This window comes from Taudactylus pleione, unplaced genomic scaffold (genome assembly GCF_031769625.1).
Source record: "Taudactylus pleione unplaced genomic scaffold, aTauple2 ptg000548l, whole genome shotgun sequence".
In the NCBI taxonomy this organism is placed as follows: domain Eukaryota; kingdom Metazoa; phylum Chordata; class Amphibia; order Anura; family Myobatrachidae; genus Taudactylus; species Taudactylus pleione.
This window is the reverse complement of record NW_028284950.1, coordinates 1,648,653-1,720,741: the sequence shown is the minus strand read 5'-3', so window position 1 is coordinate 1,720,741 and position 72,089 is coordinate 1,648,653. Positions and strand designations below refer to the sequence as shown.

At 44.4% G+C, this 72,089-nt stretch overlaps 1 protein-coding gene across 3 annotated transcripts; it reads right to left on the bottom strand.

The window, feature by feature from the left end:
• Positions 1 to 20,217: 20,217 nt before the first annotated feature.
• LOC148500708 (uncharacterized) lies at positions 20,218 to 65,472 on the bottom strand. Of its 3 annotated transcripts, none has more exons than XM_088451453.1 (7): positions 65,368 to 65,472; positions 52,723 to 52,948; positions 51,733 to 51,792; positions 51,509 to 51,646; positions 32,974 to 33,120; positions 21,627 to 21,687; positions 20,218 to 20,839 (listed from the first exon to the last, which is right to left on the bottom strand). In XM_088451453.1, exons 2-7 carry the CDS (start codon positions 52,885 to 52,887, stop codon positions 20,739 to 20,741), a joined length of 672 nt encoding a protein of 223 aa, XP_088307579.1. In that variant the 5' UTR covers positions 52,888 to 52,948; positions 65,368 to 65,472; the 3' UTR covers positions 20,218 to 20,738. The 3 variants fall into 3 exon arrangements, with proteins under 3 accessions (XP_088307579.1, XP_088307578.1, XP_088307580.1); XM_088451452.1 differs by lacking the exon at positions 65,368 to 65,472 and adding an exon at positions 65,280 to 65,362; XM_088451454.1 differs by lacking the exon at positions 65,368 to 65,472 and adding an exon at positions 65,137 to 65,157.
• Between the last annotated feature and the right edge of the window lie 6,617 nt (positions 65,473 to 72,089).

Genomic DNA, 72,089 nt, shown 5'->3' with positions numbered 1-72,089 from the left:
ACACCAGAAGGGTTGGGCAATATAAAAGGAAGAGGAAGTGGGAGAAAGCTACAGATATCCCGCAAGACCTAGTGGTTAACCTTTCAAGTTACACATTATCAAGCACAGAACTAGCAGTACTTAATAGAGGATTGTCCTTCGTGCCAACGGTGAAAATAGATCCCTTACAATGGCAAATCGAACAATTTGCCTTAAACAGACAGCTGAAATTGAAAGAGTATTTTTCTAAACCCCATGACCAAAGTCATAGCGATGTTGTACAGTTACCAGCTAAACTGCAAAAGCTACAGCCTAGATCAACATTTGAGCCACTATCGTCAAATGCGTCAATTAAGACATTTATGAGACTGCTGCAAATGGAAGTGGAAACCACTGTAGCTGCGTTGCCCCCTACACGCTTTAATTTATCTAAAATTGAACAGCAAGCACTGATGAATCTAGCTAAAAACAATCAGCTGGTATTCCGCCCTGCTGATAAGGGTGGTGCGCTGGTCATCCAGGATCTCTGTAAATATAAACAACAGGTGAACCAACATCTGCTTGATGTAAGGACATATGAATTGTTATCTACTGATCCAACGAGATTGGTACGGAATAAATTGATCGGGATATTGGACACTGCAGTACAGCGAGGAAGCTTACCTAAATGCATCCGTGATGCCCTAATTCCCGCACATCCTGTGGTACCACTGCTGTATTGTACGCCGAAGATTCATAAGAGTCTGGTGGATCCACCAGGGCGTCCCATAATTACTGCTAGGGGATCTCTATTACAGCCGACAGCCATATACCTTGACTCATTGATGCAACCCTGTATACGGAGCCACCCACATTACCTTTTGGATACGTCAACCTTGCTTAGGAAATTGGTGGAACTCCCCACATATAATGAAGAAATTTGGCTGTGTAGCCTGGACGTGGGGAGCTTATATACGATTATCCCTCATGGGGAAGGTCTTGCAGCCAGTAGACAGTATCTGACTAATCATCCATTGTATCAAGGACCACATATCGATGTTGTTATTGAATTGTTGAACTTGATTTTGACTCATAACTTCTTCCTCTATGACAATAAGTATTATTTACAACAAGTTGGATGCGCGATGGGGTCCAGTGTGGCCCCATCGTATGCGAATTTGTACATGTTTGTAGTAGAGGAGGAAGTGTTTTTCAAACAGAATATTGCTAATAGGATTGCGTTTTACGTACGCTATATTGACGATTTGCTGTTGTTTTGGTTGGGACCCAAACAAGACCTGATTGACCATGTTGAGTCACATAACATCAGTGATAGCCCAGTGAAATTTACGTACAATATTAGTAATGAATGTCAATTTTTTGGATGTAAATATTTCGATTAAGCAGGGCAAAATCATAACCCAACTGTATCAAAAGGCTACTTACAAAAACAATTTACTTAGGTTTGATAGCTGTCATCCCAGGCCGCTAGTGAAGGGGCTACCCTACTCCCAATTGATGAGGATTAGACGTATTACATCTGACCCACAATTGGTTGAAATGGGGATGGATGATATGATACGTAAATTTATCGCTAGGGGCTATGACCCTATAGAGTTGGAAACAACCAAGCAGAGGGTGCTTAATCTTGATAGAAATGCAATTTTGGCACAAGGTCAGCGCACTAATAAATCTGAATGTGTACCATGGGTTAACCAATATAATTGCAATAGTCATTATGTTAACAAAACATCTAAAAAGCTATGGCATATTATACAAAGTGACCATGATTTGAAACTTAATGACACGCGCATTATGTCATGTTATAGACGTGGACGTAGTCTCAAAGATATTCTCGTTAAAGCAGATATATCGAGCCCTGTTCCCATGGCAGATAATAGGTCTGACGGTAAACTAGGATGCTTTAGATGTACGTGCACTACTTGCAGATACATGATCCCTGGAGACAGTTTTTACCATCCTCACTCGGGCTTTAGATATACCATTAGGCATAAACTGACATGCAATTCACAATATGTAATCTATCAAATTTTATGCCCGTGTGGCCTTTCATATATTGGTAAGACCGAGCGGACATTCAAGGAACGCATGGCTGCGCATAGAAGTGCCATTAGAACGGCAATCAATGGAGGTAGAAGTGATCAGCCTGTTGCAAGGCATTTTGCCAGTGCTAGACATGCTTTGTCCGTGCTTAAGTATCGCATGATTGATCACGTTCCCCCCCTATCAAGGGGTGGTAATAGAAGTAGATTGTTAATGCAGCGTGAGACTAGGTGGATATACCGTCTGGGTACTATGGCACCCAGAGGGCTCAATGAGCAACTGGGCTTAAGTTCATTCCTGTAGAATTGATTGAATAGGTATTTGTGAGTGGGCTAGATTTACATCATAGGTCTCTATATCTATTGATATAGCCAGCGTCTTTGGGCACGATATGTGCTGTCATAGATGTGAGTAGGCAAAATATATGTAGCGCTTCTACACTGCATTGGGTGCTAATTCACTTAATGTTGTTAACATCATTGCAAAATGTATGGTGCAGCGTTGTTTGTTTGTTGTATGTTTAGTCTGTGTATTTTGTTATTGTGTTACTATGGTTATGGGAATGTGTCACTCATGGAGCGACGTGATGACGTCATTAGGGAGCTGCTGGAGTTTGGGCGTGTGGTCGCGCCTCAGCAAGCATGCTGATTATCACTGGGTGATTATGCTTATGTATATAAGGTATGCTTTTTACACTGAATTTGTTCTGACGAAAATGCTGATGCATTGAAACGTTAACCGTTTTCTACAAGCCGTATCCTGTGTGTTTATTGCGTGGAGTGCCACACTTTGCAGAGTCCTATATATATATATATATATTTCTGTATGTATGTATGTATAGATATATATATATATATTTCTGTATGTATGTATAGATATATATATATATATTTCTGTATGTATGTATAGATATATATATTTCTGTATGTATGTATAGATATATATATATATATATATATTTCTGTATGTATGTATGTATAGATACATACAGAAATATATATATATATATTTCTGTATGTATGTATGTATAGATATATATATATATATATATATATATATTTCTGTATGTATGTATAGATATATATATATATTTCTCTATGTATAGATATATAGATATAGATATATACACACACACAGAGATATATATATATATATATATATAATTTCTCTGTGTGTGTGTATATATATATATATATATATATCTCTATCTCTGTGTGTGTGTATATATATATATATTTTATTTTCTCTGTGTATATATGTATATATATATATTTTATTTTCTCTGTGTGTGTAGATATATATATATATATATATATATATATATTACACAGAAAAATATATATATATATATATATATATATATATATATATACACACACAGAGAAATATATATATATTTCTGTGTGTATATATATATTTCTCTATGTATGTATGTATAGATATAAATATATAGATAGATATATACACACACACAGAGATAGATATATATATATATATATATATTTATACACATACACACACACACAGAGATAGATAGATATATAATTTCTGTGTGTGTGTGTATATGTATGTATATATATATATATATATATATATATATATATATATATATACACACACACACACACACACAGAAAAAAAAAAAAATATATATATATATATATATTTCTCTGTGTGTGTGTATATATATATATATATATATATATATATACATACATACACACACACACACACATATATATACACACACACAGATTATCTCTTTCTATACATACATAGAGAATATATATAATATTTTAAAATTAACATATACGGATAGATAGAACGAGATGGATAGACTTTTTATAATTTACTATTTAACTAATGGAATATCTTAACATTATAAAAATAAAAAGTGTTGTGTTTTAATTAAGTTAACATGTCTTTAAAGGGCGTTTTGTATACGGGTGAAGGCCACCAAGATTTGCTGCACAGCTGTGCCAATGAGCGCAAGCTCCCACCGAAGCAAATTCCGCAATGGCTCCTCTTTGACTAACGAATACTATCATAACAGTTTAAAACATCACCCACCCACCATAGCCATGAATATTTTTTGTGTATCCCTTCGCCGGCTAATAGTGCACAGTGTATGCACAATAGTGGTACAGACATGTGTACCTTCATCAACTGGTTTATCTCCTGGGCCCAGCACTTCCTGTGAGTCAATTTGCAGTCATGGATTATGAGGTCAGTGTACATGACTGCATGAATGACACGATTTTCTGGACGAATTTGGATTAGGACTTGCATCAGAAAATGAAGATTTGGACACACTTGCAGATGTGGGTGAGGAAAGTGTGCTTGTGCCGCCACCAGATGTTCCTCCTCCACCTCCTACAAACACATCACCTCCAAATGTGGCTGGCCCATCAGATGGCAAGATACAATGTCAAGATATTCCTTGTGGGGTGATGGATACACTCATCCAGGAGGCACTAGCCAGATTCTCTTTTGGACATAACATTCCAGTACAACATCATAAAGGAATCTGGATGAAAATTTCCAAGATCAATCAATCAGAAGCACTCCACTAAATGTTGATACTTATTTTGTGAGAAAAAAGTAAGTATGATATATATTTGATAAACAAAGGAAAAAGGTCTAGAAAATGTTTGTTTTTCAGGATTCCCAAACAAAAGCAAAGTCTATTTCGCAGTCCCAATGTTGAAAGCCCAATGGTCAATATATATTTTGTGTCATAGAAAGAGGTTTTTGAAAAAAATGAATTGATGCTAAATTTTTTATTAGGTGAGGTGACCTTTGCAGCCAACTGAAGACAAAGCTAAATTTATGGATCAAAACCTTAATGGGCCAGGGGGTCCCCTCCCTGACAGCTTGGCTTTGACCCAACAGCAGCCATTGAGGCAGTCCAGGCCAGAATGGTGGAGCAAACCTCCTTTCTAAAAAGGTCCATAAGCCAAGATGTCAGGGAGATGAAACAACAACTCACTGACCCAAGAGAAGGTGAGGTGGACCAGTGCCCTGCTGTGGCTGGACAGAGTTCCCAGCAGGGTCCACAATGGTCCACCCGGATCCGTAAATTGAGCTTTCCGGAGTCTGCTGCAAAGAAAAAGAAAAGACTGATGATCTTGGATTATTTCCACCCAGAACTTTCTGGATGTATATGTCCAAAAATTTAATCTGGTTAGCGCCCCTGGAAACCACACAAGGAATAATTTGACATTGTATCTTGCCATCATATGTGCCAGACATATTTGGAGGTGAATTTTTCTTTGTAGGAGGGACATTTGGTGCTGGCACAAAAGGCAAAACCCACATTTGTAAGTGTGTACCCATTCCAAATTCATCCAGACAATCGTGTATTTATTTAAAAAAAATAATAATATTTGTAGTTTTTAAAAATTACTTTTCAATAATGATACAAAAGAAAAAAATTGTTGCCAAAAATATTTGGGATTATAAAGTAAAAATGAAAATTTACAAAGTCAGTCATTTGTCTTTTAAAATGCTTTTTTCTACAGATAAAAAAACAAAAAAACAAAACTAGGAGCTACTATGGAACTACAAATCCTGCCCTGGCCTGGCACAGTATTGCTATCAAGGTATGTATTTACTCTGGATTGGCATGCTGGGATGTGCATTTCCACACCAGCTTGAAGGAGTTTAAAAAAAAAAATAAAAAAAAAATACCCTATTATACTTTAAAATACTCAAAGAAAAATATCTTCATGCTTTTGATTATTTAAAAAAAATATAGGGGCAATTGTTAGGGATGTAAAAGGTTTTTGAGATTGACATCTGTAAAGAATGATGATAATAATAAAAAATAATGCTAATTAACGCAACTACTTTGCAGTTCTACAATGCAATGAGTAGCACCTGCTACTCTATTTGACTGCAAACATCGGCAGCGTAAAGAACCATCGCCTGCTCACGCAGTGCTTGTGGTAGACCCTGGGCTCCCGCAAGCATTGAGAGTACTTCCATTTAAATAGATGTGAACTGACGTGTACAATGACGTGGCCTTTTAATTATGGACGCCCCTAAAACTCAGTTTTGACGGAGACATGCTTGCGTTCGCTTCACCACTCCCCCGTTCATAAGCACCTTCCCTTGTTACCACCCACAAACGGCACGGTCACTCAAAGTAGTGCTCTGTCTCTGCTATGAGCACACGATTCCCCATCGCAATGATTGACTCACGCATGCGCACTTGGCAACAATCGCCCGGCAGCATGCAATCACGCCTTAGCAAGCGCCTCTAAATGAGGTCCTTGGTCAGAAAGGTGCCAATCCTTCCCGATAGTCAGAGAAAGCCTTCTTGAAAAAAAACCCCCAAAACACCAGAAGTTAATTTCAGCTCCTGTTCTTCGTCAACCTGATGTCACACAGCCATTCGTCTTGATAGTAGATGCTTCTTCCATAGGAGTCAAGCTGCACTCTCTCAACACGCTCCTGATGGTGTTCTCCACCTCTGTGGATTTTCCTCAGGAAAATTAATTTTGGCTGAGTGCAACTACCCTATTGGGGATCAAGAACTTCTCGCTATGAAGTTAGCCTTGTACAAGTGGCACTCTTTTTTGGAAGGAGCGGAGCATCCCATTTCCATTCTCATAGACAACAAAAACCTCTTATACCTTAAGACAGTAGACTTTTCATCCAGGGGTACAGAATCGAAAGGCTGATGCCCTCTCTCGCTCCATGGAGCAAGAATATAAGACTACATCCGATGAGAAGCATCTCATCATTGACCAGGTGTTCTCCCTGCAGTCTGAGTAGAATCCTCACCATCTGTTGTATAATGCGGGTTTGACAAGAGTTTTCCCAATAAACTGCTACATTGGGCTCATGCTTCGCAGGTCATGCAGGCATACAAAAGACTATAGGAGTTAATTTCCAGGTCTTACTGGTAGCCCTCTCTCAGAAGACACATCTAAGACTTCATTGTTTCTTGTAACAAGTGCACCCAGCATAAAGTGCTTTGACAGTCTCCAGCTGGGCAGTTACTAACTCTTTCTGTTGCACATCAATTGTGGACACATCTGTCAATGAACTTCATTACAGATCTCCCGGTTTCAAACAAAATTCAACACCATCTAGGTGGTAGTTGACCATTTCACCTAGATGGCTCACTTCATACCCCTCACCGGTCTTCCGTCAGCTCCCAAGTTGGCTCAATTATTCATTCAAGAAATCTTCAGACTCCAAAGAAAGGAAATCATCTCTAACCGTGGAGTGTAGTTTGTTGCCAAGTTTTGGTGTTCCTTGTATTCTTCACTTCAAGTCAAGCACAATTTCTCCACTGCCAGTTTACAGAAAAAGAGTCAACCAAGATCTGGAAGCATTTCTTTGTTTCTTTGTATCCTCCTCTCAGGACAACTGGGCTGAACTGCTTCCTTGGGTGGAATTTTGTCACAACAATCAGTACCATTCTTCATCTGGTTCCATGCTCTTTTATATCACTTATGGCCTTCACCCTCAAGTTCCTGAGTTTCAGCCATTTCCTGTCTCACAGGTTCCAGCTGCTGATCGCACCTTGCATCACTTTTCCAAGATTTGGAAAGAGATCCGCTCCTCCCTGGTGAAAGCTTCTGAGCGGTACAAGAAGCTTGCCGACAGGAAGAGGAGAGCAGTTCCTAGTCTCAAGCAAGGAAAATTAGTTTGGTCCTCTACACAAAATATGCGGTTAAGAGTTCCATCCATGAAATTTGCACCCCGCTACATTGGGCCATTCGCCATTGAGCGTACGTATGATTAACCCAGTTTCTTTCAAACTTAAGCTACCTCCCTTCCTGAGGATACCAAATTCCTTCCTTTATTGAAACCACTCATACTCAACTGGTTTCATTCAGAACTTCCAAATTCCAGACTCATTGTGGAGTCTAATATGAAGTGGCAAAGATTGTGGACTCTAGAATCAATCATGGACATCTCCAATACTGGATTGACTGGAAGGGCTACGGTCCAGAAGAACAATCCTGGACATTTGCCTCTGATGTCCATGCTCCTCAGTTGATCGGAGTGTTCCTTGCCAAGTTTCCACATTAGCCTAAGAGGTGTCCTGGAGCCACCCATGAAGGAAAAAAAAAAAAACACTTTACCTTGGTGTTTGTCCAGGGTGGTGCTGAGGTCCAATCAAGTTCTTTAATTCATCAACATCAGTCCCAATCCAATGCGGTCCACCTCTTCAGTATTATATATCCAGTTCCCATTCCAACCTGCTGTTCTATAAAGACATCTATTTTACTGTCCTCACCTTCGGGCCCATCATCCTCTACAGTTCATATAACTCCTTACATCATACATGAGGAGTTCCTGGCTCACGCCTCCCAAGTCTCCTCTTCAGCCTTCCACGCCTGTTCCGACCATCTCCTAACCTCAGACATGACACAAGTAAGAGGTCACTGGGTCTCGATAAATAGTTGCCAGATATTCAGATTTGTCCGATGTCACTTAGTCTTACATACGGCATAGACCTAAGGTGCCTGAGGTCTGGTTGATACATCTGGATGCTTCCCCGATCACCAGATACCAATTTAGTTCAGTTTCAAAGGACTGTATTCTGGCTCTCAGTCTTATCCGTCTGAATTTGGTACACAATAGTTTTACATCTGTGTGGAGTGTTTGTCCATTTCTGAGATTTGTGCACCTGGCAGATGGAAATTTAATGTGTACAGACTGTAGATTAGATTTCATTAGTGAAATTGTATCCTAAGTTGAGGGCTAGCTACTTGTCACCTTTGGTGGGGGTCTAGTCTGCTGGCTTACATTACCTTTCGACCGCATGCCTTGCTGGCAGGTTCTTTGTGCTTTGCTTCAGGTCAAGTAATGGCACCTCCCCTCCCTTCTCTTTATTCTTTAGTTCACTTTGTTTTATTGTGGGCTGTGTGTTCATAATGGCACAATAAAAAAAAAGGACCAAAGAAAACCTAAAAAGGTCTCCAAAGTGCTCACACATGTAGTGGCAATGACCAATATATGGCTATAGATTGTCAAAGGAGCCTAAAACAGGTAAAAAAATATCAAGAGCAGAAGACAAAATGCATCTACATTGATGAATTGTTGTGTCTAGTTGAGCTATCAGCACACCTTAAGTACTACATATCACATTTAGCACTCATTCCAGATCTGGTAGTTTCATTTGAAGATCCAGATATAATAAGAAGCACAGGAACTTATCTGCATATCAAACGATGATATAACATTACCACAGCTCCTCTCCTATGATACCACTTTAAATATTAGTAATTGTTACTTATCTACATTTGTTATGAGAATATTACAACTATGCAATGATCCAATATTATCACTGGGTTTTCTACTCCAAGAAAACCAAATCAAATCTTTCCATCAAGACTTTTTATGTAACCTTATGAAGTGTTTGGATGGGCAGAATTTAACATTTTCCCATCAAGACAGACAAGGATAGGGGTATTGTGTGGCATATTAGGAAAAAAAGCGTCTACAAAAGGCTTCACATCTTCTGCACCAACCATATTTTGTCAGACGTTGGCATCTGGATAAGAGCATGGCAGGAAAAACAAGGCCCTTAAGGGTTTAAAAGATCACATAGCGCAATTACTAAATACAGACAATACTGAATCTTGAGACAAGGCATAACCATATAAGCAAGTACTGGAGTGAAACCTTTGTATTTTTATTACATCAAAGTAGACTTCATTACAAACAGGATATTATGACAACAAATAAATTATAAAGGATGAGATTGCTCAGAAAGAAGTGCATGTTGATGCCTTTATCCTAGCAATGTTTTTCATGCAGAGCTTCTATTTTTATGAATTTAATTGTGCATACTGTGGGCTTGGAAAATTCAAAACTTAAAGATCAGTTTTCCACTCTTAAAAAAAAAAAAAAAAAATCTGTTAACGACTCAATGTTTCCAGAACAATAAATCAGATTAAGTGTTCTGGTCCTTTTCCAGTCCAAGGATTGGATAAAAGAGGAGGGGTGGTTGGATATGTCCACAAACATCTACTCAAGCGTTCATGAACCACATTCTGAGGCAGTAAGACCACTGCCAGAACTCTCTCTATGCTCCTGCCTAAGTACAGGAAAATTTATTATAGCTGTGCAATTGTCAATTGAGAATGCAGATAACACATTCATTTTCAAGAACCTAATAAAAAAATAAAAAAAAAAGAATCTGGTAGAAAAAGACCAAGACTAGGTGATATGGATTACAACTGCACATCAACACCAGACTCCATTATTTGCTCCTTATTAAAAAAAACTTATTTTTCTTCTTGAAAAATCTGAAGTGAGCCCACAAAGACAAATTAATAATACTGCTACAAGTTTTAGACATGGATGCAGAATACAGAAATGCATCCCCTGAATATTTCACACCAAACCCACAAGATGCATAAAAAAAAATGAAGCAAATCACACAGTTCCTTGGAATATTTACAGAGTAGCGTGTAAAAGAGAGCTGCTGAGTGACATTGAGAAGAATATTCTGAAGACTTTAGAACCACGTAAATCGGCTAAGTTATCGAAGATGCCATATTTAGTTTAATATGCCAGAAGTATGAATAACAAATACTCGCGTGTCCAATTTACATATATCTGAGTGTTGTAAGAGGACGCTCAGATCTTTTTTACAGCTACCTAGAGCAAAACAGTACACCAATCTGTGACTTTCTCCTACTTCCTTTCAGCAGATTACTTTGGACCTGGCCTGCATTGGTGTCTTGGTATAATTTTTAAACCAGGGAAGTCATCCTACGAGATTAAATTAGAATGTCACAAAAAAACAAACACACACACACACAGTCAGGAAACACAGGGAGATAATTTTATCTATTGCAGCAGCCTGTTATAGCTGGCACCTTATAATAAAGACGACTGAGAATTCAGCAAAATAATGCATATGACTGTGGGATATATACAGTGCTAAACACTTATTATATTATTGCCGGAGTTGAATACCAAGAGATAAATAAAAGTGATTGTGGTAAAAGGTAATTGGAGAGTAATAAACAGTGCAACTGTAAAAACTGAAAGGCATGCAGGGGTACATACAGTGACATGCACAGTGATCTGATAAAAAATTAACATGAAACTCAAGGTTGATTAAAAACCATTGGTCAATTTTTTCACAAATTGTTAACAAGGATAGCAGTCAATGGTCCACATGCCAAGAATCCACATACCCCAGGCAACTACTCCCCAGGCAACTGCATGATTCTCTGCTGCCAATGCAGAATTTGGTACCATGCTGCCTGATTTTCTATAAAAAAAAAAAATTATCTAAGAGAATTCAAGATACCTGGACTGTCAGGAATCGGGGCACATGCCCAGTATAACTTTAGTCCTTCACAGGTGGACAGCCTAACCACTGTGGAGGTCGAGCAGCTCTGCTCTGCAGGCTTTGTTGAAGGAGCGAATATAATGTCACTAAGGGGCAGATGTGTTAAACTGACAACCACTTTCCAGAGCTTATCACTTTCCAATTTATCAATCAGTGTCACGAACGGTGTCTGTGAGTTACATGTCTCAGGTAATGAGTGGGATTCAACAGAAACTGGCATGACTGGAACAACAGATGACAGATAGCTCTATTGCAAGATTTATGCAGCAGCGAGAACTAGGGGTGAGCGGGTTCGGATTTCTGAAATCCGAACCCCCCCGAGCCCCCCCGATCCGAGTCAGGCTCGACTTTTCCCGCCTGACTCGGATCTGACATCGAGGCAAAACGTCATCATCCCGCCTTCCGAGTCTCGCGGGTTTTGGATCCTATATAAGGTACCCGCGTCGGCGCCATTTTCTCACTCGGCTGTGGACAGTGAAGAGGGAGGGTGGGAGTTAGTGCTGTGTAGTGTAGTGTAGTGTAGTGCTGCTGTTGTCCACTACTTCAAAGTCCATAGGGGCTGGCTGTGTTGTGCTGTGCTGCTGTTGTTAATAGGGGCTGTGTCCACTACTTCAAAGTCCATAGGGGCTGGCTGGACTGTGTTGTGCAGTCAGTTCCAAAGTCCTGTGCAGTGTCCCAGTCCTAAAGGGGTGCTGTAGTGTTGTCCAGGGGGTGCTCTGTCCATCAGGGGTGCTCCCCCCAAGTGCTAAAAAAATAATATATTTTCTGTGTTTGTGAATTGTGTGCGCAGTAGCCGCACGTGCATCAACAAAGTAGTGCCAAGCGTGCGCCTGTGTCATAAGTAAAGGGCCGGCTGGCTTGACCGTTAAGGGTGCTGTAACTCCCGAAAGTACACTCCAGTCCAAACCAAAAAAAAAATTATTTTCTGTGTTTGTGAATTGTGTGCGCAGTAGCCGCACGTGCATCAACAAAGTAGTGCCAAGCGTGCGCCTGTGTCATAAGTAAAGGGCCGGCTGGCTTGACCGTTAAGGGTGCTGTAACCCCCGAAAGTACACTCCAGTCCAAACCAAAAAAAAAATTATTTTCTGTGTTTGTGAATTGTGTGCGCAGTAGCCGCACGTGCATCAACAAAGTAGTGCCAAGCGTGCGCCTGTGTCATAAGTAAAGGGCCGGCTGGCTTGACCGTTAAGGGTGCTGTAACCCCCGAAAGTACACTCCAGTCCAAACCTAAAAAAAAATTATTTTCTGTGTTTGTGAATTGTGTGCGCAGTAGCCGCACGTGCATCAACAAAGTAGTGCCAAGCGTGCGCCTGTGTCATAAGTAAAGGGCCGGCTGCTTGACCGTTAAAGGGTGCTGTAACCCCCGAAAGTACACTCCAGTCCAAACCAAAAAAAAATTATTTTCTGTGTTTGTGAATTGTGTGCGCAGTAGCCGCACGTGCATCAACAAAGTAGTGCCAAGCGTGCGCCTGTGTCATAAGTAAAGGGCCGGCTGGCTTGACCGTTAAAGGGTGCTGTAACCCCCAAAGTACACTCCAGTCCAAACCAAAAAAAAATTATTTTCTGTGTTTGTGAATTGTGTGCGCAGTAGCCGCACGTGCATCAACAAAGTAGTGCCAAGAGTGCGCCTGTGTCATAAGTAAAGGGCCGGCTGGCTTGACCGTTAAAGGGTGCTGTAACCCACAAAGTACACTCCAGTCCGAACCAAAAAAAAATTTATTTTCTGTGTTTAGCCGCACGTATATATCAAATCGATATAACATAAATGGAGGACCAAACTTTCTCCGATAAAAATAAAATAGAGAAAGATCAAGAACCACTTCCTCCTAGTGCTGAAGCTGCTGCCACTAGTCATGACATAGACGATAACATGCCATCAACGTCGTCTGCCAAGGCCGATGCCCAATGTCATAGTAGAGGGCACATACAATCCCAAATGGCAAAGTTCAGGAAAATGACCTTGAAAAAGACATTTAAATCAGCTGAAGAGAAACGTAAACTTGCCAATATGCCATTTACGACACGGAGTGGCAAGGAACGGCTAAGGTCGATCCCTAGTATGTTCATGACTAGTGGTTCAGCTTCACATGACGATGGAAGCACTCCTCCCACTAAAAAAATCAAAAGAGTTAAGCTGGCAAAAGCACAGCGAAGAACTGTGCTTTCTAAGAAGATATCACAAATCCCCAAAGAGAGTCCAAGTGTGGTGGTGGTTGCGATGCCTGACCTTCCCAGCACTGGACGGGAAGAGGTGGCTCTTTCCACCATTTGCACGCCCCCTGCAAGTGCTGAAAGGAGCACCCACAGTCCACTTGCTGATATGCAAATTGAAGATGTCACTGTTGAAGTACAACAGGATGAGGATACTGGTGTAGCTGGCGCTGAGGAGGAAGTTGGCGAGGAGGATTCTGATGGTGATGTGGTTTGTTTAAATCAGGCTCCGGGGGAGACAGTTGTTGTCCGTGGGATGAAAAAGCCCATCACGGTCATGCCTGGGCAGAAGACCAAACATTCCACCTCTTTGGTCTGGCAATATTTCTATCCAAATCCGGACAACAACTGTCTTGCCATATGTACCATATGTAAAGGTGAAATAAGTAGGGGTAGGGACGTCAACCACCTAGGAACATCCTCCCTTATACGGCACCTGCAGCGCGTTCATAAAAAGTTACTGTCAAGTTCAGAAACTTTGGCTCAGACCGTAAGCAGTCCAGGGACACCTAAATCCCGTTGTCCTGTTGTATCCAAGCGCCTGCAAACCACACCGTCAACTCCCTCCTCGTCAATTTCCTCCTTAGTCAGGATCGGAAGTAGTCCTGCAGGCCATATCACTGGCATGACTGACTCTCCTATCCGGGATTCCTCCGGAGGATCCTGCATTGCTACGCCTACTGCTGCCGCTGCTGCTGTTGCGAGTCGTTCATCATCCCAGAGAGGAAGTAGGAACACCACTACTTTTACTAAACAATTGACCCTCCAACAGTCCTTAGCGAGGAGGATGAAGTACGACAGCAGTCATCCTGAAGCAAAACGTATAACTGAGGCCTTGACTGCTATGTTGGTGTTAGACGTGCGTCCGGTATCCGCCATTAGTGCAGTGGGATTTAGACAATTGATGGAGGTAGTGTGTCCCCGGTTCCAAATCCCGTCTAGATTCCACTTCACTAGGCAGGCGATACCGAGACTGTACAGAAACGTCAGAAAAAGTGTCCTCAGTGTCCTGAAAAATGCCGTTGTACACAATGTCCACTTAACCACGGACATGTGGACAAGTGGAACAGGGCAGACTAAGGACTATATGACTGTGACAGCCCACTGGGTAGATGTATCACCTTACGCAGCAACAGCAGCAGCGTCACCAGTAGCAGCATCTCAGAAACGCCAGCTCGTTACAAGGCAGGCTACGCTGTGTATCACCGGTTTCAGTAAGAGGCACACCGCCGACAACCTCTTAGAGAAACTGAGGGAAATCATCGCCCAGTGGCTTACCCCACTTAGACTCTCCTGGGGATTTGTGATATCTGACAACGCCACCAATATTGTGCGGGCATTACATCTGGGCAAATTCCAGCACGTCCCATGTTTTGCTCACACAATAAACTTGGTGGTGCAGAATTTTCTGAAAAGCGACAGGGGCGTGCAGGAGACGCTTTGGGTGGCCCGAAAAATTTCTGGCCACTTTCGCCATTCAGCGACTGCGTGCCGAAGACTGGAGCGCCAGCAAACACTCTTGAACCTGCCCCGCCATCACCTGAAGCAAGAGGTTGTGACGCGGTGGAACTCAACCCTCTATATGCTTCAGAGGATGGAGGAGCAGCAAAAGGCCATACAAGCCTATACATCCACCTATGACATAGGCAAAGGAGGGGGTATGCACCTGACTCAAGCGCAGTGGAGAATGATTTCCGTGTTGTGCAAGGTTCTTCAGCCCTTCGAACTTGCCACACGTGAAGTCAGTTCAGACACTGCCAGCTTGAGTCAGGTCATTCCCCTCATCAGGCTTTTGCAGAAGCAGCTGGAGAAAGTGAAGGAGGAGCTAAGACGGAGCGATTCCGCTCGGCATGTGGGACTTGTGGATGAAGCCCTTCATTCGCTTTGCCAGGATTCCAGGGTGGTCAATCTGTTGAAATCAGACCACTACATTTTGGCCACCGTGCTCGATCCTAGGTTTAAAGCCTATGTGGTGTCTCTCTTTCCGGCCGACACAAGCCTGCAGAGGTGCAAAGACCTGCTGGTGAACACACTGTCAGCTGAAGCGGAACGTGACACGTCAACGGCTCCTTCTTCATTTTCTCCCGCAACTGGGGCTGCCAGGAAAAAACTTAGGTATCCTAAGCAACCCGCTGGCGGTGATGCAGGGCAGGCAGGACCAAGTTTGGACATCTGGTCCGGACTGAAGGACCTGGCAACAATTTCTGACATGTCTACTGTCACTGCATATGATACTGTCACCATTGACAGAATGGTGGAGGATTACATCGGTGACAGCATCCAAGTAGGCATGTCAGACAGTCCATACCTGTACTGGCAGGAAAAAGAGGCAATTTGGAGGCCCCTGTACAAACTGGCTCTATTTTACCTGAGTTGCCCCCCCTCCAGTGTGTACTCCGAAAGAGTGTTTAGTGCAGCCGGGAACCTTGTCAGCGAAAGGCGTAGGAGGTTGCTTCCACAGAATGTGGAGAAGATGATGTTCATCAAAATGAATTATCAGCTCTTCCAGGGAGACCAGCCTCCAGAAGGTACAGAGGGACCTGTGGTGGTGGATTCAAGTGGGGACGAGTTAATACTTTGTGAGGATGAGGATGTACACACTGAAGAGGGTGAGGAATCGGTGGATGAGGAGGATGAGGATGACATCTTGCCTCCGTAGAGCCAGTTTGTGCAGGGACACATTAATTGCCAGCTTGTTTTGTGGGGGCCCAAACGAACCAATCATTTCAGCCACAGTTGTGTGGCAGACCCTGGCGCTGAAATGATTGATTTGTTAAAGTGTGCATGTCCTGTTTATACAACATAAGGGTGGGTGGGAGGGCCCAAGGACAATTCCATCTTGCACCTCTTTTTTTCTTTGCATTATGTACAGTTTGGGGCCTAGTTTTTCTAACTGCCATCCTGCCTGCCACTGCAGTGTCACTCCTAGATGGGTCACGTGTTTGTGCCGCCCACTCGTGTCGCTTAGCATAGTCATCCAGCTACCTCGGTGCAACCTTTTGGACATAAAAACACTATTGTGAGGTGTGAGGTGTTCAGAATAGACTGGAAATTAGTGGAAATTAAGGTTATTGAGGTTAATAATAGCATAGGAGCAGAAAAACCTACAAATTCTGTGATTTTAGCTGTTTTTATGCTTTTTTTCAAAAAAATACAGATCCAAAACACAAAACCCAGAACCCAAAACACGGAAGGGTGGTTTTGGCAAAACCAATCCAGATCCAAAACACGAAGAAAGATCCAGATCCAAAACCAAAACACAAAACACGAAAAGTGGCCGGTGCACACCCCTAGCGAGAACTGCCTTTGATGATGAATGAGAGGAACCGGACTGGGACCGGCAGGAAGACTTGTTGAGTTGAACTGGTGAACTTGGAACTTGACTCTGGACTGGAATAACGTGACACTGGCTGAAGGGAAATCGGGTAATGCTGAGAAGAGGGCTAAACAGGGTAATCTGGAAATGTAGGGACAAAGGCTCGAACTCAGGTGCAGGCTGGATAGAGTAATTGGGAATAACAGGTTCAGGAAGGAATGGGTAGGTTTGGGATTTTAGGTTCAGGGAGAGAGTGGGTAGGTAGAAGGAGCAGGAGTAGATCCACAGCAGGAAGCACAATGCAGGGTAACACGATGCAGGTTTGCAGGGTGCCAGGGACCAACCAGGAGTAGTGCTAGCAGCAGAGCACAGGACTAAGGTCAGAAGCACAGGAACTCACTTATAGCTGAAGCTGAAAACACAGGAGTTGCACTGGCCTGGGAACTAGCAGGATACTGGATTGTCAGGTATAGCTGTAGCAGGTTTTCTGGATGCACCAGGGGTTGCTGTCAGCAGGAGCCAGGGATACACTTATCCACAGCAGCAGCACGAACCATACACCATGGGAAGTAACGAGATGTTCAGGCCTAGAATGCTATCAGGGAGGATATATATATACCCTGGGCCTGGCTGCAATTGGTGGATATGGACAGGTGGTCTGGCATTCTGAGTGGTGAAAGGCACAACATGCAGAGGGAGTATTCATCTCTGCAGCACTGAGTCAGTACTACACCTGTGATTCCAATCAGGGCTAGCAGTGTTCATAGAAAGGAAAGGACCCAGGTGAAATAATCACTGTCAAAGGAATGCATAGAGAAGTGCTGCAGCAGCATGATCAGAACAGGTCCTCCAGGCAAATTACACATACAGATCCATGGAGACAGCTGGCAGTGGTAAGTCAACAGGCAAAAGGTGAAAACTAGACAGGTTCGTGACAATCAGCTTCTAACTGTCATTTTTCATACACAGCCTGTAAGATGACAGTTATGAGCTGGCTGATAGCTTATCACTTTCTAATTTATCACTTTCCAGAGCTTAGTACAACTCCTTCTATGTCACGTAGTGCTGCAGTGTGAAGAGGGGAGGAGCAAGCCAGCTATACAACAAGAGGATGCTGCTGGCGGGAGAGAGGACACAGAAGAAAAGCAGACAAGTGTGCCAAGAGTGGTGAGCAGGTCCGTGAGATATAAAGGGGAGCAGTGTCAGCAGTGAGGGGTGGGCAGTGAGTTGTGATCTGTGGCGAGAGGTGCCTCCCCCTGTAGATGTGCTTATCGCCAGGCTTTCAAAAGCTACAGTTCCTCCTACCATGCAGGCTGTCTGCTTAAAGGATCAGTCTGATAGAAAGAATGAATCATTGCTTAAATCTATTTTTTCTTGCACAGAAGCTTCTTTACATCCGGCGTTGGCTGTTGCATGGGTAAACAAACTTCTGCAATCTCGGACTGAGCAGTTTCAGGCATGCAGTCAGATTCTGCCAAACTTTTACCCTTGGTAGCCCAAATTTGTGAGGCCTCAGTAGATATAGGCGATGCAACTTTGGATGTAGCCTCATTGTTGTCAAAGATTTCAGCTCTGCCAGTATCAGTTCGCTTGGTCTCAGAGCTTGGCAGGCAGATCCGGAATCCAAGCGCACCCTGGAAGATGTGCCATTTGAGGGGGGGGGGGGACACGTTATTTGGTCCAGAACTCACTAAACTTATCTCTCAGACAATAGGGGGTAAAAGCCCGAATTTGCCAGTCCATGTAAGACTGTGCCCCACACTTTTAAGCTCGCCCACATTCTTGTTAAAATATCCGCAATGGCACGTGGGCTGGGATTATCAGGGCGGTGGCGGGAAATTGGTTATTCCTTGGTGTACTGGTAAAACTTGATTCAAAAAAAATAAAAAATGTAGAATTATAAAAAAAAACTTATTTTGCGGCACCATACTAAGTACAGCAGATATGGTTCTGGAATAGCTCAAATGTAAAAGTATTTTCACTAACCCTACAGACTCGGGCTAACCATGTAATATACTACAGGACTGGACTGGTAAGAGGCTGGCTCTGAGCACTGGGCATGGTATGTGCACTTAGGGGATCATAAGAAAGTCGGGATCTTTAGACAAGACATAAGCATTGTTTTAATTACACTATTGCATAGCGATGGCGATTAAAACAGCTGTCATTCTGCAATATTGGATCAGTGTGCACACCTAGGGGGATCATAGAAAATTCTGGGTCTTTATAGGAGACACATTTTAATGATATTATTGCTTTAATACGGTGAATAAAATAGCTGTCATTCCATAGTAAACAGTCTTCATTATGTGACATGGATATAGGGGTACAGGTATAGCAAGCACATATGGAAAGGGATTAGTGTGTGCACCTAGGGGTATCATAGCAAATAAAGGTCTTTAAATGGGACACATGCACGGTTTTAATATATTGCATTTGGGATGGTGAATAAAATAGCTGTCATTCAATAGTAAATATCTGTTATTCTGCATTATGTTATATGGGTATTGGTTATAGGTGAGCGAGTATGTAAAGGGATTATGTTTGCAGTTAAGGTATCATAGGAAAAATTGGGATGTTTATGAGACCTATGCACTGTTTTATTGATATTTTAGTTTAGGAATGGTGACTAAAACAGCAGTCATTCCGCATGTAAAATATGCAAAATCATCTTTGCAAGAAGTGTGCTGAAGATATAGTATGCAGGTTTGTTTGTTTTTTTTTTAATATACATTAAAATGCAATCTAGGGATGACAATCAATGATTTAATCTGAGATTACCATTGATGGCACAAAAACCATCTATAGTGAACCATCAAAGTTTTGTACCCAGAAATTGGGACAGGACTATGCTCCGTTCGGTTAAAAAAATTAAACACACACACACACACCATTGGGTCCCACCCGGCCATCAAGGGCATAGGACCATTGGCTCTCAACGGCAAAACTGTCATCCATCAGCAGTTAACCATCGATGATTGTTAACCATCGATGGCCAATTGGCATTCCAGTTATGCAGACCAGAGCGGTCATTCCTTTTAGTCTTCCCTTGGGCATTTAAAAATCAAGAAAACCCCCTGTGAAAAAAACCCCCAAAAACTCTGTGCCATTAATTAGAATATTGGTCTTAACGTTCTGCATAGAAATAGGATGCTCTTAATAGGGAATACAGAGAGTAGCATTAGCAAAAAAAGAGAAAAACCACAACAACACACAGTGTCTACCCATCCCCATGTCCCACATTTCCCCCATTCATTACATTTATACAGTAACAGTTTAGGGCAGGCGACATGACTGCATCATAAAGATAAAAAAAAGTCTTAGCTAGAAATTCTAGTTTATTGTTTTAAAACTGAATGTATTTCTACCAACACAGAATCAGCACCTACTGCACCATAATGAACATTCTGATAGTTCATTAACACTAAATGCTTTAATAAAAATGGTTCTAACCCTGACTGCAAACATCTTCAGGGCAAATGCCTTTACTTTACCCCATGACCATGTGCACTATTTACATATCATGTATGTGTCGCAATGGAACAGAGTGATTGGGAAAAATATGCAATGGTTATCACAGATATCTTCTGACAAAATACAAACTTATCAACCAAAATTAAAAAAAAAATATATATATATGTTAACTTCAGTGCAAATGAGAAGGAAAACGAAAACATAAAACCACATATTAAAAATACGTTTGCAGAACACTATAATAAAGTGACCATAATTCAAGTAGTTTTAAAAGTTTTCAGGAAGGTAAAAACATTGTCACCAGCCTTATTGGCCTTGAGCAAGTCTGGTAAAAGTCTGATCGTTGCCAGTCCCCCTACATTACCAACATGTTTGCGATTTTGTTCAAGAAAGTCTGACATACGGAGGAGGGCGAGGAAACTCTTCTGTTTCTACACTGGTATCAGAGAATTGTACCGGAGCATTAAATATCCTGTCATCTCCTCCTAAAGAGAAAATGCAAAACAGATTACAGGACATAGAGCACAACATTGTTTATACATTGAGATACCTATCTTAGCAGATTGAAAATTGGTCTATTTGCTAAGAAATGGAGATACTATAAGACTGGATTTCTATTACCTATTTTTACAGCAATACAAAACCACACATCACCATGATCAACCTCGTTGTTGCAGCTACTGTATGTAATACTCTGCTAACTTGGCAATACTGGCTCTGGGCAGCACATTTCAACTTACCATTTCGTGTGGCCAGTCTAGGAGGATACATGTGTGTGACCTGGCTAGACAGCAAACATACATATATACCATACATACCATAATATTTTAAAATAGTTTCCAAGTATTCCTATGTGGAAAATGCTTTATTTAAATTAAGCTTTTTCATGGGAGCTCAATCTTGAATCAAAAGTATGGGCCAGTAGTTGGTCAAATAATAGTGTCCAGGCAGCATAGCAGCAACCCAACACGTTTAAAGTGAGTAACTATGTATCTGGAGCAATCCATGTAAGTGGTGCTACCATTCCAGTCTGCCGGCACTCCTTCACACAGCTCACAAGTGCCCCGGTGCCTGTCAAAGAGCTTACACATACAAACTGGAACAGACAGTGCTCGGAGACTGTAAGATGCAAAAACAAGTATATTCCACGCTCAACATTTTTCTGTAATATGAAGGGGCATCACTAGTCATTTTGAAACGTTGACTCCAGTGGAGGCAAATATGTGTCCATGTTGTGTAACAGGCTTAATATTTCACGTTATATATACTCACCGCGGAAAGTGCACACCAATTCAACAGACTGAGACTGCACACGATCAGGGTGTAGCCATTCCTAAGGAAGAGAAAGCATTTTAGAACAAGAACAAAAAAATATTTTATTGTGGAGCAAACTTCTCAAACAGGAATACTTTAATCTACAGCTTCTTCTGTGTTGTTTATTACTAGGAGAAAAGTGAATCTAGCAATCTTGAAAAATCTAGGACACATGTGTAAAACTTATGTAAAAAGCAACCAGTAAGTGAAAAAACTAGATCTTCAAAAGAAGATATGAAAACTAAAGCCAGGCATACATTATGCCATTATCAGCGGATCGGGCCAATAATTGCATTGTGTATGGCCGTAACCGATAAGCGGTGATCAGACAGGCATTAAAAAAAAAATAATAATAATCTTCAACTTTCCTGACTGATCAGAACATTGGTCGACAGCATCTGGAAGTGAATTGACTGCCGCAGCAGACTGCCCGACATTTGCCCATTGGGGCATAAAGTGCAACATATATCACAGTGGGGCAGATTTACGAAGCTTTGGAAAGTGATAAACTAACAATCAGTTCCTATCATTTTTTCAAACACAGCCTGTAACATGACAGTTAGAAAGTGATAAACTGTCAGCTACTCCGCTCCTAATTGATCACTTTCCAGAGCTTAGTACATCTCGTATGGCCACTATCTGCTGGGTTTCTGGCTGTTGGTCTGGCAGTCATTTTATCTGAGAGTGGGGGGGGGGGGGGGGGTAACCAGGTAGCCGCAATTGAGATAAAGTTTTAACCAAAGAAAACTTTCGGACCCATAGCATGAATTTGATGCTTATCGCATATATGCGCGTTCTCGTTTATCGGGCTAGCCTATTGCAAAACCAGTGATAACACATTTGCACGATAATTCTTGCAGGGATGACAGGTGAAAATAGGGAAATCAGCCTGTACCCCCCAAAAAAGGTAAAACTAATATTGGGTATCAGTATAGAAGTCGGTTAGTGGCCATAAGCAAAGAGTTTGGAGTTCTTACATTTTGTCAAATGGCTGTTATGTCACTGGTAGAGAAATGCATATGATAGAAGGCAATTTTTGGGCTAAAGGCAATGCTCTAGTTAAATTAGGGGTACATAAAATGGGGGTAAGTATATTTGAGTCATTTTAGGGCTTTTTTTAAAAAAATTGAAAATACACCTGTCACCGACTCCTGCAATGTTTAAAAAACCTGCTCAATACATACAGCCCCCCAAAATACCTAACCCACTACTTTGAACTAATTTTCCTGCACTATTTACTTTTTCAATCCAAAAATGACATGTCATTATTGGCCCAAATAAGCCGATTAAAAAATACTAAAAAAATAAATTTTATAAAAGAGAAAAAAAAAAATATATATATATATATAATAATAATAAATAATAATAATTATTATTAAAAAGGTATTTTCCACAACATTTGACCTACTCAGAGATGGTGAAAACTAATTTGCGATAATTGCCATGGAAGATTTTGGACCTGTGAAATCTTTTCTCCAAAACTGGTTATCACGGCTATTTGGATACCCCCCAGTGTATGCTCAACATAAACAAAACAGTTAGTGTTTGTCAAATATGTAAAACCTTTTCATGTGAATAGAGTTGCAATTCTCAACTGCAAATACCTGAAAAACAACATGTCCCATGATGATATGTGTGAACTGCCCCAGAAAAACAGATTACACAGAACATGGGGCAAGCTAGTTCCTACAGCCATAGCACCTTCATACTGCTGGTAAATGACAACTGAACTTTGCCTAAATCATTACAAATTTAAATTGAAATCTTCTTGCTCTCCTTTATCAAGATATCTACACTCCAACCACTGGCGTAACTACTGTAGATGCAGGAGGTGTGGCTGCTATGGGGCCTGGGCAACATCCGGGGCCCAGCCCTCCCCCTGCACCTACACTACCAGGCCAGTCCAGCCCAGCAGGAAAGGCACATCTGCCCTCACGGTCAGCTCCGCGTCAGTCTCTCCTCACTGACAAACTGGGAGGAGGCGTGGCTGTGATCAGAGGATGTCCCAGCAGGCTCAGCATGGCCACGTGAGGAGTCAGTCAGTAAGGAGAGACTAAGCAGACCGATAGAAGAGATGTAGAAAATGAAGGTATGCACCGCTGGTAATGAAAATGTCCACAATTTATTTACATAAAAACAATGTGATGCAATATTCAATAAAAAACACAAGGTAGAATATGTATCATGAAAAGGTCACATGTGACAATAATAATTTTTGGTTTTATTTATTTTTTATGAGTCTCATGCATGATAAATAGACCATGTGGGCACTAAATGCTGCAGCAAGAGTATCAAAAAATGGACACTGTTGGAAATGTCATTCAAAGGGGAGTGAAGTAAAGTTTATGAAGGGTCCAGTGATGGAGCAATGGTTTTACCAGCTTAGATGAAAATGATTGAGGATCCTGAAATTAGCAATGGCATCACAATCAGCGAACTTCCAACGCAAAGGATGTTGCCTCTGAACAGTCAATGCTGGAACCAGGAAAGAGTCCCAAATCCAGTTCAGTACTCCAGTGTGAATCATTACAAGTGTCCAAATAGTAAGTGCAGTTAGCCAGGGAGAGCACCAACGCATTTCGCTGTGTGCGTACAAGCAGCTTTTCCAAGGTGTCTACATGGCTGTCACATAACCCTTTTTATACAGCCTTTGAGTTAGACCAAATAATAATTAGGTGCATTAAATAACCAGATTAGTAAAAAAAAAAAAAAAAAAAAAAAAAAAGGTAAATTATATATATCTATATCCACACACACACACACACACACACACACATATATATGTACACACACATACATACACACATACACAATTGTGCATATACAGACAATAGGAGGCAGACACATTGTTAGATATTTATAAATACAGAGGAAGAAAAGATTAGAATAACCTTACTTACTACAAAATTTACAAGTCCGATCATTACTGTCCAGGTCTATTTACCTTTGGATCCTCTTTAAACCACGTGTGTTGATATTACTGGGACGCAGCGTCCTCATACGCTGCGTTCCAAATAACCAACCAAATCTGTTGTTACATTGTATCTTGATGCCTAAACCACGTGTTTGTTATACATGACAAGTGGGGTAATAAAGGATATTGTAACCATAGGGACCAGCAGACAGTGGTTAGATAGCACATAAAAACAAATTAAACCATTAATTGACCAAACTAAAAAATTAATACTTTGAATACATGGAATCAGCAACCTAAAATGCTATAAATATGCAAAATAGGGCATAGAACAACCTATCAGGAACTATCCTGGGAATGGATGTACAATAAATAGCAGATCAACAGAATATAATAGATGGTTGAATAAATATTCCAAAATAGGGGAAAAAAAAATAAAAAATAAAATATATATATTATTTTCCCACTATAAAAATGTCTAACTAGACTATGACATATAGGTGAATATTGGTGATACAGATAAAAAATTGGAACCAAATTAAATAAATAACTACCATAAATAAGGCAAAATAAATACACACATATAGTAAATAACTAAATTACTAATTAGATAAGATTGAATAGATGATTAGAAAAACCACCCTCTTGACAAACTTAAGCCAGAAAAACATCAAAGTAAAAAGGATGAACGAAAATACCCTAATTTATAATATGGCATTCAGTTCTAGAGCTTCATTTAATCCACTAGGGAATTGAGTTGAAATGTCCAATAGATCTCCTGTTGACATAGTTTTCTAAATCTATCCCCCCCTTGTATAGTTGGGGGGATAAATTCTAAACCAGTGATCGTTAGAGAACTGGGATCGTTATGTTTATCCATAAAATGTTTGGGGATACTGTGATTTTTATCTAAAATGTTTCTGCGGTGTTCCATGTATCGCACCTTAAGGGGTCTGGTTGTTCGACCCACATATTTAAGATGACAACCACATTGGAGGAGATAGATCACCCAAAGAGTATTACAGTTTATAAAACTAGTGATTCTTTTGTCGTCTGCTGTTATAGTGGTTACAGATATGGTTTTGATAATCACATATTTAAAGGTTGTGCATCTTGAACCCCCACATCTAAAGAAACCAATAGATCTTGGAACTAACCAGGTAGTGCAACGTTTATCAAAGACCTTGATTTCAGAGTCAGATTTCATAAAACTCAAGAGCAAGAATGGTTTTCAGAGAACGGTTTTTCCTTAAAATAAATTCAGGGTTTGTAGGAAGATATTAGTTAAGGATAGGGTCTACTCTCAATATATGATAATTAGATTTGATGATCTGTTTAATCGAATTTGATTGATTATTATATTTGCAAACAAAAGCCAACTCCCTTGTCTTTGTTATTACGCAAAATATCCTTTTTAGGTTGCAATAGAGATTCTCTATCAATCTCTAATACTTCTTTTAGTACCCTCTCTAAGATATGTTTAGGATATCCTCTGCTGGTGAAAGACTCCAACATCCTAATGGATTGTTCTCGAAATCCTTCTTCAGTTGAGCAATTTCGCCTAATCCTAAAGAGCTGTTCTTTGAGGATGTTGGTCTTCCATGGCATATAGTGAGCACTACGGAAATGTAAATAAGCACCCGTTCCAACATCTTTAATATAATTCGAAGTATTGATTTGATCACCAGATATCTCGAGAGTCACATCCAAAAAATGAATTGTACTCCTATTGTAGACATGGGTGAAAATCAAATTAAAAGTGTTGGTGATGAGAGAATTAATAAAATGTACGCATCTGATAATTATAATTGAATGCACCTGATTATTATTTGGTCTAAATCAAAGGCTGTATAAAAAGGGCTATGTGACAGCCATGTAGACACCTTGAAAAAGCTGCTTGTACGCAGTGAAACACATTGGTGGCTCTCCCTGGCTAACAGCACTTACTATTTGGACACTTGTAACGATTCACACTGGAGTACTGAACTGGATTTGGGACTCTTTCCTGGTTCCAGCATTGACTGTTCAGAGGCAAATCTTTTGCGTTGGAAGTTCGCTGATTGTGATGCCATCGCTAATTTCAGGATCCTCAATCATCTTCATCTAAGATGGTAAAACCATTGCTCCATCACTGGACCCTTCATAAACTTTACTTCACTCCCCTTTGAATGACATTTCCAACAGTGTCCATTTTTCCATACTATTGCTGCAGCATTTAGTGCCCACATGGTCTATTTATCATGCATGAGACTCAATAATATTTGGTTTTATTATTTATTTTTTATGTCACATGTGACCTTTTCATGATAGATATTCTACCTTGTGATGCAATATTCAATAAAAAACACATTGTTTTTATGTAAATAAATTGTGGACATTTTCATTACCAGTGGTGCATACCTTCATTTTCTACATCTCCTCTATCGGTCTGCTCAGTCTCTCCTTACTGACTGACTCCTCACGTGGCCATGCTGAGTCTGCTGGGACATCCTCTGATCACAGCCATGCCTCCTCCCAGTTTGTCAGTGAGGAGAGACTGAGGCGGAGCTGACCGTGAGGGCAGATATGCCTTTCCTGTGCAACACACTGCTGAAGGAGGACGTGACCACGGCAGGGCTGGCCTGGCCTGGCAGTGTAGGTAGCGTAGGTGCAGGGGGAGAGCTGGGCCCCGGATGTTGCCCAGGCCCCATAGCAGCCACACCTCCTGCATCTACAGTAGTTACACCAGTGGTTGGAGTGTAGATATCTTGATAAATAAATTGTGGACATTTTCATTACCAGCACGGCATACCTTCATTTTCTATTGTTCTCCAGGACGCTGACTACCTCCCTTTAGCAGCTGCTAGGAAATCCAACACATGATAGCACCCATTATACTATAATTTCTTTGTAGTTTCCTTTCATCAAGAGAGGAGATGTGCCTGTCCTACACAGCACACACTGAAGGAGGACAACCACGAAGCAGAGGTAAGTCACGGAGGGTAATCGGCGGGGCCTAAGGGGCCCAGGAAATTTTTACTATGGAGCTCCTCCAGGTCTAGTTACGCCACTGACTCCAACACTCCCTACATCCTATTCAAAACATCGATAATTCAATATACTAGTTTCTTCAGGAGTGACTAGAGTAATATAGAAGAAATAATATTAATATCACAAAATCATAGGTTAATTCTCCCACAATATTCATGTATGTCTTGACGGCTGTCATATTGGAGGGAAGAATGACAACATGTAGAGAGATAAAGTTCCAACCAATCAGCTCCAAATTTTCATTTTTCAAAACACAGCCTCTAAAATAACAGTTAAGGCTCAAACATTAGACTATAAGCTTCATGAGTGATATCATCTAGTGTTATCCCTTGAAGTCCCGGGCAAACGATTTTATCATACACACTGAAAGATATCGTTCAGCGATGTCATCCGGCCACATCCACTTTCCTTCTCTCTTAAGCCGTGTATCCACTAGTAGACGTGAAAACGACAGCACGATTACGACATTGTAATCGTGCTGTTGTTTCCATGTCTAGTGATGTGCCTAGACTGCACGTTCACTCGTTCAGTCTAGGCGCATCCATCATCCTCGCACATGCTGAACCTGATGGGATAGTCAGGTTGACCAGCATGTACGGGCGATAGATGGCTAAAACGACCAGCGGGGAGACGCATCATTGGTCATTTTTTACATTTACATGCCGATTTTGCGGGCAATTAAGCGACGTAGTTATCGTGCAATCGCTTGGTTAAATCGCTAAGCGGTTATAAGTCTCCCCTTAAGTCCTGGAAGTTGATAGCGGAGGGCTCCATGGGTCGGACTTGTTTTTCCAGCACATACCACTCCTTTGGACTGAGATCTGGGGAATTTGGAGGACAAGTCAACACCTTGAACTATTTGTCATGTTCCTCAAACTATTCTGGATTATTTTTTGCAATGTGGCTGGGCACATTATCCTGCCGATTGGTCACTGCCATCAGTGAATACTGCTGCCATAAAATGGTGTACTTGGTCTGAAACAAGGTTTAGTAGATGGTACTTGTCAAAGTGACATGCAACATGAATACCAGTACCAAGGTTTCCCAGCAAAATATTGCCCAGAGCCGCACACTGCCTTCACAAGCTCGCCTTCTTCCCATAGTGCAAGAAAACATGATTCAGCTGATCAGGCCACCTTCTTCCATTGCTCCAAGGTCCAGCTCTGACACCTTGAAAACCTATCATAGCCAGCATTAAATTTTTTCAGCAGTTTGTGGGATAGGACCATATGGGCTAGCCACTGCTCCCCACAATCAATGAACTTTGGGCACCCATGACCCGGTCGTTGGTTCATCGGTTGCTCTTCCTTAAACCACCTTTGGTAGGCACTAACCACCGCATATCAGGATAATACCACAAGACCTGCTATTTTGGAGATGCTCTGACCCAGTCATCTAGCCATTACAGTTTGGCCCCTGTCAAAGTTACTCAGATCCTTACGCTTGCTCATTTTTCCTACTTCCAATACATAAGCTGTAATCAGCCAGCGGGCTGGCACCAAATCAACACCACTGCCACCCGAGTCCCCCTTGGCGGCCCTGACTGGACCGGTTCACCTTGTGTACATGACTGGGTGCAGGGAGATTGGCGGGCCACAGAGGCAGCTCGGACATCATAGAAACCGCACCCCTTCACCCATGGTAGTTACGCCACTGTTTGCATGCATGTTAGCAAACAGCAAGGTCCTTTTCGGGCTCAATGGAATGGGGCTAAAGTTAATATATAATTAATAGTGTATACATTAGATATATCTATATTCAGATGAACATATTCTGTCATTTACTTGAATTAAGATAACCTTCCTTGTGGCCTTAATTAGTGGTGTTAATTATTGAGCGTTAAATCTCATCCATGTAACTGACAAATTATATATTTGGAGTGTTTCCTCAGCTCACTTAGTTGTCAATTGGCACAAAAAATATAAAGTTTACAGCCAGTTTTCAGCTTTTAAAAGGCGTAACTAAAAAATAAAAAAAGGGAGGGAGAGCATTAACTCTATCCACTACACTCACATACCCTTACTCTGCTGCTGTATTTCACAGAATAGCCTGCATTTATTATTAAGGGGTCTATTTACTAAGCTGTGTTAGGAGATAAAGTGAACGGTGATAAGGTACCAGCCAATCAGCTCCTAACTGCCATGTCACAAGCTGTGTTTGAAAAATATGGGAAAATGGCAGTTAGCAGCAGATCGGCTGGTACCTTATCTTTCACTTTATCTCCTAACACAGCTTAGTAAATAGACCCCTAAGGTTGTATTAGCCCATCAAGCTGGTGACTGCAAGGACAATACCATGGTCTCTACAGCCTGAGATATACTGTAAGGGTTGTGGCTGTAAGCCATGTTCTAATGACATAACCAACAACAGTAAGAGTATTCTGCTGATGCTCTAGAGCCCATATCCCTGGAGTGTGAATACTTGCTGGTGGTCGGTACCACTGATTAGTCACGTCAGAAATCTTGTGTTCTATTACCACGACCCCAATAATTAAAAGATAAAAAGGTTAAAAATATTTTTACAATGTTAAATGTCAAATAAATAAACTAACTAATTTTCTATATTAAATCTGGAGTTAGAAAATTTGAAGATGGCAAACTCAATACTGGATCTGTAAATGTAGCCACTAGCCTTAATAAAATTAGCAGTGTAGACAACAGTGTAAAATAAATGAAAACATGAGTAAATTGAGTTCTTCCCTGATAATGTATTTTCATTGAAGAACGCCATGGCAACCCCTGACTAATAGGTTAAATTCCTTTCTACAGAGACAGACATGGCAAAAAAAGTGACTTAAAGTACCAAGCTGGTTCTGAAACACACACAAAACATACAAAGGAGGGGGATATATTGGAGTTCATCAAAGAAAGTAAATTATCAGGTGAGAACAATCAGCTGGGACCCATGAGTGAACCAGCCAATAAGTGGCCGCTACATATAAAAGCAACCACCGATTGGCTAGCGGCCCGTGGGAAATAACAGATGATCACGGTCATCTATAATTTCGCGAGGTGCAAGTATTAGGTATATACTTGCCCCTATCCACATGGATCACGTAACTAGTTTTCTTATTTTGCGAAGTACAGGGATGTTACGGAGAGCGGCGCCAAGATGGAGGAGAATATGGGATCTTTTTTCCAGGTACACCCATGGAATCTACATGGGACAAGGGGACAGACCAGCTGGCACAGTTAAGTTTTACAGTGGGGGTACGGGTGCCACAAGTGCCAAAGGGCAGGCATGCTGGCACCTGTAATTCCACTATAAAATACAATAGTTTTCAACTATTTTACACATTCCCCCCGTACCCACAGCCCAGGGGTGCGGGGAAAAGCCCCGGGCTTCAGCCCAAGCCTGGGATTTCGGGAGAGGGGAACCCCTTTTTTGGTGGTCCCCACCTCTTCTGAGATCCCTGGCTTGGGCTAACCTGCTTGGGGTGTTAGGAGTCTCCTGGCTGTGACATTACACTCCGGTCAGTTTGGGTCCAGTGTGGATTTTAAATATAGGGGGGCCCCTACTCATTTTTTCCCCCCTATATTTAAAACCAGCACTGGCCCTGCAGCCAGGCGTTGGTTCCTAAATTACAGTTGAACCCTGCTCGTTTTGTTCCCCGTAATTTTTGGAACCAGGAGGGGGTGTAAAGTGTTTTTTTTATATAAACACTTTACATTAAGTACACATGCAGAAACATACAGAAATCACACTGATCTGTGTATGTTTCTGGCAAATTCGCAGCTCAGGAGGGCGTGTTTGAAACTTCAATTTCTCTGCGAGTTTGCTCTAATCTCACCCAAGATTGTAATCTCGAATCTTCGTAAATTTTCAAGCTGCATCTTTTTCATGTAAAGTACTTCAGAGTTTGCCCGATGGAGAGTTGATTCGAGTTTGCGATCTCACCCAAGTTTTAAAGAGTGAGAAGAGAGAAATCTCTCTCAAATTCACCAGAGCTTGCCTTTAGTACATTTGCGAGATGAAAAACATGCCTAAACCAGGGCCGAAACTAGGATATCTGTCACCCGGTGCAAGGCAGCAATTTTGCGCCCCCCTCCCTTCCCGTACCTGGATTTTGTCCTTGCTCCTCCATAAGGCAGTGCATTACTCAGACGTCCCTGGTATAGTGACTTACATTATTCCATACACCATAATGCCCATTACACATTATGCCACTGTAATGCCTATTACCAAAGTGCCACTTACATATTTGCCCGACACCATTTTATGCCCCACAGTAATGCTTCTAATTACTTTAAAATTACCTGCTCGTTGCCAGGGGGTTTCATGCTCGTTGTCAGGGGATTTATGCTCATTGCCAGGGGGTTTCATGCTTGTTGTCAGGGGTTCCATGCTCGTTGCCATGGGAGTTTATGCTCGTTTCCAGGGGGGTTTGTAGGGAGAAGATGCAGCTCTCAGCATCCTCTCCCTGCAGCGCCAGCGTTCCCGGCACTTCCGGAAACACTGTGTGCATTGCGCTCTAACAGACACTAGAGGTCCAGTAGGACCTCTAGCATCTGTCTCTTCCTTGGCGGCGGCCATTTTTTGATGGCTGTTTTCAGCAGAGTCCATGCGGACGGCTAGTCCGCATGTTATCTGCTGAAATCGGCCATCCAAAAATGGCCGCCGCCAAGAAAGAGACAGACACTAGAGGTCCAGTAAGGACCTCTAGCAGTCTCCTCTTCGGCGGCGGCCATTTTCAGATGGCAGAGTCTGCTTTTTCACCCCCCCGCAATCCCCTCCCGGTGCACGTGCACCTCTAGCCCCCCCCCCTAGTTGCGGCCCTGCCTAAACTCACCCGAGATTGTCATCTCGACCAAACTCGAATCTTAGTAAATTTACACCAAGCAGTCTCCATGATTGCACCTTATTCTCATTATGAAAAGGTTATATTAAAAAAAGATATATACATTCAAATGGGATCATTAGTAGAATTTCTCCGAATTGGTTATAAGACACAATTATCTCTATGGCTACATGCACTTTCTGAAAAGTATCACTGTGTTTTCATCAACAAGTAGATCTTACTAACTGCTTTGTGGCTCAGTTACATTTGGCTGTAAGTCAATTTTATGACACGCCTCTCAGATGTAGCAGTACACGCCCACTTTACCACCACACTCTTAGGTGTTACATTCACAATCTCCCTAAAATGCTTTTTCAAAAAGGTAAGCAAGTACGGTATGCTGTACGAGCTAAATCGTCGACATGCAGAATGTTGACAGTCAGAATGTAGACTATAGCATACCAAATGTAGCATAGAAATGTAGAAAGAGAAAACTATTTAAGATTACCAAAAGCAATAATGAATGGGGGAGAAAAAAAAAAAAAAAAAGTGTAAAATAGTGAAAACATTAAAGGTTTACTCACCATTCCTGTGACGTTGTCATAGCACATACAATGTGGTAAACTTCTGCATCCCATAAATGCAATGCACAAGACCACAAAAAGGCTGAAGAATGACGCTATAAGCATAGCTATATTTGCTCCTTGAACAAGCCGACCAAGTATGAATTTCTAGAAAATATATACAAACAAAGAAAAAAGTTGATTGCTGGAATCATTTATAGTATCACCAAGTCTAATGAGACAGTAAATGCCTTACTAAGCATCTGTTAGCACTACTACATCTCTTGTACACTGAAAATTCTGACTAAAACCTGAAGAGCCCAGACTATATCTAGTAAGACCAGCAGATCCATCATCCAGAGTGTACATAGAGGGAATAGCTGTAAACTTGTCAAGATGAAACAGGCACCCCATAATGTCTTGGTTTCAGCTTACACACAACATACCATAGTCATGTCGTGTAAGAAATTTAACAAAGAAAAAAAAAAAAAAAGGGGAAAGGAAGATGGAGACTTATAGGACTCTAGCAAAAGAAATGGCAAGAAGAAAGATTTCTTCTGAAGAAGAACATAAATGATGGAAGCTCCAACGCTGGAAAAAAAAAAAAAAATGAAAGGTCCGATGGCAGAGCTGAATGAACATAGGGGGTCATTCAGACCCTCTCGGGAGCGCAGGACACTCGCAAGTGGGTCGATGTTCCCCCAATGCGCATGCGCACGACGGGAGCGAGCTCCGGCGTGCGCGAGACCCGAATAACGACGGGCAAGCTGTCGTTATGGGTCTCGCACTAAAGGGGGCGTGCTGTCAATGGTGACTGACAGCACACCCCCTTTAGTGGGTGTGCCAGGGGCGTGGTTGCCAGACGAAGGCGTTCCCATGGGAACGCCTACCGTCTGAAGCCGGCACCACTGACATCAGTAGTGAAGTCAGTGGGAGTGATTTTGGCTCTGATAGAGCCAAAAATCACTCCAGGGCTTGCGGCAACGAGATCCTACCACAAGGGTCTCGTCGCAAACCCGATGGTCTTGACCATCTCGACCATCTTTTTGGCCGCTCGCATATGCTGTGGGTGGTCACCCACAGCTATGCGAGCGGCCAGGAGGCCGCTCCATTTTAAGGTAGGAGGGCACGGATTCAGAGCGAGCGCTCTGGTCAGAGCGTCCGGCTCTGAATCAGGCCCATAGGGAGGTTCAACATATTACACTCTGCTAGAAGATTTAAACCTCTACTGAAAATTAACAGGGCCAATATTTATGAGACCACTCTTAAAACCTGCTTCTAAAAAGAAAGTAGACATAAAATATAAAAACTAAAACCTTTAGTTCACACCAGACAATACAAAAAAAGGGTTTTCCATACGCTGTGAAATGTAGTATTATTTATTGGCTATTTGACTTTCAATACGTATGGTCTGAATAACTTCTTTAAACAGACCGTTTAACATCATGGAGCTTCAAGCCAGGATCCTAAGGTCAAAGATACATGAAGCCCTGGGGTTGAGCTGGACCTTGTGGTGGAAAATCCTGCCTTAGAGGAGCTTCTATCCTGGCCATGTCACCAACCTTAGAATGTCATCGTTACAGGCTTTTTTTGGCCAACCTGAAGCCACCAAGATCAGAGCAACTCTTCTCTCTTTATTTTCCTGAGAAATCAAGTAATAATGGGTATGGGTGGCGACAGATACACCAAATAATAATTCTACCACAATGTCCACTCAAGATGCCCATGGGTTTCCGTGTCTTGAACAGAAGAGGCCATCATGTCCACTTCTGGATGACTGTACTATTTTTTTTTTTTTAACCAATTAGTTGGATGGTTACATGAAAGTTGGTCTGGTGTATGGCGAGATTTAGCTCTTGTCTGAGCAATCATTACTGCTCTGAGTTCCAGGACACAGAAGGCAAGTTTCACTTTCTCTGCAGACCACCGACCTGTAAGCAAAGGTACAAGGTCTCAGCTCTTCATCCCTGAAGACTTGCATCTGTAAGCACAGATTGTGTGGAGAGCATGTTCTTTCTAAGCCTCAAAGAAAATAAATTGATGGTCTCCTGAATATTAAGAGAGCATTCACTGTCCTTTGAAGATCAAGAATCTTGTCCTCTGGCAAAAAGCTCCTACATTTGTGTGTTTCCTAACAGACACTTGAACACCATCCCCTTGCTAGAATCAGACTAGATTGTTAGATAATTTATAATCCATCTGTGAGACATGATGCACAGATGATCCTGATAAGCAGAGTCTGCATTTAGCAGAAGATCGGCAGCAAGACAGCATGTTATTTTTTTTTTATCCTAATAGGGTGACCATAGCTATCATGACCATACAAAAACTATTGACCAAAACATAGGGAGAGCTTGAATTGGAAGTACAAGCCTTGAACCACAAACCTAGTAGGCTGTGATGCTCTTCCCAGATGCCAAAATGTATTTTTATAACCATGTATACCAGAAAGCACTGTGCTCCATGCCACGAATTATGAATCTCAGGGACTCTATATTGAACTCAAGCATATGAATGACTGCCATTTAGGGATTTCAGGATCCACTGACCTCTTCATCCATTACATTTATCATTCTCTACTATGCAACTCTTCTTCCAGGACATTTTCAATTCTCTACTATACATCCCATCTATGTTTTCCATTGATCCAAGAACAATAGCAGGCTCCCACCACATTAGAAATTGGGGAAGGGGAGAACCCCATCATGTGGTTGGTCTTTCAGCATGCTTAGGACTCTTGCACTTAAAAAGTTTGCCTTCACCCTCTGCTCATTCCCACATTATTACCACTTCCAATGCAGAGATCTTTAAATAAATCAAGGAAGCTTAAAATAAAAATCCCTCCACCAAGGTATTTTGAGGTTTCTGAAATTTGCTCAATCAATAGCAGTAACCTTGAGCTAGGATGATCAGATTGAAGTCGTTCAACAATCATTTCACACTATTTACCAACTGCCTTACTGACCCAAGCAATCGAACATGGCATCAGATTTTACTGTACAATTATTACATGCCTTCCTTTATTTATTGGTCATTTTGGAATGGTAATTGCAATCATTTATTTTGAGAGGAAATACAAAGATGACCCGTACAGAGGTCCAATAAGAGCTATGGTAGACTTACCATTGATAACTTTTCTATAGGATCCACAAGGATACAATGGGGTAATGTGGTTGGAGAGATCCAGGCACCAAACAGTTAAAGCTTTCAACTCCCAGGATGCCTCAGGTCCTCCTCCATATATAACCCGCCCCCACCCACAGGCTTTTAGTTGTGTAAACAAGCCTCAGGCATGGGAAGGAAAGAGGAGAAGGAAGAACAATTGTACACCAGAAGCACTCACACAAGATGAGGGAATCCGTTAACAAAAAAAAAAAAAAACAATGCAGCCAGGTGCGTCAGGGTGGGTGCTCTGTGGACGCTATGGATCTCGAAGAAAAAGTTATCAATGATAAGTCTACCATAACTTTTAAATTCTTCTTCAGGGTCCATAGGGATCCACAGGGATACCATGGGGATGTCCTAAAGCAGTTCCCCTAAAGGTGGGGATGCTCTTGAGCAGAAAGGAGAACTCATCGTCCAAAGGAAGCATCCTGCGAGGCAAAAGAATCAAAGGCGTAGAACCTAAGAAAAAAAAAGTGTGGTCAGAAGACCACGTGGCTGCCTTGAACAATTGTTCAGCAGATGCAACACGACTAAATGCCCACGGTAGCCCTACAGACAGAGTAGAATGTGCGGTCACCATGTTTGGGACACGGAGATCAGCATGTGTGTACACCTGAGAGAAAGTCATCCATAACCATCGAGCCAAGGTCTGCTTGTTAGCTGGCCATCCTCGTTTGTGAAAACCATATATTACAAAAAGAGCATCCAATTTTCTAACAGAGTTTGTATGCTCCACATAGATACGGAGAGCACAAACTGCATCCATGGAGGCTTCAGCTACAGAGAGGACAGGAGCCTGAAAATCTAGAACTACAAATCTCTTCATTTACATGAAAATGGGACACTACCTTAGGAAAGTAACCCTCCCTTGTACAAAGGACAGCTCCACCCTGGTAACAAATCTAAATGCAGAGCAACAAGAAAACGCTGCCAAAAATCAGGGACTCTGCGTGCAGAAGGGATAGCATGGAGAAAGTGTCCAGAGATTCAAACGGGGGAGCTTGTACCTCCTTAAGAACCAAAAGGACAGATCCCACAGTGCTACCGGTGGGACAGAAGGGAGACTGAACTTGCAGAACTCCCTGAAAAAAACAAATTCTAACATCTGATAATGAAGCAATATTTCTCTGGAACCAGACTGAGAGTGCTTCTGCATTGTCAAAGTGGCCAGGCAGAGACTAAGGTGTAACCCAGCCTGGAGAAAAAACCATATCCAGGAAACCCTAAACACCTTAGGGTCATACTTTCTGGGGAACACCATTGACCAAAAGAATGCCAAACCCTGTAATTGATGTGGGCAGAGGCAGGCTTCCGTGCTCTAAGCATCGTTTGAATCACAGAGCTGGAAAAACCTTTGGCTCTTAAGATGGAAGATTCAAGTGCCTGCATTGGAGGTAACTCCAGATGCAGGCAGGGACCCTGTGTTAACAGATCCGGCCATAGAAGAAGAGGATACGGACTGTCTATGGATAGATTCTGTATGTCGGTGAACCAATGACGTCTGGGCCAAGCCGGTGCCACTAGCATTACTGCTCCGCCTTCCTGCTTGAATTTCCTGAGGACTCTTGGGAGGAGGGAAATTGGAAGAAAGATACCCCAGCTTGAAGTCTCATCTTACTGCCAGTGCATCCACGAATACTGCTGATGGGTCTCTGGACCTGGACCCGTACCTGGGGACCATGTGGTTGTGAAGTGATGCCATGAGGTCTAAGGTCTGGTAGACCACATTTGTTCACCAAGAGCTGAAACACTCCTAGGTGGAGAGACCACTCTCTTTTGTGTATGTCCTGATGACTTAGGAAGTCTGCTGCTCAATGGAGGACTCCCGGTATGAATATTGCCCAAATCAGAACCTTTGTCACTTGCTTCATGGCTGCATGACTTCACGTGCCTCCCTGATGATTGAGATAGGCCACTGTGGATGAGTTGTCGGACTGGCTTGCCTTGGAGCAGGTCCTGTGCCATGATAAGTGTTTTGTATACTGCTCGCAGTTCCAGAATGTTTATTGGCAGACGACTTTCCAGATTTGTTCATCTTCCCTGAAAGGTGTGACGACCTATCACTGTCCCCATCTGCGAAGACTGGCGTCCATGGTGAGCACCCAATTTGGAATCCAGAATGGGCGCCCTTTGTCCAGAGTGAGAAGGATCCTCTAGGACCTTATTAGCTGATACTGTCCGTTCCACCTGGAGAGAATCAATCTTTGCAGAGGTCTGGAATGAAACGGAGCATACCCCACCATGTCGAAGGTGGATACCATTGATCCCAGGACCTGCATCGCTGATCTAATGGATACCCTTTGCTTGCGTAACAGTTTGCATTCTGGCAATGTTAGGGCCGCAATCTTGTCCTCTGGTAGAAACACCCTTACCCGAGAATCCAGAAGTGCTCCCAGATGTATCATCTGCTGTGTTGGAGAAAGAGGATTTCTTCCAATTGATGATCGAGCCGTGCTTTTGTAGGCAGACTATGGTCAGTTGAAGATGGTGTTGTAAAACAACTGGAGTTTGTGCAAATGTCAGAAGATCGTCCAGATATGGTAGTAATCAGATTCCCAGATGCCTGTTTTAGGCAGTCATGACTGCCATTATTTTGGTAAATATCCAGGGGGCAGTTGATATGCCAAAGGGTAGTGGCTGAAATTGGTAATGTTGTTGCAGGACAGCAAGCCATAGAAATTGTTGGTGGGATGGCGTAATAGGAACATGCAGATACGCATCATGAATGTCCAGGGAAACCATAAAATCCCCAGGGTCCATTGCCAAAATAATTAACCAGAGAGTTTCCATATGGAACATGAGTACATGGATAAACCTGTTGAGGGTTTTTAGATTTAGAATAGGGTGATGAGACCCACATGGTTTCTGAACCAAAAATAGATTCAAATAATAACCCCTTCCTTGTTGCAACACAGGAACCAGGATTATTACCCCTACCTGCAGCAGGAGTGATTGGCCTCCTGAAGGGCCAAGACCTTGACCGCACCTGTGTCGTCCGGCTTATGCTGCGTACACATGGTACGATAAAACTGATCGATTTGAATGATAACATTCATATAATTAAAATCGATCAGTTTTTGGCCCCTTCCAACCCACCGACTTGCAATGCACGGGCATGTATGGACTATATCGATATAGTCCCTGCAAGCGCAATTTGCTCGATATTGAGCAAGTTACTATAGGGACCCGCGATTGTTGATTGCAGGTCGTTATAGTCTATGGTAAGTAGGTGGTGTGCTGGATTATCGATAATCCAGCACACCAGGAGGGCGCAGGACGATCAGATGATATTGTCATCTGATCGCTCCGTGCCTACGGAGCTTTAGAAGCTGGACATCTGGCCGGCCCTGACCTCTTAGTTTGTCGCCAAGATGTCCTGTGAAAACTAGACAGCTTTGAGGAAGATTGCTCTTTTGCTCGTCCCTGAGGACGAAAGGACTGAAAAGAAAACTGCCTAGATTTTATTGTACCCGTAAACGGCAGACCTTGAAGCCGCCAGAGTAGCGATTATCTTATCTAGCTCCAAAAAGTATATTTCCATAGAGATGTAAGGTTTCCAGAGCCTTCTTTGATCCTGTATCAGCTTTCCAGAATTTTAATCAAAGGACCCTGTGCGCCACTACTGAAGCTGCTGATGCTTTAGAAGCTAAAATTCCAGCATCTACTGCAGCTCCTCCCAAATAGGACGCGGCATCCCGTATATGGGAGATAAACATCATCTGTTCTCTGGTAGCATCTGGTAGAGAGTCTTCCAATGCCTCCGTCCATTCTTCAACAGCTTTGGCTACCCTGGCTCCAGCCATAGCTGGACGATTAACAGCTCCCGATGATGAAGATATTGCCTTAAGACAGGTTTCAATTTTCCCATCTGTAGAATCCTTAAGAGCAAATGCTGACGGAATTAGCAATGTAGCATTTCTGGCTAAGTGCATCACATGAGCATCCACAGTAGGATGTACCTCCCACTTAGTACATCCAGAAGCTGGGAAAGGATACAACGATGTTAATCTATTATTCACATTAAACCATTTCTCTGGGTTAACCCATGCCTCGCCTCTTCCATAAGCTCAGTGAGCTGCTCAGATTTAGGAAACTCCATTTTGGCCACCTTCCTGTGTTTAAACACTGGAGCCTTCTTACTAGGGGCTGGTTCATCATCTTGAATATCTAGGATTGATATAACTGCCCTCACCAAAGGAGGAACCTCCACTGTGGACGGATGATCCTCCTCTCCAGAGCTAGACCCTGGAGAGGAACCCTGCGCATCATCCGATTCCCCTGATGATGCATCTGAATCCATTAGCTGAACAGACCGATAAAAAGATAACTTTCGCTTAGGCACCTTAGTAACTACCGGTCTGCCTGCAATGGCTGACTGAGCAATACTCTGACTTGAGTGGGCATAAGCATGTATAGGAGGTGAAAACATAGCATGTTGTGGATACCCCATACAAGGAGGCAGTATGACAGTAGCCATACAGTCCAAACACTGCTTCATAACCTGAGACAAAGAGGACACCCAAGATGGCTCTTGTACAGGGACTGGTATACTGGACTGGTGAGGTGGCTCTTTATAAAAGGATGGTTTGTGTGCTGTCTGTAATAAAGTCCAGAGAGGACAAGCCAAACAGGCTTTACATGAAACCAACACAGGGGCCTCCTCCTCCTGATTTCCTTTACTTTTTGACATATCAATTATAAAAGGTAACAATACAATGCAATGTGACAACCTTCACAAATACCAAATAAATGTGAAGTATAAAGGAAAACCCCACACCTACAACAGAGGGATGAGGAGAAAACCAGTGATAGTTATAACAGAGTCAGAAATAAAAGTATTAACACAGCAGCTAGCAAACAGTCACATACAAAGCATATGCAAATGTAGTTGCACTGGGCTCTGAACTGCTCAAAACACGATGCTTGGTAGGATATCGAGCACTATATACCTGGCCCACGGAAGAGGTATACAGGGAGACTAACCCAAAACCTCCTGAGACCAACAGCGACAGCACGCCGATAGTGGAGTGTGAGCATCTCATATACACGAGGGAGTTAGGAGGAGCAAAACAGACAAGCGAAAGCCTTTGAAGGGACTGCATCTGGGTCGGGGGAGGAGCACCTACCTCCCCTTAGCTGCATCAACCGGCCGGGTACGCTGGCCTGCCGATCCCCGGCGTCAGACGATAAGGCCCCGGTGGTCTAGAGAGGACGCGGACACTCCAGGCCCTGACTGCAGCGGCTACCAGTGAGTCTCCTGCACTGGAAGGACTGAAGCAACGCGATTCCCCGTAGGCGAGGAGTCGCCTTACCTGACATCTCTGTGCGTCCGGTTGCAGTCCGGGTCCCAGCATCGCTGCTAGCAAGCTCAGCCGAGACCCACCGAAATCACCAGCCTGTTACTGGTGTTGCGGTCTGGCAGAGGTAGACAGAGTCGCAGTACATGCATTCTTAATTCAGATGCTCAGTACTGCCAACCCAAAACCATAGAAAATAAAATAAAACATAAAATTAAAGCTTAGGATTGACTGTTACAAAGGTGCGTCTGAACCTTGCCGCACCAAACGAACAACTGAAGGCCTGTGGCAGGGTATATATGGAGGAGGACCCGGGGCATCCTGGGAGCTGAAAGTTTTAACTGTTTGGTGCCTGGATCTCTCCAACCACAATACCCCACGGTATTCCTGTAGATCCCTATGGACCCTGAAGAAGAAATTACACAACAAAAAGTACATGCAAGACCAATAATATTTCAAATATATAAGTGATCGGGTAAATACAGCAGTCGTGAGACCACAATTTGACAGTCTCAAATCAATTTATAAACAAAACAAAAGCATCGGAGAAAAAAAAAAAAAAAAAAAAAAAAGGGGGAGGGTAGAAAGAGAAGGTAAGAAGAGCGGAAGGGAAGGGAGTAGACACAGCTGAACAACACATGAGCGGGGATGCAGTCAGGAAGCAGACGGTCAAATGCCTACCGCCAGCTTCCCGACTGTGCAATCCCAACAGAGGACTAATGATGGGCGTCAAAATCTCGACACCTATCATTATCCCAACGCCGGGAGCATACCGATCCCCATGAGTGGCGCAGGGTACAAATCATGGAGGATCTGGCCTAATGCAGAGAGATCAGTTACATGCAGGGGGACCTGAAAGTGGGAGGTCCAGGGTTCCCATATTTTAGTATAAAACGCTTACATGAGCCCGGCAGGATACAAGTCATGTGTTCCATAGAGTGAATGTACCAGATTTTAGCTAGGACCTCACCAGTGACTAGAGCCAGGTTTCTTCAATGCCAAAGCAATGGGACACCTGGCTACCAGCACCATGTGGCAAAATTATTTATACTGATAAGTTGCTTCAGGGAAACGCACTGGCAGGAGAAAATGTTTGTGACTAAAAGGGACTCTGAAAAGATTTGCTACATATTATACAGCTTATGCATAGATGACTGTAAATGGATTGATTATGCAGATAGTTAATTATTGGTATTGTCAGTGTATGGCACATGATTTACAGCATACTCTAGGTGCATTAAGTTACTGTAGATATTATATACATGATATTAGTGACTGAAATTGGGAGACACTATACTATATATTTTAATAAGGTTGTATCAACATATAGCTAGAACAAGGAATTTTATTAAAAATACCACCTGTGGATGATACTATATAAATAATTGGAGAGTTTACACCAATTATAGCTACACGTGGGGAAATTATTGAGATGTGTCGACTGCTGAAAGTAATCTACCTTTTATATAGATTGTTTGCAGTTATAGATAACCGGTGATTTATGAACAATAACCTGGCATATGTGTGTGTTATATATATATATATATATATATATATATATATATATATATATATATATATATATATATATATATATATATATATATATAAAAAATTAATGACAATCTATAATTTAAATATTAGTAGAAATAAGTAATTTCACTTCTTGTTCCATGATTTCCTGATTATATAAAATAAAAAAAATAAAAAAAAACCACACCAAAAAAAAAAAAAAAAAAAATTAATATTTGTTGCTATATGAATGGAGAACTTTATTATGGAATGGTTTCAGATTATCTGAGCCAATATCAGGAACCAAGAATTATTTCTCCGGTATGATCCTGAATATCTTTTCCTCAGGAGGAGAGAAAATGAGATAAAAATATTATGATCTCGGACAAATATGCAGATTCTATTTATGTGCAAATGTAATTAAAAGCTAATGGTGCATACACATGGTCAGATTTTCCTTCAGATCTGAACAATAAAGATTTAAAAAATATCTGACATGTCTGAACGATGAACATTTAACAATGCGCGTTCCCAATGGTCCGATAACGATATCTGACATCTGATGTGTTTGCAGTCAGACTTGGACGATTCCATTCATTTTAATGCAGAAAAAAAAAAAAAAAAAAATCGATCATAGTTCAAATCGTTGGTCAAATCGTTCATCTGACAAATCTGACTTTTTATATGACAAAATAATCTAAAACTTATGGAGCATACACACAGAGTGCACCACACAGGGAAAATCTTTTTCTGGTTGAATCATTTGTTAGATGATCCAACACCCACTTTACAAGTATAATGTACTTTCCTGTGGTGCACCGCCAACAACTAATAGATTGAGTTTATTTGTACAAAATTTCTTTATTAATAAGACTTAGGTTGGTCTTATAGGAAAACTAGCTGGAGTACACGGCGTTGCCCGGGATTTTAAGAATGTTTACACATCATCCTCCAACAAACTTCACGAAAAGTGTGACAAGCTTCCCCATCCACAGTCCTAAGGTCGTCAAAAGAAGTAGGAGCTGTAACGGTGTAAAGCAAACTTCGGAGATAGAAGCATTCAAAGTTTGTCGGATGCACAGTGTAAACACGGCCAAGAGCTTCTGTTGCTCTGATACGAGGATGACTGTGTACTTCCTGGATACTGGATCGCACAGCAACTACTTCCAGTTCCTTGTGCAGCTGTTGCCGGCATTCAGGGTCTACATGATGTATAAAATTCATCCAATCGGTTTTACCCTTCAGGGGCTGACAAAGCAATGAACCAGAAGTAGCCTCTGTGTGTTCCATAGTGCAGTCCAGCAACCAAGGAGGTAGACAAAAAAAGTTTGGTCGCCACTGTTGACACCATCTAGTTGTGCAAGCTCATGCATGAGCAAGTATAAATAAAAATTTCTGCTGCAAAGCTGCGTGTTTGCATCCCAGTATAGTTGCCATCTTTATGGGCCTGTTTCTAAATCAGATGGATCTCTCCTCATGGATGCAGATATAAATGTTTACCATATTCAGACTCATAATAAGCCTGGCTTAATATCAAGTAGAGATGTGCGCCGACCCTCGTGTTTTGGATCTGGATCTCCCCTGGTTTTGGATTTTGTTTTCCTTGGTGTTTTGTTTTTCAGTTTTGGATCTGGATTTTTGTCTTAAAATATCAAAAACAGCCAAAAAAAAAAAAAAAAAATATATCACATAAAATGTGCCTGTTTTTGTTCCTACAGTATTATTAACCTCAATAACATTTATTTCCAATCAATTTTGACCACCTCACAATATTTTTTTCATCTAGTTAAAGGCCAAAAGGTTGCATCCAGCTAGCTGGCTGACTAAACTAAGCGACATAGTGGGCGGCACTAACATGTGGCAGTTTAGCTTCCAAGTTCCAACAGGATACAGTGTGTTATACATTGTGGGTTGGATACATCAATAGTGCACTTACTGTGACAGCAGTGTCGGCAGTGCAGGGAGCTGGTGGTGTCCTCAATGAGAGAGTGCCAGTGGCGTCCTCAATGCGGAAGTACCATCAGTGTGGCGGTGTTGGCAGAGTGGGGGCCCTGGCAGTGTCCTGAGTGCATAGTGCCGGCAGAGCGGGGGTGCCAGCGGTGTGTCCTCAGTGCAGGAGTGCCGACTGTGCTGGTATGAACTTTTTGTGGGAGTAGCGACAGTGTGGGGGTCGCTGACGGAGTCCTCAATCTGTGGGGCAGTAGTGTGGGGGTGCTGGCAGTGTCCTTAGTGCAGGGTGCCGGTGATGTCGGCCAAAGCAGGGGTGCCAGCAGTGTCCTCATTGCATGTGTGCTGACAGTGTCGGTAGTGCAGGGATGCCGGTGGTGTCCCCAGTGTGGAAGTGCCAGCAGTGCCCTCAGTGAAGGGTACCAGTCATGTCGGCAGTGCGGGGGTGCCATCGGTGACTTTAATGCAGGTTTGCTGGCTGTGTCGGCAGTGCAGGGGTTGCTGACTGTGTCCTCAGTATGTGGAATGGCAGTGCTGTGGTGCTGGCAGTGTCCTCAGTGAAGGGTACCGGCAATGTCGGCAGTGCCAGCAGTGTCTTCAGTGCAGGTTTGCTGACTGTTGGTAGTGCAGGGGTGCTGGCGGTGTCCTCAGAGTGGGAGTGCCGGCAGCATGGGGGTCACTGACGGTGTCCTCAGTACGTGGGGCAGCAGTGCAGGGGTGCCGGCAGTGTCTACAGCGGGGGATGCTGCCAGTGGGGGTGTCGGCAGCGGGAGTGCCGGCGGTGTCAGGCAGCAGGGGATGGTGGGCGCCATCTTCTTTTGCTTCCTGTGTGCATATTAAATGGCCTTAACGCTGATTGGCTGAGAGCAGTGACAGACAGCGTTAAGCCCGCTCAATACAAAACTTTGCGACCAGTCAGCGGGATCGAAAATGTTGTGCCTCAGGTGAGGGATCCGGGCAGGCAGTGAGATCCAAGTTGGTTTGGATCACCCCGGATCCCTGAAATTCTGGTGGGTTTGGTTCTCTGAAAACCAAACCCGCTCATCCCTAATAGTGGTTATAAATTCATACAGCATGAAAAAAAAAAAAAAAATGCTGTAAACTCCACGCGAGAGCCATAGTAAATGATGTTCGGTGACTTAAATTATATGCTTTTACTCTTATTTGGTGTAGAACCATGAGAGATCTTGGCTTGTAAACTGTGGATTTGTATAGAAAGACAGAAGGAAAAATTTTCGCTTTTATATAGTATTGATAGAAAAGAAAAAATGTTAGACAAGCTAAATACTTTTGTAATTCCGTACCTGACCTGTAGAGGGCGAATGCTATGCAAAAATTGTGTTTTTTAATTAATTAAAAATGAACAGTAATTAATTTCACGATCTTGGCTTGTAAACTGTGGATTTGTATATAAAGATAGAAGGTCAAAATAACAGAAGGACACACACCCCCATAAAAATTTTGCGTGGGGCCCCCCCCAGCCAAAGCATCATCCCCGACTGCTAGTCAGCCCAAGCCGGGGATCCCTGGGGGGCTGGGGACCCCCCAGGCGTAGGCTGATAGCCAGGAGCTATCCCCAACAACCCTGGGCAGTGGGTGCCGGGTTGATTGATTATGTAGTGTAGTGCATTTCAAATAGTTGAAAATATTATCTTTTGCTGTGGCACTGCAGGTCCCAGCAAGCCTCCCCTGCATGCTGGTAATTGGAGAGCCACAAGTACCAGAATTCAGCTCATTACGGGCCCACTGGTACCTGTAGTTTCACTGCAAAAGCAATATTAAAAATAAACACAGGACACACACCGTACAAAGTATAGAGTTTTAAACAAACACATTTCCACACACATGGGATCGGTATGAATGACCGCCGGACCTATGGCCGGCAGTTCAAATCCCGATGCTGGAAGACCGGCACCAATGAAAATCCCGATCGGTAAGTACACCAACTATCCCTGGTCCTCCCCCCTCCCCCTAACAGTCTCTTAGGGGTGCCCAACCCTAAACCTTTCCCCCTAGTGCCTAACCCCATAAGTACCTAAACCTAACCCGCAGCCTAATCCTAACACTCCCGGGGGGTGCCTAACCCCATCCCCCCCGTCCCCGCAGCCTAACCCTAGCCCTCCTGGGGGGGTGCCTAACCCTAAGTCTCCCCCCCCCCCCGGTAGCCACTAACCTAACCTCACCCCCCCACAGCTGTCCGTGCCCGCCTTACCTTGGTTCAGTATGCCGGGTGCCAGGCTCCTGGCATAGGGATGATAGGTGTCGGGATTTCGACGCCTATCATTTGTCCCATCGAGATTGCACAGTCGGGAAGCCGGCATTTAAACAGTCGACTTCCTAACTGCATACCATGCGCATACTCGCCTATGTATCCCTGTAGCAATCGGTCCCTTTGTCCATGTAGAATATCCATAGGGTACCTGTGAAACAATATCCATACTCACAGTCTCCTCTGCGAAGTTCGGGTCCTCTTCGGTCCAAAACACAAAAAGAGCAGAAACACGTACTTAAGTACCATTCTATAAGAATGATACTTCCCGAATGAGAGCTCATCGGCGGGATTTCACCATGGAAACCCCGCCACTGAACGAGACTAGCCTTCCGCCTCTCAGCCAACGAACGGTTCTCACCACTGTAGTCAATGGTGGGAGCTCTTCATTGGCTGAGAGAGGCGGGGGCTGAGCTCTCTCAGCCAATGAATACTCAGACACAGCACTACAAAGGGTAATGCCGCGTCTGAGCTCTTCATTCGGGACGTATCAACCATCGTGGTTTGTACCTGTTTCATGGGCCGAATTTTCATTTTTTGTTTTAGTTTTACCAAGAAAAAAAAAAAAAGGATGCCTACAGGGAGAAAAAGGACTAGTCCAGGTAGTGAGTGAGTATTAAAACTATACTTCATGGTGTGTGTGTATTGTGTTTATTTAAGCATTTATTTACAGGTGAACTACAGGTACCAGTGGGCCCTTAATTTTTATTTATTAAAGTTTCTTGTATAGCGCAGCAAATTCCGTTGCGCTTTACAATTTGAATCAACATTAACATTATACTGGGTTGTAAAAGACATACATACATGACATACATAAGGGTAAGAGGGCCCTGCTCGCAAGCTTACAATCTATAAGGAAATAGGTGTTGATACACAAGGAGAGGTGCTACATATTGCAAATTGGTCCAGCTCGATTGGATTATTCAGCCCACGAAGAACATCTGCAATCACACTGGAAAGTTGGCCTAGGGTTAGGAGCAGTGCTCGAAGTGGGAATTTTGAAGTGGGGGTATGGAAGTTTTAATTGAACCCCCCCCTCCACAAGGTTTGGGGATTTTGATAATAAGATTCAGCCTCTGCTTCTATCTCAAACCCTGCACCTCTCACTGTGTACTACCCTCTCCCACCCCCTGCATCTCACACTGCCTACTTCCTTGCTCCCACACCCTGCACCCAGTGGCGGGCTGGGCCGGGGGGCAGGGTGCCATGTGCCCCCCGGGTAGCAGCGTCATGCGGGCCGGTGCAGTCTGTGTCACTGTGACACAGACTGCACCGCGTGTGTAGCGCTGACCGGACGCTGCTGCTACTACTACTCACTGCTGGGGGCTCTATATAAAGGGCAATACTGGGGGTACTGCATAGGGGGGAGACTACAACTGGGGCCACTATTTAAGGGACATTGCATAAGGGTTACCACTATTGGGGGCACTGCATGGGGGGGTGGACTGCTACTGGGGGCACTATATAAGGGGCTTACTACTGGGGGCACAAGGGGCACTGAACAGGGGGGACCACTACTGGGGGCACTACTGGAGGCCTGCATAAGGGTGTTATCTCCTGTGGCACACGGGGGCACTGCATATGGACACTATGACAGGGGGCTGCCCCTAATCTTTATTTTTACCTTACATTAACCCCATATGGACCCGCCTCCTCCATGAAACACTTGAGGGGGGTCGGCGCCATAGCACGCACGTTCTTCGGGCACCCTGGCTACACGCTACTCCTCTGCCAGGGCCGCCTGCATGCATTTGCCCCCTAGGCTAAAAGTTGCCAGCCAGCCCCTGCCTGCACCCCACACTACACGCTTCCCTCTCTCACATCCTGCACCCCACACTACATGCTTCCCTCTCACACATCCTGCACCCCACACTACACGCTTCCCTCTCTCTCACATCCTGCACCCCACACTACACGCTTCCCTCTCTCTCACATCCTGCACCCCACACTACACGTTTCCCTCTCTCTCACGGGTGATACTTACCTGACCTCAGGCTGCTATGGTAGTAGAATATGAACGTATGAAGGAGCCCAGACATGTGGGCAGGTCCTGGTCCATCACCCTGCTTCTCCTCATGCTGCATAGAGAGTCAGCCCTGGCTGAGTGTGGGCAGAGCACATGGCCACTGAGTCACTGCGTTTAGCACGCACTCTGCTTTCTTGGCCAGGGAGGAGCCTGCACAGGAGTGTTCCATACAGCCATGGAACACTCCTTACAGCCATGAATACAGCCCCCTCCCCCCACCCCCTGCATATCACACTAAATACTCCCCTCTCTGACTCCCTGTACCTGTCCAAGTCCGGAGTCAGCACTGACAGTCTAGTGCAGCTTCTCCTCCCCTTCCCCAGCAGGCGGTGGAGCTCCGCTGGCAGATCTGCATCCTCCTTCCAGGCTATAGACTTGGTGCCGGCTTTGAACCAATCACGGCACGGAACAGCAGCCAATCAGATACAGCCGCGTGGCTGCTTCTGATTGGATGCCGGTCCGCAAGCCATGATTGACCAGTACCAAATTAAAATAACCACAGCAGATAATTCTTGATTCGGGCGCCGGTCCGTAATTGGTTAACGACCGGCGCCGGGTTTGTAATACTGTGGCCGCATCTGTCATGGTGCCGGGAATCATCCTCACCTCCATGCTAGGTCAGGCCAGAGCTGCTTGGAGAAGTGTCCCCAGCGGGACACATCTCCACATTATGCTGCAGCTGCTCTTTAGCTCCCAGCGCCGATGGAACACTGGCTGAAGTAGCGGTATAGCATACCGCTGTATACCGGCTCACTTCGAGCCCTGGTTAGGAGGATGTTAAATTGAAGAAAGAGAAGATGTGATAGGTGTTTACTATAAGAAGAGAGTTAGATAGGGAGCTATAAAAGGTTATGTGGGTGGTCCTGGAATCTGATAAGCTTGTCTGAAGAGGTGAGTTTTCAGAGAACGCTTGAATGTTTGGAAACTAGTGGAAAGTCTTATTGTGCGTGGGAGGGCTCTCCACAGGCTGGGTGCAGCCCGAAAAAAGTCCTGTAACCGTGCATGGGAACAAGTAATGTGGTTCCCCAAGTACCAGCATGCGGGGGAGGCTTGCTGGGACCTGCAGTTCTACTCGTAAAGACAATGTTTTCACTTTTTTTTTTTTTCTCACTACACAATATCAACACGGCACCCACCACATTTTTTTTTCTCCACAGATGTAGGGATGGTTTGCACTGAACCATCCATGAATCTGTGTTTATTTTATTAAAGACAGATGCATGCATGAGTCTTTTTAACAAATGATGCCGCTCAGACGTACCATGCATCGCATGCGCAAATACATGGCACGATCAGGATAGATATGATGGGCTGCACATCGGTGTGATCAACCAATACATTTTAAGAGCTGCGGAAGCACGCATCGGATCACATCCGATCTTAAAAACTACACGATTTCCACAAAATTCATCGCACGACGCGTCACAAATCGGGCAATCGGCCAGAAATCGCACTAGTGTATGGCCAACATAACACATTATGTGACAGCGCCACCTGCTGTCACTCCAGTGTAACCATTCTAAAATAATAAAGCTGGGAACATATTGGAGCGGTAAATATTATCAGTCTGAATAAATGCCGGAATGACCACTCGTTCCGTCCTTCTTTAATATGTATGGCGCGTGCAGCACAGCCAATCACATATATCACATGCAACTACGGGAGGGTGCAAATTGGGCATACACACTGCACGATATGCCCAATTTGTCATTCCGATTTAGCCGAAATCTGTCTTAAGTCTCAGTTTGTTGTAATATCCCAACTCTCCTCTCCCTCTCTAAGCGCCCAGCTCCTGAGTGCCAGCTCTAACCCCATAATAGTAATGGCAGAACCTATGGTCTTGATAATGACAGTGGTGTGCAATGGCGGTCAGTCCACGCTGCAGATAACTAAATCAGGCATTATTGGTCTATAAGTGTAACACAGGGTAAATGAGAGTATGCACATACAGTATTAGAAGACAGATCCAACCAGGAGCTTCAGGGTTAATGCAGGTGCTGTGCGTAGATGGGTGTTGCACAGTCTATGGCAGCAATAATCGGTGGTGTCGGCCTGTGGTGCTTCCACTGTGTGGCACAATTTACGGTATATGTGAGATGCTCATGGGCACGGCCACAGACTGAGAAGACGTGCGGAGATGTCGCACATGTGCTGTAGTGCACTTGAGATCTGGGTCGGCGGTTACAGTGTGACAAGTACATTAGTAGCAATAAATAGCAGTGTGTCCACTGGGGGAGAAAGAACTGGCATATGAACTTGATAATAGACACATTTTGCTGCCTAAGACAGATAACTGCAGTTGGAAGAAGTGTCAATTTCACATATGTAGAAGGCACTTACTGTATGAATAATGTGTACAGGGGTATGAGAGAATACATCATCGTCATCCTCCCCATAAGCGAGGGTTAGGCACGCATACACGATCATGATTAAGGTGGTGAAACAAGAGAACATAGAGGCAGCAATAAGTGTGTTCACCTATTAACAAAGACATTTTTGTTAGTGACTAATAGGTAAAAGGCATGTGCAGAGCAATGTGCAGTGAGGCAGAAAAGCAAACTTACTAGTACAGGGTTTTTCTTCTGTGATGAAAACAGAGCCAGCACCCCAGGAACAGCCATAATCTGGAAACAGAGACAAGTTGTGCCATTAGTGCAGTTAACACTTAATTAAAAACTTCTATATTCTACAATTTCCTCCAAAAATCAGCAGTTAAAAGGTGGAGTAATTGTCTTTTAGCCCAGTGGTGCATTAAAGCAAAAGACACAAAACAATGAACGAGTCTGATGAACCAGGATCCACCGTATTCTTCTGACTTTGGGATGCACCATTGTGTTAAAAGAAATAAAACAATGCGATAAAACACGAAGTAAATGAAAAAACAAAAGAAAAAAACAAACAAAACACAACACCACCACCTTGGACTGTTTAAAAAGAAAATCAAAATACAAAAATTGCATATTGACACTAAAGATGGTCATACATGGACACCACTGTGCAGCTCAGCAGAGGAGTATTGTACACATGGATGGCTAAATGGCTAAAGCATACAACAGTGTGGCCTCTGAGATCGGCGATTACTTCTGGCTCCATTGCAGTCTGTTATTACTGTTGGATGATGACCACACAGACTAGAGCTAGGTACACCCTGGGGAGAGGGACATTCGCTCTGACATCAGAACGAATGCCCGTGAAAAGTGATTGTGCGTCTACACTGGACGACTTTAATGGATGACGGAACGATCACCATTCCATCATTCATTAACAATGCACTGGCCACTAGCGATACCACTAGGTTTGATGTGCAGGGCATCAAACTTGGTGACCATCGCTAACGCCCGCGGGAACGCGCAAACACTGAATGATGTAGGCGATATGTTGTTACAAAACGGCAAATCGCTCCAGTGTGTAGCTAGCTTAATTGTGGTCACCTTCAGACCAGAGTGTATTTGGGCGCAAAAACATTTCTATATAGTTAATACTAGATTAGAAGATACCTTTTTTTTTTTTTTTAAAAGGTACATTTCACCTTCAGACAAGTAAAGCAAAGTTACCATTCCAGCCCAGAGTGGGGCTCTGGTGTTCCCCAATGTGGATTCTTTCCTAAACGCTCTGTCCATGAAGCCACAAACCACAGACACCCCAGCACATGCTATCTGGAGTATTCCTAGCACCACCATGCTCCTTTGGTTGAATATAAAGTAACGATAGCGATCCATCGAAATGGGCTGCTTTCTACTGAAGTTCTAATTCTTGCAGTGACCAGAGATTTCTTATTTCCTAAAGAAAAGAACAAAATTTGTGGTAGAACGTGGTAGGGGCACATATTCCCCATTATAAAAGAAGCATATTCTTCTATGTAAGTGCTTGGTGTACTATTACCCATTGCTATCACAATATAAGAATCTATCACAATAAGAAGAAATCACATTACACAAACAATTTCGCTGTTAAATGCGCCCCCCCTCCTTAAAAAGCATGACCAGCCCCAGACTGCTCATCCAGCCCTGGTTCCTAAAAAAACTGGTAGGGTTCCCCGTATTTTTTATTTTTTTTGGGGGGGGAGGGGGGGGGTGGAATTGCGTAGGGGTCCCCCTATATTTTATTTTATTTCTTTATAACCAGCACTGGACTCAAAACCAGTCAGAGTGTAATGCCACAGCCAGGAGACCCTTTCGCTGGGTCTCCCCAGCCAAAGCATTATCACCCCAAGTCAGGTATCTCAGAGGAGCCAAAGCGCCCCAGACTTGCCTGCACCCCCAGGGCTGTGGGTACAGAGGTAATAGTGTTGAAAATAGTGATAATCTATTGGTTTTTTTTGTACCATGGAACTACAGGTGCCAGCATGCCTGCCCTTTGGCACCTGTGGAACTACAAGTGCCAGCAGGTGGCTGGCGCCCATACTCCCACTGTAAAAATATAAAATAAATAAGTTAAATAACCACAAAACATATAAACCATAGTAAGAAAAGTTTTATTTCACACCTACCACACTCATACATTCTTACCTGCTGCCCGACGAGCGGTCTACTTCTCAAAGTAGAAATACACTGGGTCACCTGTGGATAAAAAAAAAAATACTCACCTCTGTCCTTGCGCTGGTCTCCGTAGCATCCCCGGGTCTTGGCAAAAAATCAAACTGACTTTAGCGATGTATGCGTTGTCACATACATCGCTACCCAGCTAATGACGGGGGAGACTCCTCGTGGCATCTATCATTAGCCGGACCCTCCAGCCAATCAGTGGCCGCTGATTGGCTGGCGGGTCCAGCTTCTAACAGTTCACACGTGGGAGTCTCCAGTCACTAGCTGGGTAGCGATGCATGTGGTCACACATGCATCGCTACAGTCAGTTTGTTATTTTGCCAAAACCCGGGGATGCTACAGAGACCAGAGCAAGGACGGAGGTGAGTATCAGAACTTTTTTTCACATGTAACCCATTGGATTTCTACATGGACAAGTGGACAGAACATCTGACAGCAGGTAAGTATGTGTGAGAGTGTGTTAGGTGCATGTAATAAAATTGTACAATCTACAGTGTGTGTCTTGTGGTTATTTAACTTTTTTTTTTTTTTACCACGGGGATACGGGTGCCGGCCGCCTGCTGGCACTTTTAGTTCCACAAATGCCAAAAGGAAAGGCACGCTGGCACCTGTACTTCCACTGAAAAACAAAACAAAACAAAACAAGGTTTCTAACTTTTTTCACTACTATTACCCACAGACCAGGGGTGCGGGGGAAGAGCCCAGGGCTTCAGCCTAAGCCTGGGGTCATCAGGTTGGGGGGAGGGGGGGGGGGGGGGGAAAGAGACTCCTTTATTGCCCCCCCCATCTGGGGCACTTTGTCGCCAAAATAGGGATGGTTGGGAGGCATGCTATATATATATATATATATATATATATATATATATATATATATATATATATATTATACATACACACACTTCCCTACATGCATACAGTATACACACACACTTCCCTACATGCAGACAGTATACATACACACACTTCCCTACATGCAGACAGTATACACACACACACAATTCCCTACATGCAGACAGTATACACACACACACACACACACACACAAATTCCCTACATGCAGACAGTATACACACACACAAATTCCCTACATGCAGACAGTATACACACACACAAATTCCCTACATGCAGACAGTATACACACACACAAATTCCCTACATGCAGACAGTATACACACACACAAATTCCCTACATGCAGACAGTATACACACACACAAATTCCCTACATGCAGACAGTATACACACACACAAATTCCCTACATGCAGACAGTATACACACACACTTCCCTACATGCAGACAGTATACATACACACACTTCCCTACATGCAGACAGTATACACACACACAATTCCCTACATGCAGACAGTATACACACACACAAATTCCCTACATGCAGACAGTATACACACACACTTCCCTACATGCAGACAGTATACATACACACATTCCCTACATGCAGACAGTATACACACACAAATTCCCTACATGCAGACAGTATACACACACACAAATTCCCTACATGCAGACAGTATACACACACACTTCCCTACATGCAGACAGTATACATACACACAAATTCCCTACATGCAGACAGTATACACACACACAAATTCCCTACATGCATACAGTATACACACACACTTCCCTACATGCAGACAGTATACATACACACAATTCCCTACATGCAGACAGTATACACACACACACAATTCCCTACATGCAGACAGTATACACACACACAAATTCCCTACATGCAGACAGTATACACACACACTTCCCTACATGCAGACAGTATACACACACACTTCCCTACATGCAGACAGTATACATACACACAAATTCCCTACATGCAGACAGTATACACACACAAATTCCCTACATGCAGACAGTATACACACACACAAATTCCCTACATGCAGACAGTATACACACACACTTCCCTACATGCAGACAGTATACATACACACAAATTCCCTACATGCAGACAGTATACACACACACAAATTCCCTACATGCATACAGTATACACACACACTTCCCTACATGCAGACAGTATACATACACACACTTCCCTACATGCAGACAGTATACACACACACACACACACACAATTCCCTACATGCAGACAGTATACACACACACTATTCCCTACATGCAGACAGTATACACACACAAATTCCCTACATGCAGACAGTATACACACACACAAATTCCCTACATGCAGACAGTATACATACACACAAATTCCCTACATGCAGACAGTATACACACACACAAATTCCCTACATGCAGACAGTATACACACACACAAATTCCCTACATGCAGACAGTATACACACACACAAATTCCCTACATGCAGACAGTATACACACACACAAATTCCCTACATGCAGACAGTATACACACACACAAATTCCCTACATGCAGACAGTATACACACACACACACAAATTCCCTACATGCAGACAGTATACACACACACAAATTCCCTACATGCAGACAGTATACACACACACACTTCCCTACATGCAGACGGTATACACACACACACAATTCCCTACATGCAGACAGTATACACACACACACACAATTCCCTACATGCAGACAGTATACACACACACACACAATTCCCTACATGCAGACAGTATACACACACACACACAATTCCCTACATGCAGACAGTATACACACACACACACACACACAATTCCCTACATGCAGACAGTATACACACACACACACACACAATTCCCTACATGCAGACAGTATACACACACAAATTCCCTACATGCAGACAGTATACACACACACACTTCCCTACATGCAGACGGTATACACACACACACACAATTCCCTACATGCAGACAGTATACACACACACACAAATTCCCTACATGCAGACAGTATACACACACAATTCCCTACATGCAGACAGTATACACACACACACACACACACACACACACACACACACACACAATTCCCTACATGCAGACAGTATACACACACACACACACACACACACACACACAATTCCCTACATGCAGACAGTATACACACACAATTCCCTACATGCAGACAGTATACACACACACAATTCCCTACATGCAGACAGTATACACACACAATTCCCTACATGCAGACAGTATACACACACACAATTCCCTACATGCAGACAGTATACACACACACAATTCCCTACATGCAGACAGTATACACACACACAATTCCCTACATGCAGACAGTATACACACACACAATTCCCTACATGCAGACAGTACACACACACAATTCCCTACATGCAGACAGTATACACACACAATTCCCTACATGCAGACAGTATACACACACAATTCCCTACATGCAGACAGTATACACACACAATTCCCTACATGCAGACAGTATACACACACAATTCCCTACATGCAGACAGTATACACACACACTTTCCTACATGCAGACAGTATACACACACACACACACACAATTCCCTACATGCAGACAGTATACACACACACAATTCCCTACATGCAGACAGTATACACACACACACTTCCCTACATGCAGACGGTATACACACACACACAATTCCCTACATGCAGACAGTATACACACACAATTCCCTACATGCAGACAGTATACACACACACACACAATTCCCTACATGCAGACAGTATACACACACACAAATTCCCTACATGCAGACAGTATACACACACAATTCCCTACATGCAGACAGTATACACACACACACACACACAATTCCCTACATGCAGACAGTATACACACACACACACACAATTCCCTACATGCATACAGTATACACACACACAATTCCCTACATGCAGACAGTATACACACACACACACACTTCCCTACATGCAGACGGTATACACACACACAATTCCCTACATGCAGACAGTATACACACACACACACAATTCCCTACATGCAGACAGTATACACACACACAAATTCCCTACATGCAGACAGTATACACACACACAAATTCCCTACATGCAGACAGTATACACACACACACTTCCCTACATGCAGACGGTATACACACACACACAATTCCCTACATGCAGACAGTATACACACACACAAATTCCCTACATGCAGACAGTATACACACACACACAATTCCCTACATGCAGACAGTATACACACACACACACACACAATTCCCTACATGCAGACAGTATACACACACACAAATTCCCTACATGCAGACAGTATACACACACACACAAATTCCCTACATGCAGACAGTATACACACACACACACACTTCCCTACATGCAGACGGTATACACACACACAATTCCCTACATGCAGACAGTATACACACACAATTCCCTACATGCAGACAGTATACACACACACACACACACAATTCCCTACATGCAGACAGTATACACACACACACAATTCCCTACATGCAGACAGTATACACACACACACACACTTCCCTACATGCAGACAGTATACACACACACACACACACTTCCCTACATGCAGACAGTATACACACACAATTCCCTACATGCATACAGTATACACACACACACACAATTCCCTACATGCAGACAGTATACACACACACACACACACACACTTCCCTACATGCAGACAGTATACACACACACACACACACACTTCCCTACATGCAGACGGTATACACACACACACACAATTCCCTACATGCAGACAGTATACACACACACACACAATTCCCTACATGCAGACAGTATACACACACACAATTCCCTACATGCAGACAGTATACACACACACTTCCCTACATGCAGACGGTATACACACACAATTCCCTACATGCAGACAGTATACACACACACACAAATTCCCTACATGCAGACAGTATACACACACACACACACAATTCCCTACATGCAGACAGTATACACACACAAATTCCCTACATGCAGACAGTATACACACACACACACACACACACTTCCCTACATGCAGACGGTATACACACACACACAATTCCCTACATGCAGACAGTATACACACACACACAATTCCCTACATGCAGACAGTATACACACACACACACACAATTCCCTACATGCAGACAGTATACACACACACACACACACAATTCCCTACATGCAGACAGTATACACACACACACACACACACAATTCCCTACATGCAGACAGTATACACACACACACACACACACACTTTCCTACATGCAGACAGTATACACACACACAATTACCTACATGCATACAGTATACACACACACACAATTACCTACATGCATACAGTATACACACAATTACCTACATGCATACAGTATACACACACACACACCTACCTACTTGTACACAAGCTCTCTTCTGCTCCACGGCAGAGGCAGTGTAACATGACACCTTGGAGTCCCACTCAGCAGCTCTGCCTCACGTTGTCACACACTGCAGGCAGCCTGGCCCCTGGGTAGCTGCTTCCTTGCTTGCTTGGGCTCTGGTCCGATCAGGCACAGTCTCGTGAGATTTTGCATCCTAATCTCACGAGACTGTGACTGTAATCAGGCTCCTCGGCGGCTGCTGAAAGGAAACAGCTGAGCTGCCGAGGAGACAGCTGAATGCTGAAATCCGGTTTTCAATAGAAGTAGTGGCCGGAGGCAGGGGACAGCGTGTGGGGGCCCCAGGACGACCGCCCCTGTTGCCCTGCCTATAATCCGGCCCTGAGGACAAGGATCTTCTCCGGCAGATATATTTTCTGCACCACGGAGTCCAATCTCGCTCCCAAATGACACATCTGTTGTACCGGACAGAGTGACGACTTTTGCCAGTTTATGATCCAGCCGTGACTGTACAGACATGATACTGTCAGCCTCAAATGATCCTGTAACTGCTGCGGGAACTGCCCTAGCAACAGGAGGTCATCCAAGTACGGCAAAATCCTGACACCTTGGTGTCTGAGGCATGCCATCATCACCGCCATCACCTTGGTGAATTCCCGAGGGTCTGTCGACAGGCCAAAAGGTAGGGCTTGGAACTGAAATTGTTCCTCCCCTACCGCAAAATGAAGACATTTTTGATGAGCCTGTGCGATTGGGATGTGAAGGTAGGCATCCTGTATATCTAGGGATACCATATAGTCCCCCTGTTCCATTGCCAACACAATCGATCGCAATGTTTCCATCCTGAACCCGGGGGCTCAAACAAATTTGTTGAGCTCTCTCGGATTCAAAATAGGCCAGTATGACACATTCGGTTTCTGAACAGAGAACAGATTGGAGTAAAACCCCTCTCGGAACTGATTCTCTGGCACCGGAATCACTACTGATGCTAGCAAGGAAAGAATAGCCTTCTGAAGCTCTCTTTCTGAACCCACCTGCGGGTTTACACAGATGAAACTTTGCGGAGGAGTCCTCCAAAACGTGAGGGCGTACCCTCGGGAAACAACTCCTCAAACCCAGGCATCCTCCGTCATGAGGTGCCAGGGCTCTGAGAACCGAAGTAGTCGGCCCCCCACCCTGGGATCCCCCAGGGGGAGGCCCGTCCCTTCAAGCCACTGGTTTATCCTGGACGTTTGTTCTGCCAGAGCTTCCTGGGTCCTGGAAATCTCGCTGAGGGCTGAGCTTTGGCCTTGCCCTCCATCCGAAACCCCCGAAAGGACGCCCTCCTCAATTTAGACGAGGTTGCCGATGGCAAACCTGCAGTCTTTGAGGCTGCCATGGAGGATACAATTTTGTAGAATTCTGGACCAAAGAGAACACCTCCTGTGAATGGAAGGAATTCCAGGGCCTTTTTGGACCCGGCATCTGCCTTCCAATCCTTCAACCAGAGGATCCTACGTGCCACCACGGACTCTGCGGAAATCTTAGAGGAAAGGATCCCTGCATCCAAGGCGGCATCTCCCAAATAAGAGGCCCCTTCTCTAATAAAGGAGATTATATCCAGTTGCTCCTTAGAGGCATCTGGTAAAGACTCTGTTAGAGTTTTGGCCCACTCCTCAATAGCTCTTGCTACCCAGGCAGTGGCCATAGCTGGGCGGGTGGCCATTCCTGCCAGCGAAAAAATTGATTTGAGACAAGTCTCCAGTCTCCTATCCGTGGTTTCCTTCACCGAAACTGCTGGGATTAGCAGAGTGGTACGTTTAATCAGCTGTGCCACATGTGCATCAACTGACGGTGGATTCTCCCACTTAGCACAGTACTCTGCTGGAAAAGAATATAGAAGCGCCATTCTTTTAGACGAATGGCTTATCTTATCCGGACGGACCCAGGCTTCCTCCATAAGTTCTGATAAATGATCAGACTTTGGGAATTCTGCCTTAACCACTTTCTGGCGCTTAAACAGGGGGACTTTCCTAGGTGGAAGATCCCCTTCCTCGATATTTAACACAGATTTTACAGCCCTTATCAGCAAGGGGACATCGGCTACTGGGAAATGATCATCACCCTCCTTGGAGCTAGACTCCTGTGAAGAGTCCTGTTCTTGTTCCTCTTCGGAGGAGGCACTGGAGTACTCACCCACATGAGGCGATACATGGCGCCTAGATTTAGGCTGCTTTGGCTTGACAGCCTGAGGCTGAAAAACCCCCGAGGAGGATGCCATAACCTTACCAGCACCAGGGTCCATCCAAGGCGGCCACATCATGGGCATAGGATGCATCTGCTGAGGCAAACCCCAAACCGGTGGTACTGGGGCAGCCAGCCGTTCCGCCACCTGAGCAATAACCTGAGAAAATGACGCCCAAGGGAGCTCAGGCTCAGGCAAACTTAATTGGTGTGGTGGCTGTCTGAAACAGTTCCCACAAAGTCCATTTTGTAGAAAGTCCTGTGGGGACAATCTCGCTTTTTTTTTTTTTAACTCGAATGCAGGACTGCTCCAGCAGTCCCACTGTCTATGTGGTGAACACACCAAACAGGAAGAACTGGCTACCTGAGGCTGGGGGTGGGGTATATGAGGATGAACCCCGATGCATCCTGGGAGCAGAGAACTCGTTTGCGTTAACTGTTTGGTGACCGGGATTCATACCCCAACGTAATGGCTGTGGACCCCATGGACCCCAAAGAAGAAAAACATCTTACCTGAAGCCCCGATCCTGCGTCCGCCGCTCCTCGTTTCTATGGGAGAGCGGGGAGTTGGGCGCCCGCTGGTAAAATCTCAGCGGGCGCCTGGCAAATGAAGCCTCCCTGCGGCGGCCGCGTGTAGAAGGCGGGAAGGAGTGTGGAGCGGAGGGGGGAGGGGAAACGGGAAGGAGTGTGGCAGCGGGAGGGTTGCTGTTTAAATTTGGCAGCACTGGGGATTGAGCGCCCTCTGCAGGCTGGTGTCCTACGCACATGCGTAGTCGGCACGCCGGCCCTGGCCCCCCATTTATTAATGATCGCTATTGCAATGCTATCTGGGTATGACATTACCACCCATGATTGCATCGCAATCCTAGCGCCTGGATGTATCATCCGGCACATGCAGGGACACTGGCTCTTAAAAGGAGCCTGTACCTGCGACGTGCCTGAAGAGATGCTGGGGTTGCTGCACATGCATGGAAGCCATTGACAGAGGAACCCTCCATTGGCTAATTATGTATGGGGTAGCCCATAGGCTACAGCGGCTAATGCCATCTTCAGATAGCGTTCGCTCCAGGGGCCAATATCCGGAAAGAATTGCATTCCAGATGTTTATAAATTTGTCGGATGACTTGGGTCCAGTTTACAGCATGGGAAGATCTGGATTTCCTTGCGCTTGCAGAGGTCATCTCTATGGGCTGGCAGAAGAGTTCCATTACACACGGGTGCAGTGTGAACGGCGCTGATGGGAATAAGTGTATTCTGTGCGTCCGCCATGTTTCAGCATACGTATGCACAGAATAAAGTGAGGGGAAAAAGCAGACACATCAGAGGATTTAGTCTTTGAGATTCTACTGCACAAGTGCAGCCTTCAGCTATCCCAGGTGCAGAACGGGCCACAATGAAGGAGAAAAGGCCAGGGAACTTTGCAGACAGCATTAAGGAAAACTTGTTTTTACAAGAGGACACCCACTTTTGACTTTGGGGAAAAAATTGCAATGAGTCTTATGTTCTCAAATCTCCCTGAACTTGGTAATACATTTAAGGGATAGCCACGGTATCATCATCATCATGCTACTTTGCACCTTAATGAATGTCAGCCAGAGGCTTTACTGCAGAAATAATGTAACATACACGTTTTCAAGTACAAAAAGAAAGTGAAAGCACCAGTTCAAGGTTGCTATACATGCAATGTTATCATTTATAAATACTGCATGTGTTATTCCTGACAGAGACAAAGGGGAATTTATGTTATTTGTTTTCTAGCCATAACTCCACACCCAAACAATTCAAATTATAAAAATTTTAATAAAATCATATTTGTTGAACTTATATAGTTAGTAAAAACTAGAACCAGAGGTTCTATCAGTAGTTAGAGAACAAACTGCAAGTCAGAGGTGGATAATGCTCACAATTAGGGGTATTCAATATGGAGCGAAAAGTCATTTTTGGCGATAATTTCGCACCGATGACATAATTTTCGCTGGTTTTGGTTTTACCCCGTATTCAATTTCAAAGACTTTTCGCAGGTTCAAAAAGTCTTTGAAAAAAAACACCGGGGATAACTTTTCACCACTGAATAGGTGGTGAAAAAAAAAGTGCAGAATTATGGTTTAGGGGTGCAGGCTTAAAAAAAAAAAAAAAAATAGCCTGCATCCCTGGGAATGTCATTTTAAAATAAACTGTCAAAAAAAGTTTTTGAAAAAAATAGAAACACCCCAAAAAAATTATTTATAATTTGGGGTAAAAAAAAAAAAAAGGGAAAAAAAAAAAAAAAAAGTGTTTAAAAATAGGGAAATAGGTTCAGGGCTATTCTGCAAGTATGTGGCAGTTGTTTTCTAGAATAGATTATTAACGACAGGTGCATATTTGCAGAATTTTTAAATAAAGACTTTAGGGACTAAATATGCTAGTACCAATTTTCATGTACCCCAAATTTGATGGGACCACTTAAAAAACGAAAAAAATAACCTAAGTGCTCTTCTGCATCACTTCTTCAATGTCGGGAAAAAAAAACACCTGCAGCGGCTATTTAAATCCCCGACTTTCATTTGCAGGCTAAAACGGGGGTACCCATAGTGATCCCCCATGTTTTTACAACTTTAGGGGGTCCTACAATTTATTCCAGGAAAATTTTGTTTTTTTACGCAGATCCCACTTCGCAGGTTCCCGTTTTCGTAGCTTTTATATTGAATACGGGGATGAAGCGGGCACGCGCCCGATACTTTATCCCTGGAAAATCTCCGATGAGGAGCGAAAAGTCCAGCACAGACTTTTCACTCCCATATTACATACCCCTGAATGTATCCATAAAAGTTCAGATGTTAAAGTGCCCATACATCTGTGATGGATGGTCGCGATCGGAAATTTACGATCGCCCATCGGAAATTTACGATCCACCTTCGATGTTCAGCGATCCATCGCCGAATCACTGACATTTGACTTGTTACATGTCCCTGATTTGAAGATCATTTTTTGATTGCGACCGTCAAAATCCAACATGTTGGGTTTCTGCGATCCTGCGATGCCGGGTTGCAGCATCGCGGCAATCCGTCGCAGATGTATGGGGCCCATAACATATCCTACCCTCCAACATGACCCGTTCCATTAGGTACAGAAAACAACTCTGCTCCTGGATTTACCACCTAATGTATGATTGCAGTCACATGTGTTGAATTAGATACTTGATGAGACAGGTGTTTCAGCACAGGTGTCTGCAATCATAAACTAAGAGGTAAGTCCAGGAACAGAGCATTTTGTACCTAATGGAACGGGTCATGTTGGAGTGTCTGACATATTTCTCACTCTCAGGAATGATAAAACATTACAATATACCAGAACCTATCTGATGCACATTGATCACACAGTAGTATTACAGAGTTCCCTGGGGCAGGTGAGGCACATGACACCTGTACTGCCTCCATACAACCAGGAAATAGGCGGACGAGCTGCATGTGCAGAGGGGACACAAAGGTGCGGACGGATAAGTACTGTACATAGATAGCCCTATACCAGGCAGACAGACACTTACTACTGTCACACTGCACATCAGATGTAACAAAGACAGTGTACAAAGAACGCTGGGAACACCCCTGCCTGCACCATGCACATACCTATGGGAACAAAAGCTCAAACTTCTAGCAAGTTACGAATAGGGATCATGGCAGTAACTACCAATAGGAAACAATCAAATCATCCCCTATCCGAATATACTCTGAAGTTATACAATAAAGTTTGCATACCAGGTCTTTAGCGAGAGGTAAAGTAGGACATTGACATGAATGAACACAGCTAAATGCAGCTACCAAACACTACTTTAAAATATATATTATTCTATATGGGGCTACACGGGAGTAGGAGGGACATACACGAAACACAATGCAGTCCCAGCCTGGAAGTTAGAATATAACCAAACCACTAGACTCCAACACAATGACAGAAAATAAATTCAAAGCCTCGGGGAACAACCTTTTCATCTTTCCGGGCTGCATCAATCACAGCCTTCCCTTACCTGCTGTCCTGTGAGATCCCAGCCAGAAGAGGAGTAATGAGATAAAGGCAGCTGCTCTACTGGAGATAGATCCAGAATCAGAACTCACCTCTCAGTGACTGTTACTTCAGCTGCTGGGTAATACCCCCTGCCAGGTGTGTCTGTATCCTAGAGCAGAGCACCTCCCACTGTGTGTACAGGTGTGAGTGTATCCTAGAGCAGAGCACCTCCCACTGTGTGTACAGGTGTGAGTGTATCCTAGAGCAGAGCACCCCCACTGTGTGTACAGGTGTGTCTGTATCCTAGAGCAGAGCACCCCCCACTGTGTGTACAGGTGTGAGTGTATCCTAGAGTAGAGCACCCCCCACTGTGTGTACAGGTGTGTCTGTATCCTAGAGCAGAGCACCTTCCACTGTGTGTACAGGTGTGAGTGTATCCTAGAGTAGAGCACCCCCCACTGTGTGTACAGGTGTATCTGTTGTCCTAGAGCAGAGCACCTTCCACTGTGTGTACAGGTGTGAGTGTATCCTAGAGCAGAGCACCCCCCACTGTGTGTACAGGTGTGCCTGTGTGTCCTCCTCTGTGCTGATCAGTTTTCATTCTTCCAAATAGGATTTCTACAGAGCATATATTCTAAATGCTCTATGATACAACAGACTAACATTTGTATCCTTGTTGTAGACGTTTCCAGAGCATTTTATGATAAGATTTATCAATGGGATCCCTTTTAACTATCCATGTTCTACTTTGGTTTTCTGTATTGATTTTTTAATTTCAATCATTCGGATTTAACTAATATAAAAAAAGGGTTTAAGAAAAATAAATGTATTCATCCTATGTATGGCTTTTAAAAGCTGTCTTTGTTGGGGAAAAAAAAGATTTTTGAATTTACTAAATAAAAGTGCCTTATATTGTCATCTGTATAGTGTTGAAGCAGAGCCAAACTGAAGCTGACCACTTTCCAAAGGTATATATATATATATATATATATATATATATATATGGATGGGCTGTTATTACCTGACTGCTATTGTAGGTCAGATAGGAAATGACACTGACCTCAGCTTCTGGAGCTCTGCTGGCTCAATCAGTAATGAACAGCAATCCTTAATTCCCTCCAAGTATGAGGTTTGTGGGCTAGAAGTGGCACAGTCACCATCAGGCATATAAGGTTTTGCCCATGACTGTACAAGGCAGCACTGTCTCTCGTTGTCTATCTATCTCATCTATGCTGATCTAGATCTATATACACATCGCACATGACTATTAAGGTACTCCTTCACCTGTGTGTACCAAAATCACACTTGCCAACTCTCCCTGATTATCAGGGAGACTTCCTGAATTAGTAGCAATCTCCCTAAAGCCGGGTATCCACTTGCCGATATAAAAGGACGATTGATGGATAACGACATCATTATCGTACAGTCGTTCATTAATGGTGCAGTGGATATGCCCGCAATGACCAACGATGCGCGCCCCCGCTGGTCTTTGTCGGATCGCTCCTTGCCCGAACAATGAGCAACGATATCGTCAGGTTGAGCATGAGGGAGGGTGCCTGCACTGAACGACATATTGTTCAGTGTGGGCACTGCACAGTATAATGAATGACTGAACGATAACGTTATCGTTCTGTCCTTCATAGTCGGCAAGTGGATATGCTCCTTAACAATGCTTTTTCTGAGTTTGGCTGCATTCCCATATGTACCAAGTTCTGGAATGCGTTGATTTCCAGAGCCTGGATCTGGTGGGCAATGCCATCTATAGATAGATAGGATGTGCTGATGATGATGATGATGGTGACAATGTAGATGGTGAAACTAGCCGCTTCTGATTGGCTGTTTGCATGCTCTCCCCGTCAGCCTGTACTTATTACTGCAGTTTTATTTTCTACTTCAGGGTCCATAGGGTATCCACAGGATACCTTGGGGTATAGGTGTGACGTCAGTCGCTGGGCACCATAGAGTTAAGCTTTTCAGCCTCCCAGGATGCACTAGGGTCCCCCTCCTATACCCCGCCCCCGAGCCAAGGCACCTCAGTTTAGTTTGGTGTCGGGTGCACCTGTCGGAGTGGGGGCTAGAAGAGCCCCTGAAGCTTTCTTCAGTGCAGCTGTGGCTGCACATCTGGATGTACAGCATGGACAGTCAGTCCTGACGTCCATGCTGTCTTCCCTACACCCCCGCCTGTACCAGAACGCCGGTACCGATCCGGGGATGCTGGTGAGCATCTGGGGTCACAGCTAGCGGTGACCCCAGATGTTCCGGACCATGGCCGGATCCAAGGGGGACAAAGGTAAGCAGCGGGGTCCCGCGGTGGGTCCCCGCTGGTCACATGGTCCTAAGTCCCCAGGCAGGTGGCTCCCTGGGGACAGGCTGCAGCGTGGAGCCAGGCGACCAACCTGCGCTTTCCACTACCCCCTGGGACAGCGGACCGCAGCAGAGCAGTAGCGCTGCGGCGTCCCAGGGATTAAATGCATGCCAGGGGAGCGCGCCTTCCCTGTCTCACAGCCGGCGCCTCCCCCGCTGCACACAGCCCTCTCTGCATGCTGCCGACTGGTCCTGTGGCAGCGCTCCTCCCCCAGGCCAGCCTCCTCTCTGCTCCTCGGCGGCCATCTTCTCCAGAACGCATGGTGAACGCTGCTGGAAGCGCTGGACGGAAGCATCGTGGTCTGGGTCCCCCCGCATACCTCTCCTCCGCTGTGGTCAGGTCTGTGTATGCAGCGCTATGTCCTACCAGGCCCTGTGTCTGCGTAGTTCAGTGATCAGCGCTGTTAGTGCAGGAATTGATTTTCTTTGCATTGTATGTGACTGTGCTAGCGCTGCTGCCTGTAACTTTTCTCTAAACTGTCAGCTTTATTACTGTCCCTGTTCTTTCTGCTAAGCCCTTGCGGTGCGGTGCTGCAGGGTGGTCTCTCGCCTATTTAAGTTATAATTGGTGAGAGAGGTCACATACGTGGTGCCATCATGTCCGAAAGTGATTTTCCCCTCCGGCTACAGTGTACTACGTGTAAAGTACCGTTAGCGGAGGGGGAGGGTAGCGCGGAGGGCCTCTGCCGGCAGTGTTTGTCCATGGCGCGGCCTCTTACGGTTACAGCACCGGTACAGGAGCCGCCCTGGGCTTGTTTCGCTCAGGCGCTTACAGCCTTAGTGGGCCAGTTAGCTCCGCAGCCCGCGTTTACACCGATGGGTTTATCCCAGCAGTCAGTGGTGTCGTCACCCATGCAGGGTTTTCCACGACAATTGGTGGTACCCCACAGTCTCCCTATTTCCCCGCTCCCAGTTTCTCAGGAGCCAGCTTGGGTTAACTCCCTGACGAGTTCTGTACAGCACTTGTCGGATGTGTTGCAAGGGGAGTCTGTGATGCGGCCGCATAAACGGCCGGTGGCGTCTCTGTCGGCTCCTTATGAGGATGACGAGGGGACGTCTGATGATGGGGAGATTCTGGATCCTTACGATCAGGAACCTCTCCATACTAAGGACGCTGATGCTAAGTCCAAGGTATATATTCCTGGACTTATTCGGGCGGTCCGCACAGCCTTGGTGATTGAGGACGAAGTTCCCCCAGCGGCTAAATCTAAGTATGCCTTTTTCAAGGATGTGAAGGGCGATGCCACAGTCTTTCCTCTTTCGGGTCAGTTGGTGGACCATTTAGAGGAGGCGTGGAAACAGCCTGGCAAAAGATACCAGCCGCAGAGACGCCTGGCGGTGGCTTATCCATTCGCGGATAATTATTTTGCAAAGTGGGAATCCCCTCCACAGGTGGATTCTCACGTGACCCGTCTTGTCCGTAGTGCCACATTGCCGATGCCATCCATGTCCTCCCTTAAGGATGCTACGGACCGCAAGGTGGAAATCTGCCTGAAGTCCGCTTATTCCCTTGCGGGGGGGGGGCAGCACGGCCGGCTATGGCCATTTGCTGGGTTGCCAGAGCGATGGAGCGCTGGGCGGATTTATTAGAGGCTTCTTTTGATTCCGACTGTCCGGCCGAACAGGCGGAGTTGATTGGCAATCTCCGTGATTCGGCCACCTACATCAACGAGGCAGCCCTAGACATTAGTACTCTGGTGTCTAGGATTTCTTCAGCAGCGGTAGCTGCTCGTCGCACCTTGTGGCTGCGATCCTGGAAGGCGGACGCAGATTCCAAAAAGGGTCTGGAGGCGTTGCCGTTTACCGGAGAAGTTCTCTTCGGTCCGGATCTGGATTGGATTGTGGCCACGCTGGCGGCAGCCAAATCGGCTTGTCTCCCATCGGCCGCTGCTCCTTCTGGTTCTGGACCATCGTCCTTTCGGTCATCTAGGGCCCAGGGCAGGCCCAAACCACAGTCATTTCCTCGACAGGCTGGTCCTAAGAAATCGGCCAAGCCCCGGAAGCAGGCATGGAGTACCAGACATCCGGCCCCCAAGCCAGATGACAAGCCTGTGGCCTGACGGTCCGGGCCTCCCTTTGGGGGAACCCAGGATGGGAGGCCGCCTGCTACAGTTCGCCCAGTGTTGGTCGACCACTACGACAGACACTTGGGTTCTGGAGGTGGTTTCCCACGGATACGCCCTCTCCTTCCGGCACAGACCCCCGGCTCGATTCTTCACCACGGGTCTACCATCAGACCGGAACAAGGCTACGGAGCTGTGGAAGGTATTGCACACTATGCTCCAGGCTGGAGTTATAGTGCCTGTTCCATTCTCCCAGAGGGGCCAGGGTTTCTATTCAAATCTATTTTTGGTACAGAAACCCAATGGGTCATATCGTCCGATTCTCAACCTCAAAGCACTCAACAAGTCTTTGCGGGTCCCGAAGTTTCGGATGGAGACCCTACGGTCCATCATTCTGGTGCTGGAACCTGGGGACTACATGGTGTCATTGGACATACAGGACGCTTACCTGCATGTCCCTATTCTTTTGCGCCATCAACAGTTCCTCAGGTTTGCAATCCGCAGCGACCACTTCCAGTTTCGGGCGTTACCTTTTGGCCTGGCGACAGCACCACGTGTTTTCACCAAGGTGATGGCGGTCATGGCGGCTTCTCTGCGGCTGCAGGGAGTCCGCATGTTGCCGTATTTGGACGACCTGTTATTGGTGGCAGGATCTCCAGAGCTCCTGTTACGCCACTTGGACCTGACCATTGCACTGCTGCAACGGCACGGCTGGCTAATCAACTGGCAGAAGTCCACTCTAATCCCGTCTCGGAGGATTCTGCATCTTGGAGCCTTATTGGACTCGGGACAGCAAAGGATCTTCGTGACGGAGGACAAGATCTCTGCTTTACAGTCAAGGGTGCGCAGTTGTCTGCACAGCCGCCGGGTGTCCTTACACTCGGCGATGAGGTTACTGGGCTCCATGGTGTCGGTGTTCGACATGGTGGAATACACCCAGTTTCACTCCAGACCTCTGCAGCACCTGATCATGTCCAAGTGGAACGGGCTGCCTCAGTCTCTGAAGTCCCAGACGATTGTGCTCACCCCGGAGGTTCGCCTGTCCCTTGCGTGGTGGTTACAGACGACCCACCTTAACAAGGGACGTCCGTTCTGGGTTCCAAATTGGGTCCTGTTGACAACGGACGCCAGTCTTCGGGGCTGGGGAGCAGTTTCGGGTCCACACTTGTTCCAGGGCAGGTGGACGCCGACAGAAGCGGAGCTTCCAATAAATATCTTGGAACTCCGTGCGGTCTTCAATGCTCTCCAGCAGGCACAGCGGTTTCTCCAGGGTCACCCGGTGCAGGTCCAGTCGGACAACGCTACCACCGTGGCCTACATAAACAGGCAAGGAGGAACTCGCAGTCGGGCGGCTCTCGTAGAGGTCTCTCGGATCCTGGTTTGGGCGGAGCGCAATCTTCCGGCCATATCAGCGGTCTTCATCCCGGGAGTGCTAAATTGGGAGGCGGACTTTCTAAGTTGCCAGGACGTTCATCCGGGGGAATGGTCCCTGCACCCGGACGTTTTTCAACTACTGGTGGACAGGTGGGGTCTTCCAGAAATCGACCTCATGGCGTCCCGGCACAACAACAAGTTGCCGGTGTACGGGTCTCGCACAAGAGACGAAGGGGCGTCTCTGGTGGATGCTCTGTCCGTCCGGTGGACGTTCCGGTTCGCATACCTGTTCCCTCCGGTCTCCCTTCTTCCACGGGTAATCTGGAAATTCAAACAGGAAGGAGGGACGCTCCTGTTGATAGCTCCCGCGTGGCCCAGACGGCACTGGTTCTCAGACCTTCAGGGTCTGTCCGTGGACAGTCCTCTGCGGTTGCCGCTACGACCGGACCTTCTGTCTCAGGGTCCTTGCCTTCACCCGGACCTGACTTGGCTGTCTTTGACGGCGTGGCTGTTGAGACGGCCATGCTGAGGTCCCGGGGGTTTTCCAGCTCTGTGGTGCGTACCATGTTACGAGCTCGGAAACCGTCTTCCGCGAGGATGTACCATTGCGTGTGGCATACGTTCTTCCAGTGGTGTCGACCGAGAGGTTATGCACCGCGGGAGTTTCGTCTGTCTCGGATTCTCACCTTCCTGCAAGCGGGACTAGATCATGGGCTTCGCCTTGCTTCTTTGAAGGTACAAGTTTCGGCCCTATCTGTCTGGTTTCATCGTAGGATTGCTACAATCCCGGATGTGCGCACCTTTATGCAAGGTGTTCTCCGCATTCAGCCGCCCTTTGTTCCACCTGTGGCGCCTTGGGATTTGGCTGTGGTCCTGAGGGCTCTCCAAGGACCGCCGTTTGAACCACTGGGCTCAGTGGATCTTAAATGGCTAACAGCTAAGACTGTTTTCCTTCTGGCCATTGCTTCGGCCAGACGTGTTTCTGAGTTAGGGGCTCTTTCTTGTAGACCCCCTTTCTTGGTTTTTCATGG

Bases quoted from the DNA above. Each gene is read 5' to 3' on its own strand.
- LOC148500708 (XM_088451453.1), bottom strand. From the start codon at position 52,887: ATGGATCGCTATCGTTACTTTATATTCAACCAAAGGAGCATGGTGGTG. The intron at 51,793-52,722 runs GTAACTTTGCTT...CTCTGTTTCCAG, and splicing joins CCCCACTCTGGGCTGGAATG to ATTATGGCTGTTCCTGGGGT. The intron at 33,121-51,508 runs GTAAGTGCCTTC...TATATTTTCTAG, and splicing joins CTGTACACATTATTCATACA to AAATTCATACTTGGTCGGCT.